The sequence below is a fragment of the Plectropomus leopardus genome, chromosome 4 (genome assembly GCF_026936395.1).
Source record: "Plectropomus leopardus strain MGB_pleo_1.0 chromosome 4, ASM2693639v1, whole genome shotgun sequence".
Lineage (NCBI taxonomy): Eukaryota > Metazoa > Chordata > Actinopteri > Perciformes > Serranidae > Plectropomus > Plectropomus leopardus.
This window is the reverse complement of record NC_142179.1, coordinates 32064539-32125486: the sequence shown is the minus strand read 5'-3', so window position 1 is coordinate 32125486 and position 60948 is coordinate 32064539. Positions and strand designations below refer to the sequence as shown.

General features: G+C 40.4%; 1 protein-coding gene across 1 annotated transcript; it reads left to right on the top strand.

Moving 5' to 3' along the window:
* Positions 1-16315: 16315 nt before the first annotated feature.
* LOC148189806 (uncharacterized) lies at positions 16316-37857 on the top strand. The gene is made up of 4 exons (XM_088076023.1): positions 16316-16475; positions 31795-32133; positions 32287-32459; positions 37618-37857. The coding sequence occupies exons 1-4, from the start codon at positions 16316-16318 to the stop codon at positions 37855-37857; spliced, it is 912 nt and encodes a 303-aa protein (XP_087932149.1).
* The last annotated feature ends 23091 nt before the right edge of the window (positions 37858-60948 follow it).

Sequence of the window (60948 nt, the reverse complement as noted above, 5' to 3'; positions counted from 1 at the left end):
ATAATAATGATAATAATAATAATAATAATAATAATAATAATGATAATAATAATATCTAATTTATATAGCACCTTTAAAAGCAGAGTCTATGTTTAGGTTTAAAGTAGTGACTTAAAAGATGTCACTGAGTTTGCCAGTCTTATCTCCTCAGGTCACATTTAGTTTTAAGCTTCCAAGGAACAGCCAGAAGGGCCCCACCTGAGGATCTAAGGCTGTGAACTGGCTCATAAGGGGTCAACATTTCTGTTGTGTAGCTTGGGTCCTGACCCGAATGCGCTTTAAAAGTGATCAGTAAGATCATAAAATCAATTCTAACATGGACAAAGAGCCAATAGAGGGGAGCAAGAATTGGGCTCTTGTGATGTCATCTGTTAAAACCAGAGATATTCTTATGTTCAAGAACGTGTTTTATTATTAGGAAGTTACAGTTTCAACCTCCACTAATGTGTGAAATAAATGCGTGTCACATAGGTCAATGTTCAACAACAAGAGAACAGATGGGCTTATGAGAACTGACCCCCCAGCTGGATGTCATGCTCAACCTCACCACAGAGGCAAAGGAACCTTGTTCAAGAGGACCAGCAGAGCTAAAGCCCAGCATCATTAAGCTGCTCCAGTTAAATTATTACAATAATTTACAATATTGTTCTGCTCTTTACTAATGTGTCCCTTTACATTGTGTCATTTTTTAGTGTTTACAGCAGGGCCATAATCACTAATGCCCCTTTTCCAACAAAATTAGTATGCATGCATAGTTTTTAAACACCGGTAAACCCACTAAAAATAGGCAATAGATGTCCTTCCGATCACCAGTAGAGCAGAGCTGTGTACATAGCTCTGTAGCAGATGAGTATTCCCATTTATATATTTGTGCGGCTTTTTTCTTGGTGTCTCGTGCTCAACACCATGGGCAGCCCGGTAAACAGGTTTGTAAGAAAGCAGTATGGAGGCCTGTGTGATCTTTGCAGTGGTTACTTCTATTTGTATATCTATTTCTTATACAGTCACTCTTTCAAACTTGGTGCAGACTAATTTGGATGTTTGAGTGCAGACAGTAATTCATGTCAGCCCATCACTGCATCCCCCTGTTAAGAGGTGATTGGAGCCACAGGCGATGAATACATGCGACAACTGCAGTCATTTGACCTGGGTGTGAATGCCAATTATAACCTCTCCCATTACATTAAAAATCCAGATGTTAGCAGGTGTTAGAAGTTTATTTGTGTAGTGGAAATTACTTTCTAGTTAACACTAGGAGGAGGGACATTTTCAATCAACACCCTCTGCGACCCAACCCTTGAAGGGGGTCATAGGGGAGTTCCCCCTAGGAGAAGATTCTAGAGACTTAGATCACACTGAAACAAAAATCTTAGATCAGGGGTTGTTAAAGTTTTCTTCGCTGAGTGCCATTGTAGGGAGCCAGCATACGATTGAAGGATGCACACAAAAAGTGCACACAATCTGACTTTTTAATGACCTTTTTAATGATAAACAAACACTTTACAAAAACTAGCTACGGTGACAGTGATATAGCCCACGTAACAGCATTTTGAAGATATTTGAATACTGGGTTGTGTGTGTTCCTCTCAAAATATATTATAATTACTGCTGAAGTAAAAGCTTATTCTTATGACAAAGTGAAGGATTGTGTTTTCACATTACCATGTTTTCAAGCCAGCCTGTTAATTAGGAGCAAGTTGGAGTTCATTGTCCTGGCTGAGGACAACAGGAAGAGTCAGAGTTTTCTTTTCTTTTTTTTTTGCCTTCAACTCTGAGATTAATGTCCACTCTACTCTTGAGCCAAAGTCACTCTACTATATGCAATCACACTGGGGAGCAACTAGCAAGCCACTAATCATGTACGCAACATCGCTCATGTTGTATATTGCTTGGTAGTTAAAGGGATACTTCATCAATTTAGTGCTACACTCATAAATTTGGGGGACTAACAAGAGACATAAAAAAAGAATGGTCTGAATCAAAGCAGCTGAGTCTGCAATATAATGACTTTTAGTCCCTGTGGGTCAAGCTCCAAAAACACCCATAGTACAACTCAACAGTTACTTTCATCAGACCCTGCTTGTTTCCTGAATGCCCATGTCCACCACATGTTCAGGTTATGACTTAGACTTTATATGCAAAAAACAAATGCAGCTGGCATTAAGCACAAGCTAAAGTGCTGCCTTAGCAGACATATGCTAAACAGTGGAGTGTAAATTCACCTATATATCAAACAAAATGCACCAAAGAAAGCTGAACATGTTCCACTATGAAAATTTCTTTTTTCCCCTTTTGTTTCACTGATATGGTATATTGGCAAAACATTGAATCTCCAAGCCCAAACCGATATAATCCCAACAATGTCATCAGACATTACACAACTGAGCTAAACCAGATGTGTGAAATCCATGGAAACTTCTTGAAATGTCCCATATTGCACAAAGTCAATATGGGACCCCCCCCTTTTTTTTTTTCTAAAGCAGAAATAGTTGCTATATAAATACTGTTAAAGTATTAAAATGCTTACTTCACAGAGAACTGCACACAGTCTGTATTCGGAAACTTTGCCTTTAAACGAACCGTCAGAATTGAAGTTGTGATGTCACAGCCAGATTATATAAAGGTAGAAACTGCTGCTACAGTGCTGTTATAGTCATTTTCAGGTGCAATGACAGAGCAAAGACACAGAGAGCGTAGATGTGGAAGACCTGAAAATGCTGACCAATCAGAGCAGGCTGGGCTTTATCGGTAGGAGACAGGTGCTAAAACTGAGTGTTTCATACAGAGGGTGAATACAGATATATTAAGGACCAGGCAGTGTGAGAAAAATTGGGATTTTTGAACATTAAAATATGTAAACTTGTTATAGTAGAGACCCTAAGTGAAAATCTAAACCCAAAAATTAGCATAATATGGGACCTTTAAATACTAACTGCAGAAGAAATTTGGAATTGTTGAAGCAGTGGAAACACTGTAGAACACTCAAAAGACATTTGTTCATCCGTTTGCTGCCCCATTGCATGCTGGGGGTTTCCTTTCAGGCCCACATTGGGTTGCTTCTGTGTGATTTAATTCAATACATTCATTTTGGGATGACTACAAGAATAAATAAATCATTTTTGACTGCTGGGACACAAAACATACAAAGAGTGAACAACAGCCGGTGCATGTTTTTTTCGTGATTGTTATTATGAATGTGCAGTCACTACAGAGGAGGCTGAATGTCTGACATAATATTAATAATCCTCAGCAGAGAGGACAAAAACATGGAATAATACACAAGACATGGGGTTATGATCCGAAGATTAAGTGCGCAGATTAGAAGGCAAATATTAGAATGATAATCCCGATGGATTAGCACAGAAAATAATGCACATTATTTATATCTCAGTGTATTATTGAGTAGCTGCAGACAGCATGGGGCCTTTTAACCCTGGCACGAATCAATAAACTAAGACTGACATAGGATTTTTTCCAAAAGGCAAGGCCAAAACAACTTTGACTCTGTATCTGTTGTCATTTTCTTTCACTGCAGGAGCACATTCAGCCCTCTAACTGCTGTTTACCACCGTCTGTAAGCGCATGTCTAGCACCCCTCCCGCCTGATGCTGAACTGCCTGCGCTGTCTGAATTTACATGCCGCCTGACAGAAACGCTGTGAAGGTAGTTGCCCAAATCCTCACACAGACAGATTACCAAATAAACAAGGCTTGAATTATAATGCTCATAATCTCACACACACATCAGGTTGCAGACGCTCTGGCACAGATTTGTTTGGTTCGGGAGTTAATGAGTTTGGATTTAGGACACTAATTTGGAGTCGGACTCTCATTCTGCAGTGTGTTAAAAACAGCTCAGTGATGGAAATGAGAAGTAGCACGGCCTCGGGCCACATCAAGAGACACAAATGTGGGTTTGGTGCTCGAAAGTTGTGCTTAGTATGGCAAATTTCTCCTTCTAGGAATTCAAATTTTTTAAAAAAAAAAAGTGTTTTTAAACAAGGATTCCCACGTAGACCTTGACCTCCCCTCTGTCTCTCCCAGTCAATAACACTTCAAAATGAAACACTATGATGGAAATTAATTTGCGGGGATTATTCACACCCAAGGTTGGATAAAATAGACTTCAGATGTATTATGTGAAGAAGCAGTCGTGTGTGAAGTTCCATGCCTGACCTCAAGTTCAATTTGTTATTGATGTACTGTGCTGCCTATTCAGCAGTCGGCTTGGAATAAATAACTTTCAGAATACTGAACAACTTTATATGGTCTTTTTACTTGTTCGTTTACTCAATCTTCTATATGCTGAGCCAGTTTCATGCCCCCCCAAACCCCTCCTCCAGGCTTGTGAAAGCCACACGGATCTTACTTTAGAAATCCATGCTGCTGATCGGACAATATTGCAATCTTTCTGCCATGCTTGGAATCTTTGAATATGTCCAAGAAGCAACTCCAGCTTCTCGTTTTTTGATCATATAGCACTATATTCTGTCTTTTTAGTGAGATGGTCAGAAATGTCTGTTTGAACTGTCTATCATAAGAGCACAGTCAGAGTCTCTCTGGCTCTTTTTTCCCCCTCTAACCTTTAAAAATGTATCATGTTTCATGGCAAACCGCACTGCAGTTTAATTCACACCTCCACTCCAATGAAAGCTTTTCTATTCACATTTTTTTTGTTTTTTGTTCGAACACCTGCAGTGGGTGTGAAGGAGCACTCAATTTGTCAGCGTTTCTGTTTATCAGTCAATGTACAGCCGTCAACAGGCTGAAAGCGAAAACTTTCTCGCATACGGCAATGTCGATGCTTTGAGCGCAAGGCCTTGAAAGTGTGAAAGCATAAATTATAGGCTAATGGCTGACAGAGCGGCAAAGAAAGATAGCGGCTGATAGCGAGTCAGCAGCTCGGAGCTCTCGCTTACTCTGTTTTTCAAAGCATCTAATAAACAATAACAAGGATACGCGAGTAATTACAGCATTCCAGTAGGATGTTTTTTTTATTTTTATTTTTTTTAGAAATTAATCTGAGAGGATATGAAGATACAGATTTGCATTTTGCTTTAGAAGAGCTTCAATAGATCATCCTCACATAATAAAGCCTTTAAATAAATCAGTTTCTTTAGTCTGTGTGTATTAGATTGTAGTGACTTAACAAATTTATATATATGAATGAGGCTCAACTGACTAATGCAACGACAGACAACACTGTTTGAGACTACAGGACTGAGTGTTGTTGATGCACCATCTGTGCTCCATTTCCTTACTTTCTTCTACATGGGACTTCAGCTGCAGCACAAGAAAGTGCTATTGAAAAATTCCAAAAAAATTGTGATGCATCATTAATGGGCAAAAGGGTGAATACAGGAAACTGATTTTTTTTTTTCGGTGGTGCCTGAAAACTCAAAACTCAATGGTTTAACTGCTGATGCATGTAAACCCACTCTCTCACATGTTCATAAAAAAATAGTGTTACCACGGTAATGAAATTATATATAAACAGAATAAGAAAAGGTTCAAGGTTAGTTCATCGTCATTGTAAAACACAGGGTTGCACAACAATGTGTGGTCGTCCCTTTGTGATACACAGGAAAACTATTATTTCCAGTGGAGCTGAGAGGAAAGAAGCTGCTCTGTAAGTCCGGTGATATGACAGCAAATACTCTTTGATTGCTTACCAGACGGCAGCAAGATAAACAGGCTGTTTCTGGGGCAACACATTCCCAATCTCAGTTGATCAAGTATTGACGCTTGGTCAATGCTTCAATACATCAAACAATAATGCTCTAGATTCCCCTCTAGCATCAGTTTTGGATGCTTATGAACGGCTTGTCAGTTTCACACAGGAAAAAAAAAATATTTTGGGTTAAAATAAGTAAATTTGTTAAGAATGGAACGCAACGTCATGTGTATTATGTTAAATACTACATTACAAAGATAAAATAACGCAATGTTGACTTTTAGTTTCACACAGGAAACAAACAGCAGTCTGTCCTGTGTTTGCCACACACACACACACACACACACACATATTTTCAGTCTTTATACTACATCAGTTTCTTGGATTATCTAATAATGACGCACCCTAGTGCATCTCATACAGACACTATGAGGCGTGGGGTGTTGTGTCAGTATCTGACGCTCAGGGTCACTTAAGAAGTATTATAGAAAAGTATTTGGTGAGTTGAGACTGGGAATGCCCTAACTGTGGTGAGTACTGTCTTTAAGTGTCCTTTGGTCTCTGCAGGCACTTTGTCTCACTGATGTCTGTTATGCTTGGTAAATGGGCACCGATACCATACCTGGACATTGCTTCCACAGATAAAAAATGCCTGTTTTAATTATTCCCAATCAGAAGATTATGCTTTAAACACTCACACAGTCCTCTGATTGGTGTGATCCACAGGGAGAAAGAGATACTTACTGAACTCCTAAAACCCTGATATACTGTCCACGCAGCCGTCAGTCTCTTTCATCACAACTAATAGAATAATATTCTTTTCACACATGCACTGCAAACCTGAATGTATCTAGACATACAGAGAAGACTGGTATGTGAGATCGCAAATGTCCGAATAAGTTGAACCAGACAACACTGAAAACACTTAAGTCTTACATCTCCGTGATACAAAGTCTTTGACATGTTGGATTGAGCCCATATGTGAATAGAGCAGGTCATTGGAATGATTTCACTGAGAATGAATGAATGCTGATGAAGTTTCTATCATGGCATGAACTGGAAGAATATAAACATCTGAGGGTGAAGGAGAAGGGTCATTTATAGAAAGACACCAGCCATAATGTCTAACTGAAGAGACGGTGAGATTCCTGAACTTATGTCAGTATGGGCAGACGCCATAAATGTCTGACAAATTCAAGGAACGGCAAGAGACTCGGTTGTTTATGACCAACTTATGACCGTGCTGCTTCTGCATGGTACTTTTGGCATCGTATCCTGGCTCCTGAATGCTCTACCAAGGTGCCACCCATTGCCTAAACCAGTATTTCAGTGCATCTGACTCTTCTGTTGTGTGTCACATGTATGAACAAGCAATTCTGGACAAGAGCTCATAAATGACAACTACTGGACTTTATATCACTTTGCCAAGTGTACCTGTTTGCACTACTGTTCCTGTATATCAGACACTTTGCTTTTGCTGCCACAAGAGAAGTAAGTGCGACTTTAAGCTGCTAATGCTGCTATCTACAGTCTCAAGACACTTTATCCAAATTCATTCACTTAGGTACAAATTTTGTGTTAAACTTTTTATTGCAACTTTATTGTCTTCTCACTTTATTTGTGGCTTTATCTGTCTCCTTACACTTTATAGTTGCTATTTATGTTGCCAAATATAGCATTTAGTACCTTTTATTTGAGTTTTCTCATGCTTCATCTCTGCACAGCAGTGTATAATGTGTATAATGTCTTCAGCATTCTTGTTTTTTTTTAGATACTTACCTCTCAATCAGTTCCCTTTGCTGCTGAAACACCTAAATGTTCCTGTTCCTTGTAACATTTCAATTCGGCAACAGGACTGATTCTAAATAGAGACATGAAACGTCTGCAGTGTGCACACAGACATCAACCTGCTGCAGAGTGCAGTTTAATCCACATTGTTAGCTTCCAGGACGGTCTGCATGAGGCTGGCTCGGGCAATCCAGCTCTTCATATAGTAAACGTAGGAGGGATTAACTCTAGTGATTCACAATTCAGGTCAATCTTCCACAGCAACAACAGAGAAAGAGATTTTGCTGGTATTGATGGGAACTAAACCCTAAAGAGCTTCAATAGCTTCAAGGCAGAACCAAAAAAAAATCCTCTCATATATCCTTTATCTGGTGGACTCAAAATGCAAAATCATTGTTTTGCTCCATTTCCAGGCCTTTTTCAGAGCTGATGGTAGCACGTTTTGTATGAGTGAAAAAGCAGCACCAGGAACATTATTTAGCACATGTCTGGTGAATGTAGAAAGCAGGCCAGGCGGTGAGAAAGTGGGGTAAAGTCTCATTACGAGGCAGAGCACAGGTCACCTCCCGTGAGCCCTTGCTCTCCTTGCATCGCTCTTCTCCATTTGCTCTGTTTGGACTTTTCCATCACAATGAGACTTTGGGTTTACTTTGGCTGAGGTTTATACTGGGGAATGGTTAGAGCTGGGAGACAGTTATTCTGAGCGATTACTTCATTTACCTCATGTTACCTTTCATTGTCAGATTTTTAATAGCACTGAAAAGTTCACAGCATTTTTCAACATCACAGGTGGATGTTGGAAAGTGTTGCTCTTGTCCTTTGAGGAGGTTGCTAAAGATGCAAGACACGGCGACATGTCTTCAAATGAAATCATTTATAATCCAAATATTTACATTTTCTCCAATAGACATGTTACACTTGACAGACTTAAGTCCAATTAAAGTAGGCAGCATTGACCTTATAACAGAATTAGGATACTAAACCTTCAGCTGGATCGTAAAGAGAGTGAAATGAAAAGTAATGAATGGTTTTAACACCCAGCAGTGGCAGTTTGATTCTAAACGGCAGAGAACCAAAGTTGTCATAATCAATCTAAAGGTCTTTTCGCAACGTTAGCTTTTTGACAGAAAACCGCTTTCAGCCGCTGCTGATCTGTCACATTTCATCTCATTGCAATTTCATGGGTAAACATTTGTGGAACGAAGTGGAGAAATCTCCTGTCTTCATCTGAAATGAATGGCCCAAATGTTTCATTGCCTCGGCAATCGCCTGGTGGTTAATATCTATTGAGATGAGTGTATTAAAGCATGCCCCATATGATGAGGAGCTCCCTCCCTCCTTCCCCTGACGGAAGAAGGAAATTACAGCTCAACAGAACATCATTTCAGTCAACTTGTATATTCATTAAAGGGCGATAGGAAGCGACAAGTGAGGTTTTAATCAGAGCATTTTTTATTTTTTTAAATGAATCATCTAAGAATTGCTTTTCATTACCGCTTCATAAACATTACTCATCTTTTTTTCTATCTGACCTGCAGTTGAAATTGCGCTGCTTGATTGGAGAGGAAAGAATAGCGTCTGCTTTCATCAGGTAGTTCAGTTTAGAAGTGTGTTTTTGCCACAGTGGAAAGCTTAATTTTCTTAAAAGTCGGGGTGATAGATCGGCTCGATGACAAAGATAAACCACTGGTTCAGCCCCAAGTTTCTTTCACTTAATTTCACAAAGTCACCGAGCCTATAAATCAGTGTTAGATCTCTGCTTAATTTGGATATCTGCAAAGACTGCCTCACTGCTGCTCTTTCTCTCTTGATAGGATAACGGCATGCTAATATACTGTCTTATGGCTTCAGGAGGTTATTAAATTCCACTGGAAACTGTAAAAGCAGGATTTCACCAGTCCCCAAGCGGGCGTGTGCCGCCTGTCAGTGCAGTGGGAAAAACTGCTGAGGGAGGCAGGGTTGGGGCCCCTGGGACCCCCATATCTCTCCTCCACTCTCCATCTTCTGCTACGCCCCTGGCCCCCAGATGGCTTACTATAATAAACACCAGCGAGCGCCCTCACTTCCCCTCGACTCCATCACTCTCTGCAAAGTCTGCCTGATGAATCTTCTTGGGCTGTTATGCATATGCAAACACACTGGCAAACATGAGGAAAATTATACATGGGCAGCTTAACTCCTACACGGTTCTGATCTTTTGCAGGAAGATACATGGGAATGGGCTCTGGTTATGCCTGCATTCTGATATTCTCATTTGATATGCCAAAAGTTCAGCCAGCATCTGAATAAAAAAAGCATTGGTTTAACAATATGGAGCCATTTTTTAAAAGGCCATTTTCTGCCTCAGGCTTGTTGGTGGTTGGCTATGAATGCACATCATTCGAGTCCACTTGTTTGCTCAGAGAAAGCTGCTGCGAGTGTTGAATACAGCAAGCTCGACTCCAGCAATGCGTTTCTGTGACTGTGCATTTTTCATCCATTGAATGCATGATCAGATTGAACAAGTCTAAAGCAGCGTCCCACATCCATACATGCTAAAACTAAACAGCAAAACAGTCATGCTCAGAATAAAAAGCCCTGATTTGTGTGATTGATTGTGCTGTTGATGGAATCTACTCTCCCACAATGCATGGCACAAAGGAAATTAAGCTTCTAACAGCGACAAAAAATGTGAAAAGTTGTGAACTGTGTTAAAAGAGTTTTGAGATCACCCCAGAAAACGAAAATATCAAATCATTTATTGCGATCATCTCGCTACCTCAGACCGATTGTAATGTTACACACGGCCATCCTTTTTGTGTGAAAATCTTGATATTTATATGGGGACAATGAGATGGCTGGATAGCTAGTTAGTCTTGTTGTTAATCATACCAATTTACGAAAACTTTATTGTCCACAAATGTGAAAATTTGCCTTCAGTTTCACCATAAAATACATAAAAGACATGCCCTAAGAACGTAAAAACACATGTAAAACGATAGCAATACATTCAACGCAAAGTATACAAGAATCGGTCTTAATGATACACATTCAAAAAAATATAATTAACAATAAATAAATATTCATATAGAATTATCACACCGTGTCAAATAATATTTACCGTTTGTTAGTCGTACACAATTATCGTCTTTAAATCCTGCTAAAGTCACTAGTGTTTCACAAAAATCCATCCAATATTTGTTGAGATATTTCAGTCTGAAACAAAGAGTTGAACAAACAACGGACCAACAGGCTGATATTGCGATAGTGCGATCCCTAGAGCCACACCTACAAGTGGCATATGGACGAAATCAAATGCAACACTTCACACAGATGGCACTGAGATACATCCTTGACCAGTGAGGACAATGACTCGGTGAAGACATTTATGTGCAAGCAACAGGACAGAGAGGATTACGATCTCACCGTGTTGCTCAAATGGAGCTTGTTTTTGTGTGTATTTTTCCGCCCCACTGTCATCTAATGCAATCATCCTTCAATCAGTGTTCAACGGTGAAAATCTAATCACACTGGTTTGAGGTTTCAGAAAGCCATCTGCTTTAATCCAATTCTCGACAAATCATCCCTGTCACAGCGCTCCTTCTGCCACCCTAACTACTACCCATCTCAGCAGGCTAATTTTACAGGTTCATGTTGTTAGGGGAGAGATAGATATGAAGGGTTGACGGCGTTTGAATTCTGGAGACAGCCGCTACTACATCCCACACCCTTCCCCATCCCAGCGAGGGCATTTTCCACTGCTGTGACCCTGGGCGCCCCCCCTCAGACGTCTGGACAATGCCGAACAGACACTGAGCTTCTCTCTGGCTGCCAAAGCCCCCTGCCTTACACCACATCTTGCATTCTCCAGAGCCGGGGCGTAGGAATGCCTTTCCGAGGCATCTTTGCAATCCTAAAGGGCAACTCGCTCAGCCGTGAAAAGCAGTCGAAATACTTACACTTGCCATAAATGCCCATAAGCTAGGCAATCTTTCATGCTTTATAATGTTGTCCCCGGCAACACGGCAACACTGAGGGCCTCTGATAGGGAAAACAAAAGACAAATGACTGACCGTGCCCTTTTCTAATCTATCAATTTCTTCCAGAGCCCTTTGTCCTTCAAGCTGAGTGCCGTATGTGGGCCTGGCTACACACGGCTGTGATTGTATCACCCCTGAAAATGCCTTGGACAGTGTTTGAACTTGCTCAGACACATTTATTCAATGACCTTTCGCCAAAACCAGCTTGAGTGAGATGTTCCCAGTGTTCACCCTGACATATCTGCTTCCCTGTTACAAACAGGGCTTGTCACATTCCTGGAAGTCTTCATTAGACACTCCTGCTTGAGCCAAAATGAGATGTTTACAAGCAGTTGTGGCATTTATACGGGGCTCCATAGGATTGTTTAGTGATATTTAGCATTTCCTGGCACTCCGTATAGCCATTGGAGTGTCTCCATCCTGCTGGGTAAGTGAGTGGACTGGTACCATTAGCAGACAGACTACGGGGACTGGTTAGAGACTTAAGACCCATTGTTAGAGGAGCAGTTTAAATACCAGCATGTTGTTAATACCCCCACACGCTGATTCACACATGCTGCCTCCTCGCATGCACACGGAAATGCACACACACACAACACTCCTACCTTTGTGCTCAATCTTGAAGAAATCACCACTGCTCTTTTCCAATGGCTTCTCTGTCTCCCAGTGTGTGGAGCAGACAGTACAGTATAGCAGTGTATATAACAGTGCAGTTCTTTCTAGTAAGAGAGGTGAACTGTGCTGTATAACCACTTAACCCTAACCCCCCCCCGTCCAGTGCCCCCTTCCCATGGCAATCCCAATAAAACCTGGATTATTTTTATAACACAACGTATGGCTGCTGACTTTACAAGCTCCCCTCCAGCTCCTGGGTGCGAGCGAGAGAGGAGGGGAGGCAAGAGAGGAAAAAGGAAAGAAAGGCCAGGTCAAAACCACTCTGTGTCTCCAAAAGGGCAGCATATCCAAAACCATCAATGAAGGCCTTTTCTGCTGGGAGGAAAAATAAACACCCTGACTGATCCTGTTTCTCTTTCTTTTGCTTCACTCTGCTGCTACAGAGGGAACCACTGTACTTTACAGTTCCCTACCAAACCTTGTGGCTTTCCTGTCCTGTCCACTATCATCTTTATCTGGCAGAAAGGTCAAGTTCAGATGTGTTTGTACAGTTAAAGAGCTCTTCTCTGTCTGCGACAACAAGAGGGTGGCAGAAAATGTAGGATCTTGGGAAACTGCTTGTCACAAATCCAACATTATGGCAATTTCAGTCATACTAGCAGAGACACAATGGGAACTGTTTTTGTTATTTGGTGGTCAAGATGAATTATCCCCAAAATATTCACTATATTTGCATCTGTTCTCCAGTACTGTAAGGTAGAAAAGGTTATCTTCTGTGCTTGACAGCATTTTAGAGCATGTAAGGGATTTTACACAAACTATTTGGGGCAAAGAGAGGTCAGAAAAAAAAAGAAAAAAAAAGAGAGGATATTGGAAATTCCCATGCAAAATGTATTACATAGATAAGCCAAGGACAGTCCTGCCTCTGTATCTGGGCTTAAGTTTCCCAGATCTATCAAATAGCCAAACGCTGGGAGGGTCTTTCTATTTTAAAAAGTTACATATAGCCCAATTTTAGAAGAGAACCACTTCAAATGACGAGCTTTCTGAATACGTCAGAAAGCAAACATGTTTATAATGACAACAGTCAAAGGTAGACTAAAAATCAGGTGGTCATAGAGCACTATATCCTAATACAAATGTTTGTAAGACAATTTGCACATATAACAGTTTGTATGATATCCAATGAATTTGCACCCCACAAATGATGTTATGTACTTAAAGGACAGTTATGTACTTTGGTTAGATTTAGGCATGTAGATTTACATAGGTTCAGTTTGAGCAAGTGATGCTAAGTAGGTTAGGTTTAGGGTCATAAAATAACATAAGTTATATTAAGGAAAAGATACATTGCAACAATGTACCTTAAAGAGGACATAAAATGTGAATGTTTTTAGCACTGGTAGCACCTAAATATAATAGTAACGCACCTTGTTAAAGAAATTTATTTTAAAAAGTTGTTAGAACCACATATATGATTAATTAATTTAGGTTATTTCTACCTAGCTATTTAGCTAGTGTACCACCAATGACTTGGAGTTCACTTGGACACAAACACCAGTCTCCTGAGGGAAAGTCCTGTGTTGTTTGACCCATTACAAGAGCTTTTGGTCTTATACTACTTATTTTGTCACTCCTTTCAGTGCTTTGGTCACTTGATTGCAGCCTCCCAGATTACATGTGTGATACACAAATTACTGACTCATGATTACATGGGTTATATAGAAATTGTGGTGCATAACTGTTCAAAGGTATATGTACAAACAACGTGCACAAAGACACGCAATGATAATTTATATTTCGGGAAAACAGCGCACATTTTCAATTCATACATGTAGGACTGTTGCACCCATTTGTACAAACAATGGTGTGAGAAATAGTTGTGTAATGAAATGAACAACCCGACGTTGAAAAGGTGTGACCAAAGGAGGTATCTGAAGCTGTTAGATCATCTGATAAGTAGTTCTGATTAAACACACTGGCAACTCATGATTTAGCGCCATTCCCCACCCCAATCATTATCATACGGTCCCCTAATTTTATTGAGTGAACATATTGCAGGAATATTAGTTGCCAATTCTATTAAGTTTCCCTGAACACTGACATGAAAGGCAGCAGAGTTATTGGAGATTTTGACTGCAACAGAGCAATCTGCCAAAGAGGAGCATGATTAATATGCTAGGTAATGTAACTCACAATTTCTTGGACTCTTTTCAAAAAGTAATATTTTAATTTGCTTACTCCTCCCTTGGAAAATATTTTGTACACCACTATATTACCTTGCTCTATAGCCGTAAAATTGTCAGTTGCATCCCCTTATCCTCTAAAATTGGGACTCAACTTAATTTCCTTTCCTCTCCTTGTTCCCTGATAAAATCAAAGTTGAGAGAATATTTCCTGCAGGCAAAGCCAACTTTTCTCATCTGAGCTCAGCACGATGTGCAAGGGGGACGATGACTAATTCTATGAAAATTAATCAGGGCGACTGGGGGGGTGGGATGTATTTCCTGGATAATTCAACTTTAATCTTATATTTAGAAGTGGTGATAACAAAAGTAACGACTTATTTCTGTGATTGGAAACTGTAATGTGGCATTACTTAAATTGAAATAGTAATTTGTTTCACTCCATTGTTGGGTGGCTCGGTGAAAAAGGGCTGGGACGGGGCTGGGATGACGGGGGCTGCGGGAGCTGCTGCATCAGCATGTGTGCAGTAATGTGATAGCAAGGCCTGGCCGCACAAAGAAAACAGAACCAGCTCTCTAACAACCCTCCCAGTCAGACTCTGAACGGGGTGGGGGGCTGGGTAACACCACTTTGGTAATTATGCTGCCTTCAAATGCTGGTGGAAATATTGTAATTCTAAGTTAAACGCATATGAAGAACATTAAATGTGGTAGCCTCAACTGCAGAGATGTGACCTTTAGGGAGTGATAAAGCAGGAAAGCTGTGCCAACAACTGGCAAATGTAAGGAAACTTTTTTTTATGTTTCAATCTGGTGTCATGTATTCTTACTTTTGTATCTCAGTCGTCATTTTTAGGTTTATTACAAATCGTCAATTGTATTCTCAATCTTCTGTGTTGCAGAAGCTTAGAGTACCTGCAGTTTGAAGCTTCCTTTTTCCAAAGGGTTGTTTTTTTCTTTGACCAAAAGAACTTGACTGCGGTTATACTGTAAGTCATATTTACGACTGGAAGGAAGGGTTTATGTGGAGCAGTTGAAGGTAGAATTGCCCTCTTTAAAGCAAGACCTGTCCCACTTTCAACAGAGATGCATGCATAATTTTGGAAGTAGGAGATGGTTAGTAGGTGGCAAGGCACCATGAGTTTTATGCTGCCTTCAGGTCATCTGCATGACAGCGAAAGAGGTGCCAGAAATGTTTTCTTGCTGAAGCTGTTTGGGAGCTTAGTTATTTATGGGTGGGGATGTATAAAATGTGGTAAATACATGATGAAGCGAGGTACGGATGTTTTCAAAGTCAATTTCAAAGTTTTAATGCCTGATACAAACACATCTGATATCTCAAGGTACAACAAACTCGTGGTACAGAGTACATCCAGATACGGAAATAGACACCAGTCAACTTTTGGAAAACTCAATAAATCAACTTACAAGCAGAATAACAGAGAAACTTCACATCTAAACAAAAAAGAACACTGACAGGGATGGCAGGAAATGGCCAGACGGACATTAATTTCCCCTCTGCCATTTTGGATTTGAAGGTCAAAAATAGGCCAAATCATCAAAACCACATCAATTATGAATTCCTTCACCCAAAACTCTCAAAAACAATGCTGTGTGCAGCGTAGGACAAACCTTTGAAAAAGTAAGTTACAGGGTTACATCTTGTTACTTATAAGGTAAATCACATCTTTGTGTACAGTGGTTATGCTGTGGAACCTAAAGAATTACAAACCATAAACCATTAACATGTTTAAATAATGAGGTATCTTATCTGTGGTAATTAATCACTTTAACTGTCAGTTGTTGCCATGGTTTCCATACTTTCCACCTTTTTGCATTACACATGACCGGACTCAGGCTTTAGAGTGAACTTTATCCTACTTTCCCAATCCTCACTTTACATTTTTCATATCCACTCATTATTTATTGTTTTCTAATGACAGTTTTTTTTTGTTTAAACGATAATATCGAAATTCATCATATTCAATATTTCTGTTTGAGTACTTGAAGAAAAGAGGCTGCAGCTGTACGGCTATGGGTGGGGTGGGTGGTCAGGCCAGGACAGATGTGTTTAAGCTGGCAGGGAAAGTGGAGGAGGAGAGGTGGAGAAAAACTTTCCCCAAGGTCCTAGTGCTTTCATCGAAACACTTCCTGGTTCTGAACTTAAATCCCCCCTCCGTCACTCCCAAGGGTGGTATCCCCTGACCGGGCTCGGTTTCACCATGCGATGGACGCACATTGTACTGGCGCTTTAAAACAAGGCAGCCTACGATTGTAGCTCAGCGAGCAGAGACCTGAATAACACAGCACATATGGGACGAATTGGGACTTTGACTGTGTGACATAACGACTCCATGTGACTTTTTTTTTCCCAGTCTCCTATACACATTTTCTTACCGTGTACACACAAGTACACGTGTTCAGACACACAGAGCTCCACTGTGCTGTCATACAGACTCTGGTGGGATCAGGTGGTGATGAGAACAGAGCATGCGACCTGGATATGAACAACACACACAACACAGGGTGCTTTGTGAACAGTTCAAATTTTGTTCAAAATGCTATAATAAACACGCACGGCACACACACAAACACCCCTGGGTTTTGTTTGTATTTGCCCTCATCCAGTTGGGAAGAAAAAAAAATCCTTTTGAAATCTGAAACTCTTCTCCATCAGCAGCCCCTGTGCTCCCCTCCACCAGGCCAGGAGCAGAGCGGCAGCAGCAGGAGAACACGGGCCTCTGTTGTCTCAGCCGGAGCCCTTTGGATACATTTTGAACCCCTTCTCCCAACGGACGCAGCAGCATAGAGGCCTTGTTGTACTGAAGAGCATGTGAATGCACTGCTGACTTGAGTGTGGCGAGCAATGTGACTCGTTACTGTAACAAGGTCGGTCCGCGCTTAGAGTTTGTGTGTGTCTGTGCATATTCATACTGTATGTCTCTGCATAGGCAGACATGGATATATCAGTCTTACATTGAGCAGTGTGAGTGTGTGTCTCAGTCACCTTGACTGCCTTTTATAATAACTGTGCAGGAATAAAGAAACAGAATATGGATCACAGACAAACAGATTCATATACCATTACTTATAAATGTGCAATTTCAAAAGACGCTTTACATTACCAGAATTTTCTTCACTGAATACATCACAACATCACAAACAGAGCTGAATCAATCTTTCTCCGACAGATATTGAAACAGACTAACCTTTGCAAAGGTAGTTTTGATGTCAGGGTATTATATTTTATGTTATTTTTTTGTAATGTGTTTCGGTGAATGCAATCCTTTCAGAAAACAGCATCATTTTGCAAATTACAAATTGACTGACAGGTCTGTTAATACAGGGACTAACTCTAAACAACAACAACATCTAATATCTGCAAAATCTTCAGCTGTCTGGTGCTGTTAAAAGTTTTGCTTTTATATCAGTGTTGTCTATAAAAGCAGGCATATATTCTCTGCTGTGTTTAGCTTTGAGAAACACACAAAGCGGCGAGTTATGCAAAGCTCTGTGGGGATGGCATCAGTCTGTTAGTCTGTCTTTGAGTGCCTTTGACGTTTTTTGGTCCAGAGTAAATTACTTCAGCAGCCACTGAATGGACTGAATTTCAATTTGGTTGTTTGGTCCATACAGAGTGATCTTGATGTTGCTGATCCTCTGCAATACTTTGGAGATGCTCTAAAAGTAATCACTAATCATAATACACTATTGTGGGATTCCTGTCAACTTCAGTCCAACAACTTAAGATTATCATATTTCTATTTCTTTGATCAATGTGTTAAAAAAAACTGCTCATAGCAACCACTACAGTAGCCTCTGAATTAAGTAGCCACTAATGGTTGGGGCGAAACAAAAACACCCCATCTTCCCAGTTAGAAAGGTTTGAAGATTGGATGTACAATAAAAGCTAATGAAGTACAGGTCAAGCTGGTAATACCTGAGGCTGACAAAGTACGGCTTAAATTGATGAAAATTTTCAAAACATGACAAAACAGAGTCTGGTAAGTTGGGTCTGAAAATAATTTTAAATAATAAACACTTTAAATTTTGGACCCATCCTGGCATTTCCTGTGGCATCATCCTTTGGCCAAGCTTTACAATTACCCCTCCGGTGGTAGGACAGTAAAAATCCCACAGTTCCATTTACAGTCTCACGGTCTGCTGCCACAGCTATAGACTTAACCTTGTTAATCTATAAATCAAACTCACTCTCTCAAACAGATTTATCTTATGGTTAAACAATTGAGGACTGGGCCTTTAACATGCTGTGTTCATTTACTCTATATTATCTCTGCTTGTATGTCTCTGTCCTGCACATGACCGTGCATGTGTTTACACGCCATCTGCATGTTGGCATGTGTCCGCACGTCTACTGCAGCCTGAATTTGTGAATATCCTCAATATGTTTTGTGCACTACCAGTGTTTGTCGCATCTGGAGGTCCTCGGGGGCCCTCTGGAGCTGCAGAGTTGTGTTAAATGCACGGCAGCTACTGGAATCCCATGCATCTGCTGTGGAGTGAGCGGGCATAAACAGGAACCCCTGGGAGCCGGTAATATGTTAAATGATCTGACTCCGGTCATGCTCAACCTTATCCAGCCGAGCCAATAAGAGATATGCGAAGTGTGTGTGCTCGTGCATGTCTCTGCGACAGGAGTTCCGTGTATGTGTGGGTATTATGAGCACAGCCTTGAGATGAATGACACTAAGCCAAGAGAGAGAGAGAGAGAAAAAGAGAGCAACTGAGAAAAAAGGATGCAAATAACCAAGACAGGACTGGATGAAATCGAGTGGAATTGCTCCTTTGGTATGGTGGGAGAGGCAGAACTGCCTTTGTGTGAACAGTTCAAAGGCGGGGATATATATCTCTCCCGGCTGTAATGCAGCTACATATATACATAAATATGGCGTGATCCACCTATATACCCACAGATAAGAGTAAAGGTGTGTTTCAACTACCACCGGATCAAAGAGCAAATGATGACTGCTGGTGAGAAAGTGTCAGACTGTGACTTATCAGGTTGTTCTCCACCTGTTCTGCTACACTGGAGGGAGCAGATAGAAAGAGCATAGGAGATATAGAGACAGAGAGAATGAAAGAATAGGGGATAAAAGGGAGAGGAAGATTTAAACAGACACGTGTAGAGAGAGGGAGAGAGGAGAAATGTGAGGTCTGGATAGTGAGATGGAAGAGGAGAACAGGAGCCACGGGGAGGGAGAAGAGTGGCAAAAACTGATAATAGCTGCAGAGAGAAGTGAAGAGAGAAAGAGATGGAAAGGGAAATAAGGCTAGAGGAGGAGATGGAGAGGAAAAGAAAGCTCAAGAGGCAGAGAAAAGGGAAAAAGGTCGGATGGACAAGAAAGATAACAACAGTGCGAGAGATAGACGGTAAGAGGAGGCTGGGTGGCAGAGAGACAGAGAAGTGGATGTCTCAGGCCATTTCCTGTGATGATAGCCAGAGGCTTATTTTTCACCTCCCTCCAATCAGCCCCCCCCCCCATTCCCAACCCAACTCCACCACACTCCCATCTAACCGCTCCTCTGCCGCCCACACTCTCCAACACACTCTCACACACACTCTTGCACACTGGCGCACAATTTGATTGCGAAGCGTTAACCTCTGTCTGGCTACTGTAAAATGCACGGCCGCACGACAATAATGGAGTCCGGGAGCAACACATGTTTCTCAGCCCATTCAGCCTTGCTCAACAAGTGACTGCTTGAAAATAATTACATCTCATTTTATTCATTGTCAGTGAATTACCTGCTTGAGTGGCCACGCACAATGGCACCCTGAGATGTGGATGCATGGGCAGGGTTGGAGCTGTGGGCTCAGGAGTGTGTATGTGTGTCTCTCTGTGTGTGTGTGTCTGTGTGTGTGTGTGTTTCAATGTATGGCCATGTGAATGCTTGCAAACAGACTGCACTTGTTTGACCTCTTTAGTATATGAGAGTGTATAGTTATGTCTGTGCACACTGTTAGCATGTAAGTTGTCATTAAGGTTTATTGCGTTTTTGTTTGCTGATTTTCACCAAACAATGTCTGCATTTTTAAAAATAATAGTTTGACATTCTGGGAATTAAGTTTAATCAGAAAAGGTTAGATGAGAAAATCATGACTACCCTGATGTCTGTACCGTAGACTGTATACAATAATGAAAGCCACCCACTGGTTTGTGGAAGTTTGGCATGTTCCCAGCGAGCAATTTTTGATTCTAAAAACTGAGAATGGCACAATGCAACCAATGCAATATTTTAGTAATGTTTTCAGCAGCAGGTTTTCTTTTAGTTCCCAGAATGGTCTTCCTAAAGTTAGGGTGACATTCTCTATGAACATTAAAAAAAAAGTTTAAAATGTTGTTTTTTTTTATTGTTAACATATCACATTAAATTACATTTTCATTAGAAAAATAGTCTGTGATGTCATGCCTCAATAACATGTTCTGAATGTTGCTTTGAAAATGTTTTTCATTTGCTCTCATGAAACATTATGGGAATGTTTTATGAAAGAACATTCTTTGGTCTGTCACCTCTCAACATCACTAAAACATCCTGAGAAAGTTAAACGTTATGTCTTAGTCAGCATTTAACCTTACAGGGACATTATTTTAAATGATAAACATCCTTAGAATGTTCTTTGAACATTAGATTCAAATGTTTTCTTTAAAACAACATTACAGCTTATAGGTAACATTAGCCAAAGTTTTGGGAATGTTCCTTGCTAGCTGGATTGTCCGTCGCCATCTTGGACCCTTTGGAGTGAGGGTTATACAGTCTAAAGTAATGTCTAGACGACAACTCAAAGTGGTCTGCCCTTCTAAATGTGTAACTTAAAGCCTTATACAATTCAAATGGGTGAGTTATATAAAAATACACCCCCTGTACAGGTTTCATGTATATTGAAAGTAGCTATATAGTGCAAACCCATTTTTGGTACCAGGCTGTACACATATTTATTTCTGCTATAAAGTTTAACATTTTAAACAATGATAACTTCCACGTTGGCCTTCAAAAAGCATCATCCTTGGGGCACTCTATTAAAGGACTTGGAAACCCTGCAAGTCTAGCAACGTTAAAGCAACATAATGTAACAACTTTATTGTGCAACAAGGACATTCTGTAGGGACATTCAGGCTACTTATGCTGTTCTGAATATGTAGGTGTAGTTCTACAAAAATATAAAACCACCGCTTTTTCAAATGTAATTTCCAAAAAAATATGTTGTTGTCAACCATATTCAGTATTTTTGGTTGGGATCATGACTTTCTGGAGGTACAGGCAGGTTAGCTGTTTCCCTGTAGTCTATATGAGAAGTTAAGATACCCAGGTGCTGGCCATTGTTTCATATTCAATGGACAAAAATGAAAGTAGTATCATTCTTCTAATGTAACTTTCACCAAATGGCGAATATGCCTATTACCAAAATCAACCCAATACTCCTTGAAAAAGAGCAGATTGGTTTTAACTGATTTTCATCCAGATCTCTGCTGTGAATCCTATTTTAAGTGGAGCCTATCACCACTTTTCTGTAAACAAGTTCTGCTTTTGTGGTGTTGACAGCTAAAAAAACCCCTCTGCTAATGGGATATGAAAATGGCGAGAAAATGCAAATGAGGTGTTGATTATATGCCCCTATTCTTACTTTTTTTTTAAATAATCAAAAATGAACACCAGTAATTTCCTGGATTTCCTTTCTAAGAGAAACTGAAAATAATGAGTCCTAATTGTGTATCACAGATTGGGTTACCTTACAAGTGGGTGTGGGCGTACAATAAGAGGTACATTACAAGTTAATCTTTCCTTTGTGTGTGTGTGTGTAAGCTAGTGGACTGTTTGCTCAGTCTATTGGAGAGCAGACGAGTGGAGAGGGAGAGAAGATGTAGTTGTAAATATTTAATGTCGTCCATGCGCTAGCGTTGCCCTGCATTGGACCTGAGGCAGGAATGAACACCTGACTCTTATGACCGGGACGCGTCGGGTGGCATTTGGCTAGTAGACAAGAGAGTGAGAGACAGGAGAGTGTGGGGGAAAATAAATCTAGAAAATTGCTCTTTCTCTCTCTCTCTGGATTTATTTTGTTTGTGGCGCAGAGGCATAATGGTTCAATAAAGTGTGCAATAAACTGTGAGGAAGAGAAGTGAACAGTAAGTTGACTAAGGCTATGGCAAAGTCTTCACATCCTATCTGCAGACAGAACTTTGAACGCTGCTGATATCTGACTGCAGAGATTTCTCTGAATAAAGTTAAGCAATAACTAATGAGATGACTGACAAGTTATTATTAGGTAAATATGATAAATTATTAGACACAGAGGTTGTCAAAAGATCAGCTTTTATGGAAATTGTGACCTTAAATAGTTGTGGTACTTTGCTGAAATGCATTAATCTATATTTTCATTTAAGGAATGGATTACATGACTTTGCATAATGTAGAAGGTATCGCTCATGGCAACAAACTCACAGAATATCACTGTAGTTTCTCTCAGCTGCATGGCATGGTTTAGCATCTTTCAATTCATTGTTGTGGTTTCACAGCGTGTAGTTTTACTGGTTTGATTCAGACCATGTCCACATGTACACAGCTATTTTTGAAAATGGGGTTTTTCCATCCTTGGTTCTAAAAAAAAAAAGACAACCAAAAAAAAACATCTTTACAAAGTGTAAAGTGCAAAATTCCAATCCAAATGAAAAAAATCAAAAACACCACTGAAGTGCTGTCAAGAGCATGCCAAACCAACATCCCCAACCTTAAAGCCATGCAAATAAGAGGATGTTGGCCAGTCAGAAGCCTTAAAAAGAGCTTTTACCAAAAGGCTACCTGGGGCAAGCATTCTTCTTATAAATCCATCAATCTTATGCCTCTATTTCTTAATAAAGTGTAAAAGTATCTGTAAATGTATGCATGGGTGTATATGAAGATGAACAACACATCTTTACTGCTGCCCACTGTACCACAGTAAAGCCTAAATATCCCAGATATGGCCGCTGCCATCTTGTGCTAGTCATGACATTTGGGTTCCGGCCCATACATCTCTCCATAATTGGCACACAGCTGTCAACCATGATGTCAAATCCCCTTTTTATAGCATCAAATGATTAAAACTAAACTTATCGTGAAAATGAATACTTGAACAATCAACAGTGTGATAAGAATGAAGATTATGATATTGTAACCTTACGTCTAGTAGCACACGTTGAGCCCTCTACTGAACTCTTGGGGTAATAGTCCTCTAATCACGAGCACACATTCTCCAACGGAGCAAAACATAAATGCAGCCGGATGTGCCTACCTGAATATGTGTGGACCCCACTGCATACAGGGAGGTAGATGTGTTTTAGTTTCTTGGACTATGTCTCTTCCACTAATATGGAGGAGGTGGGGTTTATGACCTATACTGCAGCCAACCACCAGAGAGCAATTGAAATGTTTTGGCATCAATTTTGGGGAGCAGCCATATCATCAATCTTTAAATAAAGTCTATGATCAACGCGGAAAGTTGGGTGCTGCCCCTACTGACAAAGGATTGAACAACACAGATTGTTAATAGTTGGTTATTTTACCATAAATAATGGACAATTTACACTTTATTTAAAGCAGCACATTAATACAAGAAAAAAAAACACGTATAAAATGTGCAAATTTAATTAATTCCTCCAATCTGATGCAAACAACTGCGTCAAGTCAAAGCGCAAGGGCCCGTGTCAGCTAAACTTAGGGAGAGATTTGCCATAGCAGAAGCTAATCAATAGCACGGAGGGGTCAAACAGGCTGAGAGAGACTTGCCAGGACAGTTGCTTGGAAGCTGCTTTTTACATTCATAAAATATCTTGGAAGCGAGGGACTTTCACTGCGGGGGCATAGCCATTGGGATGCAGCTTTATGGCAGGTAATAATGAAGTGCATGAGAAGCGGTTATAACCTTGTGATTTGTCCAGGGGACGTGAGTGGCTACTGTGAAGAGACAACCTGATGTCCGACACCATACAGAATGAAATATTAGATATGTTGGCACATGCAGTCCAGAGAGAAATTGTGTCTAAGTCGAGGGAGCATGCATTCTCCAGTCTAACGACTGACAGAATCATCAATGCAAGTTTGGTTGAGAAGTTTTCCAGTGGCACCTATAAGCTAGCTCATATATGGTCATGTGTGCAGATTTATACTGTGCAGTATCACTCAACGAAAATATGTTCCCACACTCATACATTTATGTATTAACATGAAAAAGGTTTATAAGGTAGCTGAGGCTCAGAGAAGGCTGTCCACTAACAGAAAGATCTGTAGTTCAATCGTCAGTCCTCCAGTACACACGGCAAAGTATCCTCGGGCCAGACACTGAACCCACAGTGCAGCAGGTGGCACCTTGTATAGTAGCCTCGGCCACCCGTGTGTGAATGTGACAAGCAGTGTAAGAGTGCGGAAGACTAAAAGGGAGCTATACAAGTACAGCTATTGAAAAAGTCTTCTTAGCAAGGTGAGAGCCAGCATTATTTTGCCATGTCTGTCACTGCACAAAATGTGGCCTCTTCGAGCCGCCCCATAAAGGAGATAACTCTGACATTACAAACTAAAGACTGTTTTCTCTGTCTGCGTATCGACACTGAAAACAACTTCTGAACATTTTAGCGTGAAAGGAGTTTTACAAAAGGTTTTCTCTGTGTGTACGTAAGACCAAAATGCCTAGAAGAAGCTAACTTTTCAAGTTTATGTGTCTGTGTGGACTAAATCTCAGTCTCATTGCTTTTGTCGACCTAGTTTATAGCCAGAGCAGGCAGCTGTTTTCAGTGAAAAAGCTCTTTAAACCTAATGTACCCAACTTGCTTGACACTATCACTTTCATTTAGTAAATTCTGTAAAAGAGACATACTGGCTAAACTTCTACCCCATTAAAACTGCTGTCATTTTTCTTTTTAATGGTGTGCAGTTGGTCAGTGTTGGTAAAAACTGGTGTCTGCACGGCTGATTTTGGAACAACTCTCGTCACTTTTTCCCCTCGGGAGAAGCCTGGCCGTGTCATACTCGATCTCTCCAGACCTCTGCTGCATCGATAAGAGCCCTGCTGGCTTTGCCTCCTCCCTTGGCTGCGGTAGTGAGCCATTTGGAAAAGATGTTTCTCCACTTGGGTCTCTGTCCAATTGCATCAATTGCAATATTATCACTCCCTCTCCCTCTCCTCATCTGCTTTCTTGCCCCCTCTCTCCATATGCCCTGCTTTCTGTTTTTTGGAAAATTGATATTGCTGATGTGATGTGAATGTCATGAATTTTCTCCTTTGCCTTTGGGGTTTCTTGTCTGACCTAGCAGTTTTTTTTCTGTGTCCTATATCAAGTTGTCAGCCTTGGCTGTCCACCATCCAGTACGCTTGCCCTGGCTTGCCCATCTGTCTCTGTCTCTCTTTCTCTGTTAATCCTGCCTTCTTTCTTGCTTCTCATCAGTTTTGAACACTTTGGTATTAATCTGCTTCTACAGCAACCAGCCAGAGGAACAGACGCCTATAAACCTTATTTTACCTGCCAATCAGAGCATTTTTTAAAGTATTTTCACTATTAACCCTTTGAAACCTGGAGCGTCATCACTTTTATGCTGCTTTCAGTCGCACTTCACAAGTCTTTAAACCTTTAAATCCTAAACAAATTGGTATGATTTCTTTAAAAATCATGGGGGGAAAAGGCATTAAGCAACTTGATACGAAATGTTCCACAAATTAAAAGAAATTATATTTAGAAGTCTAGGGAAAAACAAAAAAGGTAGGGAAAAGCTATATTTACATTTATCATAATTACATATTTAACCCTTTAAATACTGGATCGATATCAATTTTCTTGTGCTGCATTCAGATGCTTTTCACAATGATTTAAACCTTTAAAACCCATGCAGTTTGGTCTTATTTCTTTCGAAATTATGAAAATAAGGCAACAAGCAAGAAATGGGTAAAATATGAAAAGAAAATGACCTTAAAATTAGTTTTTAAAAAGAAAAATGTGGAGAGAAAGAGAGAAAAATATTAGAATGTTTTAAGAGAAAATGTCCAGAAACCTATTATACTGTTATATATTTAAAATGATGTTCCAGAAGATATATAGAAATTAATATAACATTTTTAGATACATTTCTTTTTTGTTCTATCACTCTACAAATTTTTGGGTAATTTTTCTTTCATTGTTGATTACCTTCCTTCCATGTTTTTGAAAGAAATCAAGCCAGTTTGTTTAGGTTGAATAGGTGGATTAAAAACAAGAAATAACATAGAATCACACCAACAACACAATGAAAATCAAAAGTGTAAATAGTCATATGGATAGCAATTAACCTGGTTTACTTTTTTGCTGCTATAATTTGTCTATACTGAATATCCACTACAGAAACACTACTGCTTGGTTAACCTTCGGCCATCAGCCTTATACAAACTGGCTGGGTGAAACAGGTTCAAAACCCTGAAACGGTTCTGACCTCCATTATCAATGGGCAATAGAATGAAGGTCCTCTAATATATTTTGAAGTGTCTCAAATTCCATTATTTTTGAGGACTCTTGTGTCCAGAGAGCCGCCAGTAACTCCACACAATGCCTGGCTGGCTTCGTCTCTTTCTCCTTTCTTCCCTCGCTCGTCCTCCTATTTTCCTCCCCACTCGCTCTCTCTTCATTCTGCCATTACTTCAATCACATTATTGGCATTTCTGCCAAAGCGCTGTACAAAATGCAGTTTCAAACACCAGTAATCAACAATTCCCTCTCTCTGTTCTCCCTCCTCCTCACATCTTTTTTCTCTCTTTTCCAGACAATGACTGGCGTGGACAGACAATGTACAGCTGTCATCTTAACCCCCTCCCCCCCTCCCTCCACCATCTCCATCCCTTGACTCCACCTCCACTAACATCTGTTGTGTCCAGTCAGGCTTTGGGCAGAGTGGTGAGGGGGTGGACGCTGAGGTCAAACCAATCTCTATGCAGATTGTAATGACTTCCTGTGTCTACCCCCCTCCCTCCCCCAGCTTTTTTCTCTTGGTGAAGCTCCCGGGGGGCTGCTGGGAAGGATGTTTGAACTCTGAATGATTCTCTGTTACCGACAAGCTGTTGTCCAGTCCGATTCCCACCATCATTACCACAGCGGACGAGCCTGAGAATGATACGTACACGAATGAGCATTCACACACACACGTTACACACATATCCACATCAGGTTTATATACAGAATATGGAGGCATGCATGACTGCTTACTTAGGTGCACCTCCCCGTTTTATAGACTTCTCACTGCTACAGACGGTGAGCCATATGGCCCGACTGACAACATAACGTATAACTGTGACGTACACACAGTTTCAGTTACTGCCTGATGGTCAAGACAAGCAATTAAAGCCACTTTGAACATACACAGTCACTAGTACCAGACAGACTTCTCAGCAGATCAAAAACCTCCTGGGATTGTCAAAAGGATTTTTGCAACTTGAACATGTCACCAAAACTTTGCAAGACCCCCAAGGAACATTTTTCAAACATGACTCAGACGCCCTATTTACAATTTTCATTTCAAGTGTATCCAGCTAAAACTCTGTAGTGTTGGGCCCATGTGAAATTGTTCAAACCGGTTTGATAGTAAGCCAACACCGGACAAGTGTACCAAAATATACCACTAGGTGGTGTGCTCGACCCTGAGGCCGCTCCTAAGCGGAACATTACGAAACTCAAGGAGCACATGAACGAGAGTGTATCAACTCAAGTTCACAGAATGTTTTAGAACCAAAAATTCCTACCTGGGTAAGGACCCTAAAGCAGACAGACAAACAAATGTTAGAAAAAAGAGGTCTTTATTACAATAGTGAACTGTGCAGGAAAATGATGGACAGGATGACTGGCTGTGATCCGTGTTTCTGTGGTTTTCTTCAGCTGGAGGTGTGGTCAGGATGGTTGGCAGGGAATCCTGACACAGAACAAAAACTGGTCTTAGCAAAAAAAAAAAAAAAAGCAAACAAAAAAACTGAAAAGATCAAAAATAGAGCTGGACTTGTGTCACGGTAAACTGTTTCGCAACAATCTGGCATGGAAAGATTGTGGAGCTGACTCTCTTGTAGGTTGCAGACTTGATTGCAGGCAGGTGTGTAGAGTGCAGACAAGGGGTGGGTGGAGAACAAAGGAGAGACAAATCACAGCTGGCACACACCAAACACACAAACGTGACAGAAATTAACGAAAAATTACACTCGCACAGTCACCTAGGGCTGGTTGTGAAGGTTGTGCATATTCAGTGGGCAGCATACTGCAAAAGTAAAGCCAGAAACAGCTAGAAAACGTTTTTCCGGTATGCACCAGGTTAGCAACTCCATTAGAATTAAGTGGCAACAGAAGCTAGGTATTATTAGAAATCTGTGGGAAGAACCACAATCAGCAGATCAACTGACACATTGTTTTCTTTTTTACTTCTTGTGGCATCTCCTTTATTTTGTCTCAAAAGACACATGCACTTTATAGCACTAAATTGTGATCTTCTTCATTTTGCCGGCCTCGGCTTGGAAGTAAATTGCACATGGCCTGTCAGACACTAACAGCCCTGTTAGCCCTTTTATAAACAAAAATAATATGTCAATAGCATTGTCATTTATTGATATTTAAAAGGTAATATTTACTTGCACAAAACAAAACAACAGAAATACAACAACAAGACAAGGTTGGATTCAGTGCTGTGATGCTGTCAGCACAGGTTGCTGATGTAGGCTACTTTTTAATTTGCCAGAAGACACTTGTACACTGGACCAGGAAAACGGGAAATCATTTATGCGCGTCTGTTGGCCAGATCACAAATCTGATCAAATCCATCTTGGTCAGCTCACTTTCAGTCCATAAGGAGGAGATAATGCAGTGGAAACTCTTAATTAATAATTGCTAAAACTCTAGTGGTTCTGCAGTTTTGCAGTTTAGTAACAATTGTTTAGATAGCAAACAACTTCTTCATAACTTAACAGAAACACATGAATTGTACTCATGAACTCTGAGCAAGACAGAACCTCAGGGTTTTCACAGGCTCTAACTCACTCTGCTCCCTGTTTCACAGAGCACTCAGTGGTTGAACTGACCGGGCATCAGATAAATACTACAGCTTATTTAACAAAACCACCTCTGGAAGTGGTTTGAGCAATTGGATTTCAATTTGTCTTGAATGCCTCTTGGATGCATTTACACTGCTATAGCTATCAAAGGCAAAATAGAGTCAGCAACTGTGACTGTGCTGCAGTTAAAAAAGAAATAACATCTGTTGGATGTCCAACATAGAATTAGGGCCGTGGGAGGGAGGCAGAACAGCTGAAATCAATGTGTGCACTGGATTGATAATTGAGGAATTCACACATTGAGTAGAGCCTCTATGGAGAGGCCAAACCAGCACTCACAAAATTTCACTATCTCCAGACAGTCAGACATCAAGGTTGGGTATTTTGCATTCATCTAAATTATTTCGGTCAGTCTAATGTGTTTAAAATTCTGTCTTAAGTTATGCTGCAGGCAATTTAATATCCTGCAAATTACAGTTAAGAATGATTTGAACTTGGCTTTTTTTTTTATCCACACTAGTGCTGTGGATGGCAATGTTCAGTTAGTCAGTCAGTCAGTTGGTCAGTCGACCATTGTGTTATATCTCTGCAACTATTGTATGGATTGCCACAAGTGTGGTGCAGAAGTAGACTGTCAAAGGATAATACCTAGAGATTGTGGTAACCCACTGATATTTACTCTAGTGCCATTGTCAGGGTAATATTTTTGGTTCAGAGTGAAATGTCTTCAAAATGAACTGACATTACGTTTGGTACTGATATTCATGGGATGCCACAGGATGTGAGAAGTTTTGCAGTATTTTATGATTAAACTAATACATTCTCACTTCAAATTCATCATATATGGAAGCTCAATTAATGGCCCTGTGCTTCGATGTATGACACTCACACTCCACTGAAATTGTCTACTTGGTTGTCCTTTCAGAATAAACTACAGTGTTCACAGAAAACTGAGGTTTTGGCAATTATTTTATGTTTAGGCAGCAAACTTGGTTAGGTTTAGAGAAAATATCATGGTTTGGGTAAAAATAAATTTGTTATGTAACTTCACTTATGTAAATTAATGAGTATGTCACATGATGTATGTCACTGATTGTAAATACATAACATTTTTAAAATATTAATGCCAACTTTTGGTTTCACTCAATGCCCACTTTTGGTTTCACATTGAGCACGAACAGCGGACTTTTGGGTGAAAGTCCTGTGCTAGTTTCACCTTCACACGCACTCTACGTGGACATTCTTGCTCTTTATACAACCTTATTGTCACATATGGATTTCCACTGGAGTTGGTTGGCAGCCTGTATAACTCATACAGATTCTAAAATGATGCCTTCTATGTTGGCCACTAACCTGGCTGCCATATTTGACACTCAGGAACAAGGGCGTAACTTTGAGTTGAACATTGGGGGGGTTGAGTGACACAGGCATTGTTTTGTCTTTTTTTGTTTACATTTTTTTTTTACTGTGTGCGTGCCTGTGTGTGTGTGTGTGTGCAAGCGTGAGTGTGTGTGTACGTGTGTGTTTAGGCTATAACGTGTGGATCACTGTGTGTGTTTGTGTGCGGAGAAACACTGGGCTGGTTTCGGTTCGATACGGCGGGTTTTTAGCAGAAACACGGCCACTTTGGACTCTGATCTTTCTTCCTGTGACCCTCTTTTCAGCACGTAGTATAGGCTACACGTACACACACACCCAGATGCGTTATGCAGGTGTAACATCCAATTGGGTCTGCACCCCGCACTCCGAACCCGGACGAATTATGAAACACGCCGCCGTCGGCTCGCCTCAAACACACTAGATTGTGAGATTTCTAGACCACTATATGAGTGTTGCCAACTTTCTGGTAAAATCAGACGACTGTCCAAACTCTCTGGAGACTTTTTTATTTAAACTTTCTTGTCAAAGCGACCGACGAAGTTGAGCGAGCCGCCGTAAACACTGCCCGGTCCGAGCAGCATCTGCCCCGCAGCAGCAGCAGGCTGTGTTAAATAACAGCTCAGAGACACAGCACAGCAGAGAGGAGGACTAACTTTCAGTCAAATGTTGAATGAATGAAAGTGGTGGCGCTGAAGCTCTAGCAATATCGTACCTCCTGTTGGGAAGACATTTTCATTCTTTTGCCCAGCAAACATTTTAAAATTGTTGGCTGGGCTTCCTTTCTCTCCTCAGCTCTCTTCATATCTCCGTGAATGCTTCCGAAACATAACGTTAAAGGGACGCTCAGGTCCGTGGTGGGCGAAACCAAATCTCAGCGCGGGAGGGGGGGGCGTAGACCAGTCACTTTTTTTTTTTTTTTTACTGCCATTGAGAAAATCTACCACATTGTTGTGTTTATAATACCTAACATTCATTTTATATAATTACGATATGATATTGAGGGATTGTGGTGGCTGGTTTAAATTATCCCCCCCATAAATTACACCTAAAAAAAATCCTCTTATCTGACAGTTTGTCTCTTTTCTGACAGAAAGCCTGGTGTGGCAAGAGTCTGGCAAGAAGGTCACCTTCAAGTGTTCCTCTTCAGGATGTCCTAGCAGCATCGAAGGGTATGATGGGATGTTTCTGTATCTGTATCAAGATGACAAGGAGGGAGAAGAGGTGCTTTACTATTACTCTGATCCACAATCAGCTGACAAAATCAGCCCGCGAGTTAGATACACAGACTGGATTCAGATCAAAGGATCCCTGCAGAACCACACCAACACCATCAGCAGACTGACTGTGGATGACTCTGATGTCTACCAATGTGTCTACACGAGACTCCCACATGAAGTGCGATGCAGCAACTACATACTTTTTATAAGAGGTGCAATTTTTTTCTTTTCTTTCAAAATTTTGAAGTTGTAAAATAAAGTTAAACCCGTGCTACAAATGTTATCACTAGATGAAATGCTGCAGGAACCTTAGCATGAAGACATTGTATTTTGGTGTAACCTGTTGTCGCCTGTATTTCACACAGGAGCGGTGCCATGTCCCAGATCAGTAGAAGTGTCTTGTGCCTTTTCCAGTGAAAAAAAGCCACCTTTGCTGTTAATCGTCATTGCTGCCTGCACCATCACTATACTGATAACTGTGATCTTCATCCTGATTATCATCCTGAGGGTGAGTTCAGATCTCTCTATACATATAAGGGCAGGACAAAATGCACACATTTTAAATATTGAGGGTGGAGTGTCTGCTTGGTTTTCCCAGAAATCTACACCTGTGCATCACTGCAGCGGACTGATTAGCTGTAGAAGCAGCTCTGCCAGCTTTAGTGGTGGTTAGACTTCTGCAGATATTCACTCTACATAAACACACTTATAAGTTTATCACACTGCATCCAACCAAACCCACCTACCTGCTGGAAGGTTTATCCCCTTAAGATCTTCTGTTCACGTGCTGATTTAATAGCAAACCATGGAGCACTGTCTCTGCAGGATGTGTGTGCAGCTTCTCTAAACTCTTTTCACATTTTCTCCAAGGTTGCCTCAATAAATATAATTTTTCTAGGTCAGAAAAGTTTCCTTGAATAAATAGAAATACCCTGATTTTTTACTGGGTTGTGAATGATTAAGGATATACTTTTTCATTAAGGAAATGGCATTGTTGTCAGTCTTAACTCCTTGAAACCTGAGCAAATTAGTTTGATTTTTTTTTCCCTCAAAAATATGGGGAGAAGGCAATGGGCAACTTCATATGACATGGCCCAAAAATTATCAAGAAATTAATAAAAAAAAAAAAAAAAGTTAGTAAGAAATATTCTTCAAAATAATTTCAAGAAAAGACCCCAAAGGTGCTGAATATAAAATTAAAATAAAAATACATATCATTTTTCCTTAAACATATGGAATTAGAACAATTATAAATATACTGTAGTTTCCTATATTTTATATTCCCATTTTTTAAACAAAATTTCAAGTCATTTTCTTTTTCCTTGATTAAAGAGCCTTTAACAGGTGTCTGAACACAGCACATGAAAGCTCACACCAATCCAGGTCTCAGAGGGTTAAAGCATAATTTGCTTTGGGAGGGAATTGAATTCAATTTATCTACATTTGGTCTTAAAATGTTTTAAACATAAAGACTGTATTTTTACAACGTCTGTATAAACCTTTATGCGGTCATACAGTAATATTTCACCACCAACAGGTGAAACGATGGACGGTCAGCAGAGGAACAACAGTAATGTGTATGAAGTTATGACCAAGAACAGCCTCTGCCCACCTTAGGGGCACTCATCTCCAACACCAAGCCCCTATGAATGCAAATAAAAGATTTCTTTTATGTGCATACACATGGCCATCCTTTATCAAAGGAAAGGAGGTAAATAAGGTCCCTAAATTCCTCGCGGCAGCATCATTCAAAGTCACACACCATTTGACTGTTGACGAAAACAATGTGCCTATCTTACATACATTAATGTTTTCTTAATCTTATCACAGTAATAGGATTCATGTGGATAAATCTGAGTGGACAAGAGAGTCAGCATGAGAAATCATTTCACTTTAATGACTGGTAAACTATTTTCCCTTTTAATTTGAACTCCAACTGTGGTGGTAAAGGAATATTTCTCACAGGGTTGTCTGTGTTTCACTGTAGAACCTGACATGTTAATCTTATTGAAAATAATCTTGGAAACAGATTGCCTTGAAAAAAGGAAAGTAAATATTACTATAAATCTTAATATATGTTTACTTTATATCTAAGTGTTAAGTTTAGTCAACATTAAGTCGAAGTTGTTGCAACTTAAAAATGATAAGTGAAATTACCTTGTTCTTTATAACAACTTCAGTAAACAAAGTTAGTCTGACTTAACTTCATTGTGACAAGGAGGATTTTGCCAAGCAGAATCCAGATATATAGCACATAAAATTTGATTTACTGAACTTACTAAACCTAAATATATAACCGAAAGATTTATTTAATTAACTTGTCATTTATACAACAACTTGATAAATCTTACCAATTAGAAATAATAGTTAATAAGATTAATAGTTACATTTACCCACATTTTGCAAAGCAGTTGGTTTCCTAGATTTTTGAAGTAAAATCAACTTTTCAGATTTTACAGTTTTTTTTTATAGCCCGCATGAAACAACAGTCAGAAGTGTCAAAGGTGCACCTCTAGTAGTCTTCAGGCTTTAGAAAACTGTAATTTCGCCACGGCAAACCCACGTTATTAACCAGGGGCATCGCAGTGAAGGGAAAAGTGGCACTTAATACCCAGAGCCACAATGGAAGGGGGTCCACAAAGAGCCAGGAATAAGAAGTTTTTTTTTTGTTTTTTTTACTCAGTATTTAGTGCTATAACTTAATTAATTTGGCTAAAAAACATTGGCTGAAAGATTGAATTTTTCGATTAAAAATAGACGAGGCCCTTTCAAAAACATAAGATGAGGGTGACTAGCAGCTTATCAGGAATTGACCCAAAAAGTAACAAGACATTATTAAAAGCTACAAGAAAATACCTGAAAACAAGCGAAAAAAACCCAACAAACAACAAAGCAAACAAGAAAATGACTTCAAGAAAATACTTTTAAAAAATAAAATAAAATACATGTTTACAGCTAAACACTGGGTCATCATTTTTTTCAAAAGTGTCTTCATTATTGTAAATGTATCAAATTCACATAATTCCTAATATTAATATTCTTTATCAATATTTCTATTGAAATGTTTATGTGTAGAAAACACAGTGAAGAAGGCGGGAAAAAACATGGCGGAAAAGGTAAAGTAAACAGACTGGTAGTGAATGTTGTCCCCAGAGTCGTTTTGGTGCTCGACAAGGACTCTTTCAAAGGCTATGTGGTGACTTTCCTGGAAGTTTTGATTTGATTACCCGACACGAAGAACGAGAGAAAAGTGGAGCTAGCTGCTGACCGAGTGGCTGCTGTTCACGGACTTTGCTAACAAGCTAGCGGCTAGCAACCTCGTCAGCAAAGCCTGTGTGGAGTGTGTGTGTGGAGTGTGTGTGTGCAGCTGCGGAGTGACAGAGCCGAGCCGAGCGGATCGTCACCTCCCCTGCTTCAGCTGTTTTTCCACCTGCCTGAAATCAACATATCTGGAATAAGGTACCTTATCTATTTTATTTTGCCTTTGAAGTGAAACAGCCATTGGTTTTGGGCTGCGACGGACCCGAGCTGCATTCAGGCCTGCATCGGTAGAACTGGGTATTTGGATATTTATTTATTTCATCTCAGTGCCGGCTAGTTTATTTCATTGGGGGCCCCACACACGTTAAAGGTGTATTGTGTAATTTTTTTCTGATCATTTGAGAAAAAGTCTGATTTAAATGTGTTTACCTGCTTAATTTCACTTTTGAGTAAATAGTTCATTTTTTGTTTAAACTAAAAGGTGGTCATTGACTGTGATATTTTAAGTTCATCAAGGTAAGTAAGAAATCTAAAAACTGTTCAAATAGAGACATAATTTAAAAAAGTATTTTGGTTTATTTTAAAAGTGTTTAAAGTGGTGCTTAAAAATCTGGTTTATAGGAGAAGTTACACAGTATTAAGAAAAAGAGCTCAGGTTAGCCACCTCTCATTATAGTAAAAAGACACTAGAGAGGCGCTACACGTTATCATGTCAAACAATGTTTCTCTGAGGGTTTTTTCTCTTCCCTTATAGTCATATTTTCTTTGCAGGCATTGTAGCTTTTCCACTCCTTTAACCTTTTTTGAACCATTTGAATGAGTGCATGGACCACCATTAGCTGACACTAAGAAATAGAAGTTTATAGAGGTCATCATTTGGATTATTATTTTTTTCTTTATTGTGTTTTCAAAAATTGTTATGCATTTCTTTGCCATAAAACTCTGAATTGCAGCAGTGTTTGTAAGACTCTGAATAAACCTGCCTTTCCTTAAGCTCTTTAGCGTCTTTAGACATAATTATTTTCTTTGGATGATCAATGTTGTGTGCCGCCTAGTTGTGTGCGTAAATTCCGCACTGTGCTGTTGCCGTTGCTGCAGTTGCTGTCCTCCTCCTCTCCTTGTACACTCCCTCCGCTCTCCTTCCTGAATACCTGTTGCCAATTCCTTCATTCAGGAAGGCAGATAAGGGGGTGCGGAGAGGGAGGCTCTCTCTCTGAGATGCGTGCTGTACGGCAGCCGGCCTTGAGGAGGCTCTCTCCCTTGGTTTCTGTTCCTTTTGGCCGGAACCTCCATCTCTCTTGATTTGTTCTGTTGATTGTTTGTTTGATCAATTTTTTCTTCTTCATTTTCAGAGAGCCATCATGAAGGGTGGTTTAAACCAGATAATTTACCAGTATTGAATACAGTCTTGCCTTAATTCGGTATTCAACTTTCTCGCGTCCTTCATATGCTGCGGTCTTTGTTGAGCTTTTTGTTAATTATGTAGTATAGTAATAACCCTAGACAAAATAGCTCTATTTGAACCAACACATACTCGGCACAGTTCTGTTTTCAGGTTGCAAGGATGCAAATGAGAACTCTGTGCTACTTTTCAACATCAGATCTAGAAAGACGAAGTAACCTTTAATTTTTAAATTTTTAAAATTTTTTTTAAAATTTTTTTTATTTTAGGGGTGGGGGGTAGGTGGGGGTGAGTGGGTGGGTGGGGTGGGGGGTGGGGGGTATTTCTGTTGCTGAGGGTGGTTTCGCTGGGCCTAACAGACCCAGATCAGCAACAGGTGCCCAGCCCAAGCTCTCTAAGAAGACGAGGAAAAACTCCCAATGACCATGTGAACAATCTCATGGACATGGGAAGAAACCTCGGGAAAGGCAATTCAAAGAGAGATCCCCTCTCCTCGGATGGCTGGGTGTGTGTGCAAAAGCGCATGAGTAATTGCATATTTGTGAGTACCAGTCAAATGAATTCAAGTCTTATCCCCCAAAAAGTCACTTTCTGGGGGGGGGGTAAAAGTATCTAAACCCCACAGGTGAAGAAGAGCCAAGCATAATTTCCACCAGATCCATATGCCGTCCGGACGCTTTCAGCCGATCAGATATGCATGGCCACCACTTGCATCTCATCTCTTCTGGCCTGATTTGGAGGTGCTGACTCACATCCCAGCCGCTTCACACTCGGCTGCAAACCGCCCCAATGCATGCTTAAGATCACGGCGTGATGGAGCCAACAGAACCACATCATCTACAAAAAGCAGAGACTCAATTCTGATGTCCCCAAACCTGATCCCTTCCTCCTCCCGGCTGCGCCTTGAGATCCTGTTCATGAAAATCACAAACGGGATCGGAGATAAGGGGCAACCCTGGTGGAGGCCAACACCAAATGGGAACGTGTTTTTCATGCCAAGTATGTGGACACAGCTCTCACTTTGATTATACAGGGACCGAATGGCTCGCAGAAGCGACCCCGGTACCCTGTACTCCCAGACTCCCAGAGGGACACGGTTGTAGGCCTTCTCCAAGTCCACAAATCACATGTAGACCGGATAAGCAAACTCCCACGACCCCTCCAGCAGCCTTGCAAGGAACCCGCATTGTTCCTCCTCAATCCAAGGTTTGACAATCGGATGGAGCCTCCTTTCCAGCACCCTGGAGTAGACTTTCCTTCGGCGGCTGAGTAATGTGATACCCCGTTAATTGGAGCACACCCTCCAGTTCCCCTTTTTGAAAATGGGAACCACCACCCCAGTCTGCCACTCCGCAGGCAAGTTAACCTTCTGCCTTCGATGGATCTGCGCTGATCTGGTGGAAATTAGGGGTTACCCCCCAAAACTTCACTTTCTGTGTTAAAGACTCATGACTGAGATAAATCCTCACAACTATACAAGAACTAATGCATGTCTGTGTGTTTTGGCTTTTTTTTTTGGCACAGTCCAACTTTTCTTTGGTGGACAGGGCCATAGAGCATTTCGATGGAATGGAAATGCTTGGGGAGATCTCAATCATCCCTTAGAGTCTCCTGTTCCTTCTCCTTTGCACAACCCCCCTTATTTTGGTTATCCCTCCTGCGTAGCATTTTGGCATGTTTCTCACATCCGGAGCCTGTGGTGCTGCTGTCACCGGCACAGTCCACGCACATGGACTGGAGTACCATGGTGAATAGCATTTTGCAGGGACTGGAATGCTTGGGGAGGTGTCCATCATCTCAGGAGGCTCTGTCACTGGCGCAGTCCACGCGCATGAACTGGTGTACCATGGCGAATAGCATTTCGCGGGGACTGGAATGCTTGGGGAGGTGTCCATCATCTCAGGAGCCTCCGGTGCCGAAACCTTTGGTGCTGCTGTCACTTGTTGAGCCCCTGCACTGGAGTCCGCTGCTGCATAGAAATTGGCAGGGAGGGATAAACTCAGTGATATGTCGATCTTCAGAGCCTCTGGTGCCTTCACTTGCGATGCGCTTTTGATTTGAGCATTCGCAAGATCAGCAGTAAATCTCCTTTTGGCAATGAATATTTTTCTGTCCGGTCTGGTGTTATTGTCCGGCACTGTGATCCCGGTTGGTGCAGCAGTGCCCCCCCCACTAAGTGTGACTGCAGGTTGTCTTTGTGTATCCACGACTGTGTTCAACCCAAGTGTGGCATTATTACTGTGGTAATGCCTGCCATCACTTGGCTGCAGTGAGCTGAAGGCTGCTTTAACCATCTTGGCTCAAAAATACGGGAGAAAATCCAACAGGTTAACACTGGGTGTCTGTCTGTATCTGCACTCGAGGTCTTCAGAAATCCAACTGATATCATCAAATAACTGGCTTGAAGATATAGGCTCCCAGAATTCTAAAAGATGACGTCATAAAGTGAGACGTGTGAAAGTAAAGTATGATGTCACTAGATTCCATCATGACATTCCATTCCACTCTTTTTTTTTTTTTTTTAAATTCTAAGAACTTTATTGGCATGAACAAAAACATGTTACCATGGCAGCGTACAGAAGATTCTGTTGCATAATACATTTTATATATGCAGGCAACATGGGCTGCAAAAATAAAAATTCAGCCGCTTAGAATAAACAAAAACACTGTAAAAAATCAATAACAGTTTGAGTGTATGCCATTTTTGAAATATCTTCTGCATGTTGTCTTCCACAATAATTTATTAAGGCAAGGCTAGACCTGAAATACAGTATAAGTATATATACATATATATATATATATATATATATATATGCATGTGTGTGTGTGTTTTCAATTTTGTAAATCAAAATGATAAATTGATCAATCAATATGTTCTCCCTTTTTCAAGAAAATTTCCCTCTCATATTCTAGGGAACACATGACTGATTTACAAATGGTTGTTTTGTGGGTGAAGGAGTATTTTACCATTTCTTCCATTTTCACATTTTCATTGTAAGGATATGACTAAAATCAAAAGATTTTGTCTCCCATGTTGCACATCATCACCCACATCAAACAGTAAAGGAAGCACCGTTTGCCCTACTTGCTATGTGTGTGTTTCAGGAATAAGAACAGGTTGGATTATACATGTGCAAAACTACTTACATTTCCATCAGCTTTACTTAGTGTTTCTAATTTTTTGCAACTTTAGCACGCTAACAAACTAAACATGGTATATTCTTCATCTAAATATTAGCACATTTACTTTGTCTTTTTTTGAATTATTTTTAGCATTTAAACATATAGACACAATGCACTGCAACGTAAACCGTTTCCTAAAATGTTACTTCATTTCCCCAAAACACTTAATATGAAGTGGGTCAACAATCACAAACAATTCAAGAAAACTAACCTTTACATGTTTGCATAAACACAAGATAAAGTCACCATCCGAATATGTCATGAATAAGGAATAAGGCACAAAATCAACACCTTCCCAATCTGCTCCTGTGGCATTTCCGCAGTCAGAAAAGGAATGTTTTAGCTCAAACTGCCATCTAATTAACAGAGAAATGAGTGCGCCACAGGGTTCTGACTCGGCTTTGAACATTATCATCTCTCTTGCAGATACCCTCCATCGCTGCTTTTCCTCTAGGAGCCTCGTATTTGGTTGTAGCGACGCATGATCTCCCCCATTTGTCTGTCTGGTTAATCAGCCAGGCCATTCACGTGGAGATGGCAGCTATCCACCAAGGCAACCCAGGAAGGGCGATCCGCTCATTACAATGACTCTTTCTTCATCAATCTCTCCTTCTTTTCCTTTTATTTTACACTTCTTTCCTCTCTTACCGTGACGTTTTTATCCTTTGAGTTTTTTCTCTTCATTTTCATTCTTCCTCTGGCTCCATTTCTCCGTCTGGCTGAAAAACCACTAAGGACCTGCCAGTTCTTGAAGCCATTCGGCTGCATCTTATGTGTCTGCCTCAGAGTCCCAGCTTGGTGGGGGTGAGGCGGAGGACACCGTGTTACATTTGAGTTAACAGGCAGCGCTGGCGGGACACATCGCCACGGGCCCTTTCTGCCGAGCGCCCGCGATTGCTTAAGTAGAGCTTAGACAATGAATGACTGGTGACAACATGGAAATGATAGCAGTGCGAATACTGGTTAGCCAGCTGTGAGGGCTGGCTGTAAGTGGTGTTACTGTCTCATGTCTGCCGCCACAGCAAGATGCTATTAGCACATCATGAAATATGCTGCTGCTGCTGCTGCTGATGGTGGTCGGGGGATGATGTGAAGCCTGTTGCAGCATATGTGACTTTATGATGCCTTGAAGAGGTCCAAAGGTTCAGAGGTTAAAAACACCATAAGACACAAATGTATACTGGCATACATACAAGCATGCAGCTTTGTAACATCCCATTACATTGCCACGTGTGTGTGTGTGTGTGTGTGTGTGTGTGTGTGTTTGTGTGTGTGTGTCTCAGGCTCTGTGGTTCTGGCAAAGGGCTAAAGTGGGCAAGGCTGTCTAGTGTCGCCTGAGGACTGCAGGCTGTCAGCCATGACTGTTAGAGAAAGCTACTGTGTCTGACATGTCCTCCTCTGTGACTAACTGTACAGTACATTCATGTGTATGTGCACATGTATAATTATTCATGAGTGATGTCAATTGCTTATTGATTTTGTATTGATACTAAAAATATTCCCGGGATGCAAAATTATTATCACATTTTCACAAAGGAGACAGATAAGCGGGTTAATTAGAGCAGAGCTGCAATAAAAATAAAAAAATATATATATTATCCTGAAAGGTACTTCATAAATTGGCACACATATTTCTAAAAGTGGTAATCCATTAACTCCACATTGTGAACATTAAACAAACACACAACAAAGACTGTAAACATAAAATGAGACTGCACTCAGAATCATGTAAACTTCTGTTTAAAATGAACTATTATTTCATCAGGAAGCCAAACACAGTTAAATATAGTCACACAACTACCAGCAAATATTATATTATATTATATAACATTACTAATGAAAACACACTACTAATAAGCTAAATGAATCAGAAAGCAACTGTCTGTACATCACTGTGGAAGCACAGCATTACACAATAAAGAATGACTGATGTTCAGGCAACAGCTGTGTTTGGTAAGAAGGGTTAAACTGATGGAGAGAGGCCAATCATATCAAGACTGTTCAAGAATCAAGTCATTTCGATACGTTTGTCTCATATGTAAGGCACGTAGCCACAACTGCTTTTTATGCATATTTTTTTCTGTTCTAAGATTGTAGTGATTGGCAGAGGACTGATGCTGCTGCTGCTTTGCTTATGTGTTGCTATCACCACGTCACCTGGAAACATGGAGAAAAAGTTAGTTCAGAATTACAGCCACAGTACTAACACCTGTTAAGCTTGCCAAATACCATGTGTTTTGTTTAAAAATCACAAGTTTTGGTTATGTAGCTCCTTGTTTTTAGCTGTTATGACTATTTTTGTTTGAATATTTTGAGAGTTACAAAAACCAGAATGAAATTCCTTCTTGTACACATTTGCTAGGCCAATAAAGCTAATTCCGATTCCAACACCATTGCAATGGTCAGCTGTATGACAATATCAGGCTGTCTGTGAACATCTGCCACCCTAGTTTTTGGCAGTGTGTCCTGTACCACTGGCATTGGTCTGTCCTTGTCAGCTTTTTTAAAAGTCAATTTAGATGAATGAAATGGTAGTGGACCCAGCAGAGCCCATTGGTAAATAAAGTCAAAGAGAAGAGAAAAGGAGGAGGGAAAGCAGAAACAAACAAACAAATAACTTAGGTAACTTATGCATGAGTGATGTCAATTGCTTATTGATTTTGTATTGATACTAAAAATATTCCCGGGATGCAAAATTATTATCACATTTTCACAAAGGAGACAGATAAGCGGGTTAATTAGAGCAGAGCTGCAATAAAAACAAAAAAAATTAATAACAAAATTAAAAAATAAATATATTATCCTGAAAGGTACTTCATAAATTTGCACACATATTTCTATAAGTGGTAATCCATTAACTCCACATTGTGAACATTAAATAAACACACAAAACAGACTGTAAACATAAAATGAGACTGCACTCAGAATCATGTAAACTTCTGTTTAAAATGAACTATTATTTCATCAGGAAGCCAAACGCAGTTAAATATAGTCACACAAGTACCAGCAAATATTACTCATATTACTCATGAAAACACACTACTAATAAGCTAAATGAATCAGAAAGCAACTGTCTGTACATCACTGTGGAAGCACAGCATTACACAATAAAGAATGACTGATGTTCAGGCAACAGCTGAGAGATAGAAAGCCTGAGCCTGAGATTGAAACAAATCGTTAAATAAGGTGTGTTCATCTTTAAAGCCATTAAGCTCTTTGGCTGATTATTGTTAACCAGAACACGGTCAATATACTTTAAACTACAGGTTGTGTTGTTGATTTCGCTAATTGGCTAAATAGCATCTTCAAGCCGTCAGTCTTCTGGTTTCCATTTTTGAACAACGAAGACAGACCACCACCACCTGCTGGTATGGAGAGTTATTTTCTCATTCAGGTGCAGAACCTACTCACTAGTTTTCCGTTGGCTGTGGTCTTTGTAGCGTGTTCTCAGGCAGCTTTTTGCCTGAGACATGGCAATGTAAAGTGACGGCCTTCTTTGCAACTAGTTCTTTCAGGTCGGTTTGGTGTGTTTGGGCCTTTAGATGCTTGGAAGAGTAAGTCATCAGTGTTGCCTGGTTACCTCACAGCAAGGCTTGTCTTTGTTCAGATTAAAAAAAAAAGAAAGATTCAATGTGTTGTTTTGCATCTTTAGAGGAGCTGTTGGTGGATTTTTTAGCTTTGGAAAGAGCTGGACCTGCTAGTTCCCCCTGCCTCCACTCTCTAAGTGAGTTGCCTGCCTGCTCTAGTTAACACTGAGAGAGTGGCATCAGTCTCTTCATCTAACTCTCTGCAAGAAAGTACATTTGCCAAAATGTCCAACTAAAGTATTCCTTTTAGTCTGTTCCAAGAAAATTGCTTGCACAAGTGGTGGGGAGTTGTGATTACATAAAATATTTTGCAATTTTATCAGGTGCTGTGTGTCACGCTTCTCCATGGCAAAAAGTGGGAGTGTTTATTAGTCTTTGTGGTTAATGTTATCAAGAAAAGAGGATGTGGGAGTAACACGAGCTAACAATGAAGCCTCAATGTGATAAACTGCATAGCTAATGACTTATTACTGATACATTGTAATGTGATTACAAATGACTAAGAATTAACAACAAATTCACCTTTACATATCGCTGGTATCTTGTATGAATAAAAGTACCACATGACCAGAATTTCCCTCACTGCAGTGTGAAGTCTCAATTCATTTCTACTTTGGTTAATGCTGCACAACTGCTATAAAATTAATCATAGGCTGTTTAGCATTAGTCAAGGCCTTCTCACTATTTTACATAAAACAGTTCTGGTAAAGGTTGGGATGTTTTGCCCAACAATGGCAGGAAGTGATTACAAGAAGAAATAAAACCTACATTTAATACATATTTATCTGGCTATACAATCCAATGTTTTATGATGACTGTTGTTCATGTGAGCCCCTTCATGGAAAATCATTCTGCAAGTAAACCAACAGGTATGTAGCTACTGTATAAAAGCAAAAAAAAAAAAATGTAATCATTTGTCGACAGGTGTGTTTTGCAATGTCTGATGGGTGTTAGCATGTGTGTGCGTGTGTGCTGAGCTGCCTGTCGCAGTGGGCAGGCAGATAGCAGCAGCCGAGCAGAAGAGAGGAGACTCACAGTTGTTTACTCCAGAAGAAAAAAGGAGGACTGAGAAGTGTTGAGGGCGGATAAGCAGCCGTCTCCTTAATTCCTCGCTGAGAAAGTGTGTTTGCCTCTCTGAAACTTCTTGTCAAAAGCCTCTCTTAACCGCCCCTCCGGCCAGCCATGACTTTGTAATGTCAAGAGAGGAGAGAAAGAAGAAGATTAGAGGGAAAAAAAGTGATGGCGAAAGGAGAGGAGAGAGATGGAGATAGCAATAGTAGAAAGGAAGGGAAAGATGGGGCAAGGAGACAAGAGGTAAGGGGACGAGACAAAAGACGAGGTGTGGAGTTATGTGGGGGAGGCCTCTGCTACTGTATCAGTGGTATATGTCCCTACAAGCAGTTAAAGTGTAAAGGGGGATTAGAGAAAGCAGAAAACTAGGTTGGAGGATGAGTACTGAATTAGAACAGGACCCCTGAGAAGGAGGAGAGAGACGAGAAAGGGGAGGTGGGGAGGAGGAGGAGAGGAGAAAAGGGGAGACATGGAGTGGGACAGAAATAGAAGACAGGAAAAGACACCACTCAGCCGGGCGGAAGAGGAAAGACAGAAATAGAGGGGGGCAAAAACAGATGGATGAAGGGAGAGCGGGTGGGAGGGCGGAGGGGAGGCAGCGGTGTGAGTGATGAGGAAGGTGAAGAGGAGGGAGGGAGAGAGAAGAAGGAGATAAGTAGCCAACCATTACCTGGCACACACAGATGTGAAATGAGTTATAGCCCTGAGACATGGATTTACACAGCTCCCACTGTGTGTGTGTGTGTGTGTGTGTGTGTGTGTGTGTGCGTGCCTGAAACTTGTATGACCCATGCTGTGAGGACAAAGACTGCTTACACACTTACGTCATGGGGACTTACTTCCCATCTGAGCACAATAAGCTGGTGCACACAGGCAAACCAAGTTAACTTTTGCAGCTGAGTTTTGGTTAAAGGGTCACTTCACCAGTTTTACACATGTGGATTTGTTTCTAGTCACAGGTCATACTACTCAGCCTGTGAACAATGTGTTTGTTGGGTAGGTTTTTGGTTTTTAACTTAGGGATTCAAACACAGTGGCCACACCTTTATTTATACATAACTTTAAGCCTTGACAAAATGTGAACTGGTGATATATAAATATTCACCCTACAGTTGCCATAAGTGTGGGAAACTAGCTATAGAGACCAACACTGTTTATTATTCCAGGCTGTAAACATGTTAACTTCTGAAATCTCGTTTAAACTGCTCACTGTAAACTTGAAAATTGTATGAACAGCAGCAGTGTTCTACTCAGTACCACCTAAACCTAGACCAAGTCTTGACCAAGACCAGTTGCATTGAGACTAAGACAAGATGAAGACCAAGGTAGGGCAAGACTGAGTCAAGACCAGTGTGAATCCAACACATCATGACACACTTATGATAAATGTAAAACATGAAACCATAAAGACTCCTCAAATTGGTCTAAGCAATTCACCTTACCATTTCATATACAGGAATTTTCCTTTCTACGAGCAAACAAACAAACACTGAGGACATCTCTTTTTTGCAGAGGCAATTCGGTGATAACTCCACAGCTGTGGTAAATACTGGTCTTCAAGTCCGCTTTGGCTGAGATAGAGACAAGGTAAAAATTCCCTTAAGTCCAAGTGGAAACGAGAACCTTTGAAAAGTGAGAGATGGTTACCGTTCTCCAGTCCTACAACACAGGGCAATAGTGAATTCGAAAGAGGAAGTGATTTTTGACATGACCTCAGCAACTCAATGAACTAATCAAAGATTTTTCATTAAATTTAGCTCCTGCAGCACCTGTTGCTGACTTCACTTTCTCTCTACAGTGGAAATAACAGTGGGGCTACAGGTGGTGCCCTACCTGTGGTAATACCCTTCATGGTCAAACACTAATGGATATTTCAAGATTGCATTTCATTTGCCTTCACTTTTGGAAAAAAGTTCAGAACATTATGTCCTTGCTTTTCTGTGGCAGACTCTCAGTTGGCTGTGTTGACACCCACTTGCAAAAGTATTTGTGTACACCAGACATCTCATAAAATGCTTGCATCCTTTAATCATCAATAGTTCATTAAAAATATTCACATGTACAGTTGCTCTTTAAGAATTTAAGTGTATTTTCACATGGAAATACTTTTCACAAGGGGTGTGCAGTACTTATACCAGGATATGTTATTTCAGATATAACCACATGATGTGCAGCAGTAGGTTCAGGCATACCATTTTTTTCACCACTCAAGGAGTTAAAGTCAGGGTCAGGCATGTAATGCCTATAGTGAAGGTTAAGGCACAGAAAGTCTCAGAGGAATGAATATAAGTCAATGCAATCTCCTCCTTGGTGCCATAAAAAAGTGTGTGTCTCTTTGTGTGTTTGTGAGAGTGTGTGACAAACAGATGAGAAAAAAAAGACAGGAAAAAGGAGAGAGGTACACAAAGTTATGTGTCACTGAGAATTTATCTCCAGTCTCCAGACATCATCTAAACTGAAGTTTAGATACTCTTACACACACATACGCAAGGCCCCAAAATAAAACTGGTGGTTGTCTAAGTGGTGATCGTGGATCACTGGGGGATCTCCAGCAGGATGAAAAAAATGACTTCAGATCGGAAGAAATAAAAGACAAAAACAAATAGTTTGATGTGTGTGTATGACAGCCTGCAGCGATGGTAAAAGTGTAAATATAGTGCCAGTCTGACAGACGGCATCTGCAACTTTCTGTGTCAGTCAATCATCAATACCAAGAAAATGTTAGATGCATGACAGGACGGGAAAAATACAATATAGAGTGCTGCAGGGATGACGATTTTTGTAGAATAATGCAGAGGTTACCTTTGTCCCGGCGCCCTAATCAACATGTCAATGGGAATTTCCCATTGGAGAAAATAAGCTCTGTGGCAAACAAACATTTGTTCAGAAAGATCATTTTCCCAAATGAACACCACTCTCAGGGTTTTTGAAGACCAAATTCAATCGCCAGACGTAAAAAGCTAATGTTAGGTTGTAACTTAACTACGACAGTCACATGACTTGCCACCACAGCAAGGCTGTAAAGCTGTGTTTGGCGTGATGACATTTTGTTATCTCAAGCCAGGACAGGAGGTAGTAACAGTGCCAAAACTAGGTCTGTATAAATACATAAATACATGAAGCCAGGAAGATGTGATCTTAGTTGGCATGGGTGTGACATTATGACGACATGTTTATGTGTACAACCAACTGCTGGAGATTTAAAGAGCAGATGCTACTATAAGGACTAACTCAAAGAAGAAGAACAGCAGCTGTAATTGTCTGTACACTGGGAAAACAATGAGATTCAGAAGTTCCTTACCCTCCAAGAAGAGGACGAGATCAGCCAACACATAACAGAGAAGGTAAATTATTTTGATTGACATGTCATGCTTTTGTTATTGTTTAGAAAGCGCTGCCAACACGTACATTATATGTCACGCCATAGGTAAACTTTAGTGTGTTAAACGTTATGCCCGTTATGCCTCTTTGGATCATGGGATGCTACAATGCAGTGTATAATCACAAACTGGTGTGGGATGATGCGGCCATTGTTTGGTTCTGTGTAAAAATGCAGGGGCGTTGTAAACTGGAACTTTTTTACAGCCCTATAGGGTGATCTCCATGCAAAAGAGGCTTTAGAGACAAGGGAACCGGGCGTACTGAAACGTTTACTCATTTCCAGGCTTTAGGACTCACATCTAGCGTGCTCTATGAGCCTGGCAGATACCAATATCAATATGTAAAATGTAGAGACTGTTATTAAAGAATTGTTGTCAAGATATGAACTGTGGGAAAAATAAACTCTGCTCTGTGACAAACAGTACAATGAAGACACTGATTCCAAATGACCTCAAGCCTACACACGCCCACCTCAGTGCCTCACCTGTGCAAGGCAGCCAATTCAATTAATTGCCACACAGGAAATAAATACCTCAGGGAAACTCTGATCTTCTTCTGCTACTGTGGTGTCCCTGTTTCATTCCCTGGTCGAGGTATGACTGACTCTGCTGTTTTGTTTCAAAGTTCATTCAGGTCACTAAGTTTAAAGCATATTTCATACCACTGTACTTGTGTACTTGTGTTCATACCACAGTCCCCTGCATTTGATATGCCCTCAGTAAAGGCTCACTACTATAGCAGGTAAGGGAGAACATTGTTAAGGTGTTTTAATTACTATAAAACTTGAATATTGTGCTTTGAAGGTTTGAAATGCCCCTACTTACACCTGACCTGTGTGGGGATGCTGCATCTGGCCCCAGGCCTCCTGTCATTTTGCAAAAGTGGCCTGTCAGCAAAGAAAGTTAAGTATCCCTGCTCTAGTGTGTCTGGTCTGTGGGCCACACAATTTGGAAGCAGTGCTGATCATCCGAGTAATTTTATGCGCGGTAGTTTATAGTATTTGGCTGCATGCGCTACTGAGCAACTTTCATTGGCATGAACGGGGCCCTGCTTCCAACACTGTATCCAGTTCTTGTTATACCTCCATAGTCTGCAGCTATACATGTCTCAAAAGTTGGGTCACCAGGCTTGGAGATTTTCAGCTTGAGTCAGATTATTCCCTGCCAAACTGCTGACTGTAGGAATGTTTCGGGCAGGAACTTATTGGTTGGCTTAGTGCCTTTATATTTATTAGAATACTTGAGACAAATGTAGAAAGTTCTTATTTCCCTTTAGGATAGAGATTGCCAATGCTGCTTTGCTTTTCCCATTTTGAGCAACTTGCTCAATTACCACTGCTCAGAGTTCTACCTTGTGTGATTAAAAAGCTATATATTTGCTGTTGTCTTTTAGAGTGGCTCATATTTTAATTCTGACTTTGAGTGGCGGCCTCCCCCCAGCTGTTCTGTGTGAGTGTGTGTGTGTGTGTGTGTGTGTGTGTGTGTGTAAGCATGCACATGTATGAGAGGGATGGATATTGTCTTTTAGTGAGCCGTGCTGTACCTTTCGGTGACGCAGTTTGTATTGGAGCCAAGCAGCCCTATATGCTCACTACACAAGTCGTGTAGGCCCCCGCAAATCACGCATGGCCCTGCCTCCCACTTGGGTCAAAGCAGGTGTCAATGTTTACAACTTTGATCGGAGGATGAAGCAGAATTATCCTTGTAGTCACGAGAGAAAAAGAAAACATCATGAGAGTGGGTGGCGGGCACAGCAAACAGGTAAACTTGTGAATTCTCTTCTCTCAAGTTTTGATGTCAGCAAATAACAGTAATGTCTTTAAGTTGATGTTCTAGCTTGCAGTGCATGTCTGTGTTTTACTTGTCAGCTAATTCCAGGGATGTGTTCTGACTGTGCCTGACAAAAGCGAGAGTAAAATACAAGTATTTGTTACATTTAATAAATGCCAGCTGTGGTTTCTGCAGCTCGGAAGATAACATGCACTCACATGCACCGTATGTATGCTTCCCGATTGTCTTATGATGATTATATTGTATTCAGTGCCACAACAACTGCAAGTATTTGTGCTTGTTGATGCATTATTGTATGCAAATTAAGCGTGGCTATATTTGTGCAGGTTTAGACGGGGCAATAGTTAAGTTGTGATGGGGCTTGGGGCAGTGTGGGAGGGCCTTGAAAAAAAGTCAAAGCCTCGGGGCCCATGGTTCTTTAATGCAGCCTTGCCTAAGTGTACCCTTGTGCTTACTGTTACCCTTCTTTTTATTCATTGCAGCACTGGTGTATTTTTCATGTGGAATCAGTAAGGCTTTTACTATCAGCTACAGCCCCCACAGGTCCAGTAGTAGTCCTTTCCTTTAGAAAATATTATTTCTCTTCTGTTGTGGTTGTTTGAGTACATTGCATTTGCATTTTAAAGTAAAGTAGGAAGATATGTTAATATTAATGAAAAAACCCTGATTCCTAAGACATTTTTACTGACTCAAAATTAATAGTCTTCTGACTTGTTTACAGCTCATGATGTTTGTCTCTATTTGTTGACTTGCCCCTGCTGACAGGAACCTTCTTGTTCTGAGTGAAAAATTGGGTCTGGAGTGAGTGTAGCTCTGGCTTTGTCACACTAGTCAACATAATCTTTTCCCTTCTTCTCATATTTTGCCACTTGGACAGAAGTCCCGGCCATTACTAAAATGATGCCTGGGGCAGCCTTTTATATTGTATTTTGATACAGAAAGGGCTGGTGATAAGAAGGGGTTAGGTTTAGGTAACAAAAATACTTGGTTACTGTTAGGAGAAGATTACATATATTGTTAAAAAACATTCAAATTTGAGGGGCACAGACACAGCTGGCGCTGTGTCACTTAAATGCTGTAACCAGTGTCACTGTTTGTTGGTCTTAAACAGTGGAACAGTCCTAGGTCAAAGTAAGTTGTTTGTTGGACCCACCACCCCACCACCCACCCAAAGTGTACTTTTATGCTCTTTAAAGATACATTGCTTTGGTTGGCTAATAATGATGCAGATCGGTTTATATTGGAGTTTGAGGAAAGCCCGGTGTGTCTCTCACATCAGTTATAGTTTCGCTAGGGACACTGCCCAAACAGCATATTTTGACGCTCTTGGTTTGGGACCAGGATGCATTATTTAGGATTAGCATTTCTACACTGCAATTTCTTACATCTATACATCCGTTTTCATGTGCTAACCCAGGGTCAGATTGCAGGGACAGCAGGCTTGGCAAAGTACTCCAGATGTCCCTCTCTTTTCAGCAGCGCTCTCCAGCTCTTTCTGGGGGATCCTGAAGCTTCCCAGGCTAGATGAGATATATAATCCCTCTAGCATGCACTGGGTCTGCCCCGGTGCCTCCTACCACTTGGATGTGCCTGGAAAACCTCAAATGGGATGCAGGCAGGAGGCATCCTGAAAAGGATGCCTGAACCACCTCAACCGGCCTCTTTCAACATGATTTCTGAGCTCCTAACCACATCTCACAGGTTGAGGAGGCCAGCCACCCTACAGAGGAAACTCATTTAATCTGCGTGTATTAACAGTCTAATTCTTTCAGTCACTACCCAATGCTCATGACCAAAGTTAGGGCTGAAATGTAGATAGAATTGTCACGACGACAGTCCAACACAGCACTGAACCGCCTGTCCAGCTCATGCTCCATTTTGCCCTCACTTGTGAACAAGATACTTGAACTCCTTTGCTTGGGGAGGAGTTGCAATTTCTTGTAAATTGAAATCTTTTCCAAATTCTGGGTTTATATATATATATATATATATATATACAGAGAATCCACATTTTACTAAGCAGTTCAGATATCAGCTATTGAAAAGTGTCTGATGGTATACCTCTCTTGTTATGCAACTTATGCTAGTTTATAGTGCTATGCCACCATGTATGTAGTGGTATTTTCCTGCTGCTGTTAGACTGGCATATGGCTCTCCCTACTTCTTTTCTTATGCAGTGTTGGGCAGCAATGTGTGAAACAAAGGATAATGACAAAAGCTTTATGTGATAGCAGGTATCAGTTGAGCAGATATCAGAGGGAAGCTGTGAAAATACAGGAAGACATAAGCATTGCATGAGGTAAGTTTTTTTTTTGTTACAGGTAATGGTTCCTATTTCCAACACAAAAGGCAGGCTGACAATGTGAATGTCGCTTCCTCCATGAATAAACAATGTCAAATATACCTCTAATGTTTGCATCAGATTTCAGGATTCTGAATATAGCCCGTATTTGGAACATTTAAATCATCCCTCCAGATTTTGACTTTGAACTATAAGCAGTCAATTTAGAGGTGCCACAAGCCAGTAAAACAGCAGCATGTAGATTTTGATATCCCACTCTGAGTAAGCCGCTAAAACAAGCATTGCATATCAACAGCTGAAATTCGATCTCGCTGCTGGTGGTGCCTAACAGTACATCAGAGCACATTCTGGAGATGTATTTCCACAGGTTTTCAGTTGAGCCACTTGTTTTTATCAACAGGAAATCAGCAAATCAATGTGTTTGCAGGGTCGCTGCTCACTGAAAGTTTTTACGATGCTGGTACCTACATTTCTTTCTTATTGACCACCGCTATTATAAAGGTAGGCTATCACCCCAGAGGTAAGTGCAGACAGTTATGCTCTTCATTATTGACTCTCAATTTACAGCAAGTAATTCGGATCAATCTGAGGGTGTCAGAGCAGCTAAGAAACCCTTCTTTAAGAGACGATGGAGTTTATAGCACCTGCTCAACTATATGCCATTGTAGTGGTGAGATAAAAACATGATGAAAAATCAATGAAAGATTATTGTACTACATCTGTGAGCTGGTGCGTGTCTGCACTTAATAGTAAGTTTATAATGATCATGTCCTAGTTTTACTCTAATTTAAAAATACCACTCTTACCTCAGTTGTAGCCTCTGAATGTGATTATTGGTTTTTCTTTGATTCTTTTTTTGTAAGGAAATTGGAAATAAAAAACTAAATCAAGGTAGCACACACAACCACAACTGACTTGAATAATACTGCAGTCTGAAAACTCTAGGAAACCACGGAAAGATAAAGAAATGCACACACAGCCGCACACAGACAGACACAAAGAAATCACAAGCCTTTCCCCATTCCAAAACAAACTGGCAACATGACAACAAAGAAGCAAAAGGAAGCGAATAATGAGAATGCGGCTGGATTTGCTAGATGAAATGCCAAAATGTACAATCACTGCAGCGTAATAACTCCCTGCCTCCTACTGAGAACTAGAGAGGAACAGAAGCTGCTATTTTTTATTTAATTATGCATGTTTCATTTATGTCCTCCCCCCTCCCTTCCCTCACAGTTTTCTATATTGTGTATTGTTGTAGCTCTGGTTATTGTCCTTACCCTCTCGCTTGTGTGCTTTTGGAAACTTTTTGGTTGAACCCGCGCCAAATTGATTCTGCTAAATGAATGTAATTAAAGCGATTACGGAAGTCAAATGAACTGGATTCAATTTAACTGAGAAATGGAGGAAGAGAGGCAGTGAGATAACAGGGAAAGGCAAAACAGAAATAGAAACATAACGAGAGGGGAAAAAGCTCCATAATGACTGTTGGAGACTGTGTTCAGGGTGCCAGCACCCTATTTTTGGCCCTTGCTCCCTGAAGCTGAGTCATGTTGTCACCCTCAACAGACGAGTCAGTGTGTGAAATTGACCATGCCCTGCCTTTAGACACAACCACTTCTGAGGCTTTACCATCCATCATGGGGAAAGTGGTCATAATGATGATTGACGGTTTCACTCAGGGGATTTTCCCAACATTCAAAGGCTGCATAGTGTGTGTGAAGCCATTTCTCGCATTGTTTAACATAAATTTGTCATTTTTCATTTGAATCTTTCACTGGATGAGATCATCTGCATAACTGTAAGTGGGCAGAAGGTCCGTGCTGAAAGCGTTCCTACCCTTGTAACATGCGGTTGAGAAAGTTGGATAAGTGAGAATGGGTGACACAACAGAAGTCATGAGTCAGATGGATGTCAGCACTGTAAGTGCATGGCCTTTAGTTGACCTGACCTGCTTTGCCTCCATTTGTAATGAAAAGTCGGAAAAACGAGGAAGTTCAGCAGCAGCCTTGGCAGCTTCATTCTTCTCTCCAGTGGAGTCTCAAACTTAATATTTGTCTTTGTGGTTTCTTTGGGGTTTTGTATCTATTTTTCAACACGGTACTTTGAGGAAAATAAACAATCTTTGAAAAAAATCTTTTTTCTTATGCTTTAATTTTTATTCTTGTTTCCAACAAATGAAGTTCAAGGTCTTAAATGTTAAAGAAATAGTTTGGCATTTTGGAAAATGAATTAATTCATTATTATATTGTTAGTTTCTTGTAGAGGAAAAGATACAAGTCATGTTTTTACACTTTCTAAATATAAAGCTGCAGCTGGTCTGGCATAAAAACTGGAAATGTAAAACAGCTAACGCAGCTCTGTCCAGTGGTACCAAAATCCACCTGTCAGCACCTCTAAGCTCTCTAATTACAATGTCATATATGGTTTATTTTGCTGTACAAAACCAAAAGTGAAAAATGACAAATTAAATCTGTAAAGATGTTTCAATAATAAGAAGCAACACTGTGAATCTGAACTTTTGGTGCAACAGACATTTTCTGGTTGGTACCAAAATTGAAATAATCATGATGCAGTGGTTGAAGAGTTAAACTGAAAATTAATTCATTTTTTGGCTTATGACAATATTTCAAAAGCTCGCAGAAACACGTAATGCAGTCAGCGGAGCAAAAAATGCATCTAGGGAAAAAATGTCAACTACCATTTGATGTTATATTTTTTTAACATATCTCGGGGCACTTCAAATGTATTTCTGCATTAATGGATCTATTTATCATTGCTTTGAGGTGAGTGGAGGAGTGGGAGGAGAGGTGTGCATTGACTCAGTTGATTAATATTATAGAAACCAATGAAGCGTTTGCGTGGCTCAACCCTCGGCTGCCCCCGCAACTGCTGCAATGGCAGCTGCACATTGACAAATGATAGATGCACTTAACCGATGTGGTATTAATGTGATGAATGCCTCTGTGAATAATATGAGGAACACATAGGTACACGGACCTAAAGGTGACTCCGTCAGTCATTCTGCAAACACACAGAGACAGTTCTAGGCAGACAGTTCTGTTGAGTCCACCTCCCAATCATTGGCCGTCACTTTGATGAATAACACGGGGAGTAGTCGAAAGTGGCCCCAAGAGCCTGACTTATCAGAGGTCAGTTGTGCATTTCACTCTTGGTGATCAAGGCTCAGGTTTAGGGAGGATAAACTGATACTGGGTTTGTCCCTTCAAGAAAGACTGATGCACCACACATTTTGTCAGCTCTCCTCCGCTGCTTACAGCACTATAAGGAATATTGATGTGCATGTAGTGTTATACATGTACGTGCTAGAACATATAAACAGTCATTAAGCTAATTTTATAGGAATGGATGTTGCAAATGTGAGTATTTTTGAAAGAGGCACAGCGTGGCACAAATGAACAAGAACACTCTTACAAAAGTCGAGTGCATTGCAAAAATGATCTGGCCCCGCTGACAAATTGACTCACTGATTTCCAGAAAGTGTAATCTGTTTTAGGGTGAACATTTTTATGCAGTGCGGAGGATGTTTTTTGGCAAGACTGTTGGATAAATTTTGCAAATCATGATGATCTTAAGGGAGCAGGTCAAAGTGCACTATAATCACTCGATGCTGCCTTGTAATTACCAACAAACTGCAGCAGTGGAGTCGGAGCAGACAGCCGAACAAATTCAGGAATTCTTTGGTAGGATGACTTTTTTCCTGTCAGCAATTATTGCTTAATTAAAGGAGCAGCTCTCCAATTTTACACAGTGAGATGAGCTGGAAAGCTTGATCCAAAGGCAAAGTGGCTCTGGTGATGACATCAGGGTTATCTTGGTTTGGGTTTGAGAGTTTATTTTTTTTTAACCAGAAGTTGCACTGCAAACTGGAAATGTGGTGTTTGAAAGAAGTGGGTGTTTAGGAGGTAGAAAGGGTCTAATGAAAGATGCCGTTGAGTTGCATTAGGGGAATTTTAGGAACCAGGGTTTCAGGAGCAGGATCCCCAGCCTCTGCTGCTTGAATTCTTTCTTTAATCTGTCACTGGAGTTAAAGCAGACAGCTAAACAAATCAATTTATTTGCATACATATTATTCACATATGCAATCATCAAGTCTTTTTTTAAGTTTATTTTTTATTTTTATTTTTATTTTTTTTGCCTTTTATTGATATAACAGCTGTCGAGAGATAGGATAGATGGGAGAGAGGGGGAGGGAGGACGACGTGCAGTCGATCCTGCACTGCTGCAAGGCCTCAGCCTGAATGGGCCACTACCAGGTTGTCACACTGTGTCCTGATTTCTTCTAGACTTTAGGGAAGACTTGTTCAAGTGTGTAAGACTTATTTAAGTTGCCTTTATTAGTAAGTCTGTTTTCACTTGGTTAGATTATTATTGAGAAGTTTGTGTTCTGTGTTTTTTGGGTTTCAGTTCCTTTGCTTCCTTTAGACCTTTGCACACTGAGTCCATTTATTTCATCAGGAATTGTCGCACGCCTAAAAATAAATATAACCTATTGTTGTATCCATCATGTTTGCACACTGGCTTTGAGACTTACATCTGTCATTAAAGTTTTGGGAAAAGGTTTAATTTTCACCAAGAATGAGTAAAGAAAATGTACCAGCTGGACACATGTGAAACAAGACAGAGGAACGGGGGCAGCAGTATCCTTTCTTAACTCAGATAGCTTACTTTCAACAGGTCTGATATTGATATTCAGGTGGATGATCATGAAAAAGAGGAACATGTAATAAAAAATAAGAATTGCACACAGACAGACAGTGCAAAGACAGAGAAGAGGACACCTCAGTCTCTTCAAGCAGCAACAGTTCCACATGCAAAACACAGGGAAAGAAAGGTGACAGCCAGAAAGGTAAAGAAGAGAGGCAAGGGAGGAGATTTGTCTTTTTGTTATTGTGGTAATGGGGTGTGATTATGCTCAGCTGCAGGGGAGAGATGTCTCATATTACAAATTTCTGCGACAAATAGAACATAAAACGGACTCAGTGTGCAAGGTTTCTGTGTGTTTTTTTTTCTTTTTCAGGTAAATAAACGCATCTGGAAAAAAACCTGACTCAGTGTGAAAAGGCTCTTTCTTTCCATATCACTGCAGCATGCATAGGCTCTTTCTGTCCATATCACTGCAGCATATCTCCAGTTATTTCTGAGGCACAAGAGATTAAAAATCCTCTCAAGAAGTTCTCCCACTGGTTCCATGACAGGTTGGATCCTTCTGTCGTGCAATGTAGAGCAGCTGGACCCACATGCAGGAGACAGCAGGCAACAGGAGCTCAAAAACATCACTCTTTAATTCAAAGGAACAGCAACTGAACATCACACAACCAAAATATAGATCCAACAAAGACAGAAGTGAAAACACATAAACGAGGGGATGAAGTGCAGGTGGAGAAAAAGGGCGGAGAAGCTCAGGTGAGGGGAATAAGGTGATGAGGTTGATGAACATGGAAGGGAGCTGATTGGCCGAGAGAAACTGAGGAGTAGGAAGGACTAACGAGGCTGATGCAGGACAGGTGTGCTGATGGGTAAAATAATGAAATGGCAGCACAGGAGCAAAAGGGGAAAAAACTAGCAACTGAGACCTAAAAACCACGAAAACACAATCTTCTCAATAATAATCTGACAAGTGAAAACAATGGCAACTTAAATGATTCTTCTACAATTAAACCAGGCTTCCCGAATGTCTGAAGAAATCAGGACACAGACTGCGACACAGGTAAACTCGAGGTCACCCTCCAGTCATCAAGATTTTTCAGAGAAAGCTGGCATATTTCAACATTTACTGATAAATACTATAAAGCTGTTTACTCACTTACTATTTTTGTGTTCTGTTAAGCTCATTTTTGCACAGCATCATGGTAATTAGTCGAAACAAATGTGAGCTTTGGCAAATCAAGGTGGAAGGGATTACTATAAATAATATATTATTTTGAAATAAATATAGAATGTATTAATCGTGAAAAGGAAATATTCAATTTTTTCCCATAAATATTTAAAAAACACAAATACAAATCCATTTCGATGTCCTATTTTGACTTCTAAAGTAAGCAGACTTTATCCAAATGACATTTTACACACTGGAGAGCATTCCCTGGGTCAGCACGCAGCAGAAGGTACTGTGTGTATTAATTATACATCATAATTCATGATGATGCATTATTAAGCCACATGTCCAACTTAGTTAAAACAGTTTCACTGCGAGTTTGGGTTCTGCAGAACATCAAGGCAAATCACACAACTGTGCAACCAAACAAAGAAAAAAGATGACAGTGAAATCACAACAAGGATGTCAAAGCGAAAATAAGAGCGAACAATTCACAAAGAATAAAAGAACAAGGAGACTTCAATGCTAGGTGATAAAGATTTAATAGAGAAATGCTGGCATGACTTTAATTAAAGGCTGCAAGTCAGATCTTATTGTAAGAGTTCATTGTATGCATTCTATAATGTAGAAGACAAGAAACTCCTTATATGACTGTGGCTCCTTATGGGCGGAGTGCTTGTTAGATGGCTTTGGTATGTGGTTGCTTTAAATATTTTAGTGCTGCTTGGTTGACTTTAATGCTTTCAGATGTGTTTGACATGTGACAGGAAACAGAATAAGGAATCACATATGTCATATGTTATTTTTGATCAGAATGACAAATGTGAACCTTAACACACAGCATTCAGGAATAATGAGGGATTTTTTTAAACCATGAATCTACTTTCTGTAGAAATCTTTAATTAAGTTTGATAAGCTGCCTAGAATAGCATTTTCCTTCAAACCATGTTCTGTGTCTCATTAAGCAGTGCAAATTACTTTGATGGCACCTTTCAACAACCAGGTGATTCTACGTGCTTTACATAAGACATAAAAAAATATTTAGACAACATATAAAATAAAAACAAGGCATTATGATAGAGTAGTTTTTATGAGTTAAGAGTAAAATAAAATTTAAGAAATAAGTTTAAATTGAACAAAATATTAAACAGGAAAATGACAATGCAAGTTAAGTGCAGTGTAAGATGAATTGTTCTAAATTTAACTGAATAAAATGCTTCGGCAAACAGAAATGTTTGCAGCCTTACGTTAACACATATCTGGAACAATGTTTTCTAGGAGTTTGTCATGCACAATAAGCCACTTTATTGCAGAAACACTTACATATCACGTATTTATTTATTAATTTAGCCTGAATGAATGCACTCATGAATTTTCTCTACCGGCTTCAACGCTGTATGTAGAAGTCGGATTCTTTCCCAGTATGCCTTGAGTGGACACTCTGGGCTGTACCCCCTATATTAACATGACTTTCATTACTATGAATACCCAGACTAATGGACTGCAGTCCACTTTTCAGTGTCTCTCAGTGTGGCGTCTCAGGGCAACTTGAGGTGGAAAGCATCTCCGAGCATTTTGAAGTAGAGGCCGTCTCCATGCTACCGACCAAAGCCACAGGGTTCATGGACAAACTTGAATCCCACTTGTGAATTTTGAAGCTTTTATGTGTCTTTAAAAAGGTGGTTGCTAACAAGTGCCTATATGAGGCGTCCTTATACCGAGACACACAGAACACAGCTTTACAGCCTTTTGCGGTGATGACGCTAGTACAGTTTGTTTATAGGCTAACACTAGCTTTTTAACTCTGGTAATTGCATTTAGGCTTCAGAAATCCTAAAAGTGGTGTTTATTTGCGAAGATAATCTTGCTGAACAAAACTTGTAAGTTTATCATAAACATTTGTTTGTCACAGAGCTTATTGTCTGCAATGATCCAAAATTCAGTGGAAAAATCCAATTAACTTTTTGATGAGGGAACCAGGGCGACATTTCGTGTGACGTGCGACGTTCCGAACTTCAGTGTGGGCTTACAGAAAATGTCTTCCCAGGAGCTCTCTTTTATGTTGTTAAATAACTTTTTGGTTTCACGTGGAACACAAGCAGCGTTCTCCTGGATTAAAGTCCTGTGCTTGTTTGACCGGCCCTGTGTGGACTTTGTTATGCTTTATACTACGTCACCTGACTTCCTCCTTTGCTCCCAGTAGTAAATACAGCCACCAGAGGTCGCTACCTTACAAAAACCGTAAATATGGGTGTAATTTCTGCTTGTAAAAATGAACTATGTGATTATATTTTGGAGGAGGACAGATGAACTGCTTTGTTCTTTGGTCTTTGCTCTTCACTGGCACCTTGGTTTGTAGTACACCACAGTCATGTAGCTGGTTTGTAATGCTGGTCATAAACAACCACGTCTCTTGCCATTCCTTAAATTTGTCATGTAAATTTCAGCGTCAACCTTTAACACCAGAAGTTTCCTAATGCTGTTGTCTTTTAATTTAGAGATATTTGTTGGGGTCTTTGAGGCTCCATTCGGACATTACATAATAGGAACTTGGCACAGATAAAATACATTTAATGTGTGTTCAACTGTTTTGAACACTTGCATCCTCACATATATCACCTCTAGGTAATGTCTAAATATGCTGTGGTGGATGTGTAAAAGGGACTTTTGAAACATTTCAATTAAAAACATTCATACAATTTGCAGTAACTCTCTAGTTTGTGTAATTTTAACAAGAAGAGACTTCCAGATCTAAAGCACTGTTGATAAAACATAGATTAGATTTTTGGCATTCCTTCCGCTTGGGTTAATGCCTGATTATTGGGATGAACCCTATAATCCTTCAGCCATATTACCCCTCAGCTTGGCCGTCATCATGCTGACTGAATGGAGGCTTAATGCTGCTGCTGGCTACGCTGGCATCAGTATCAGAGCGGGAGGCAGAGCGCTACAGGTGCAGCTAAATAGGTTAATAAGGAGCACACTGATTAGTGATTAGCTCCTTAGTGAGTAAGAAAGAGCAGTTCTAGGTTTACTTGACTGGATTATGTGACGCAGGAGGGAGTCTCTTGAACTTTAAGCTGATGAAATTGAAAAACCTCTGCGTGTGACTTTCTTTCATTCCTGCACTAATTATCACCTTAATAGTAATTAGTGTAGTAATAATAATGCCTTAATCTGATAATAATTGTAACATTAGTGTACCTGTGAG

What these genes read in the sequence shown, in the direction of transcription:
- LOC148189806 (XM_088076023.1), top strand. Translation starts at nt 16,316, where the DNA reads ATGGGTGGGGTGGGTGGTCAGGCCAGGACAGATGTGTTTAAGCTGGCA. An exon ending in CTCCGTCACTCCCAAGGGTG is followed by an intron (nt 16,476 to 31,794) that starts GTATCCCCTGAC and finishes CTTTTCTGACAG; the next exon opens with AAAGCCTGGTGTGGCAAGAG. An exon ending in CTACATACTTTTTATAAGAG is followed by an intron (nt 32,134 to 32,286) that starts GTGCAATTTTTT and finishes TATTTCACACAG; the next exon opens with GAGCGGTGCCATGTCCCAGA.